Below are 72,089 nucleotides of genomic sequence, written 5' to 3'. Positions count from 1 at the left end.
ATCTGGCTCCATCACTGGTAGATGGCCACACCTTCCCTAATCTGCCTTAATGGACTCCTAGCCTCTTGAAGGAAAAGGTTGAGTCTTACAAGCCTCCATCTACCAAAAACCAAAAGGGCCTCAACCTGTAGGTGGGAGGACCACAGAGGGAGGGCAAGCCTCACTGTGGTCCGTGGAGGGATACTGGGGGAACGCGATGGATGAGTCTTGATGGATGGAAGGCTGACACTTCAGTAGCACCAACACTGGGCAGGTTCTCTTCCTCCTGAGCAGACCCAGAGCCCACAAGGCATTCACACTCTGCTGGAGACATATGGTGATCAGGGGACAGGTGACAGCCAAGGGATGTTGGATGGGTGAGCACTGTGGGAAAAGAGACGTTCCTTCCAGTCCCAACACAGGCAACTCTCTTCACACTGACTGAGTGTGAGAAGGGTTGTGCCCCAAAGTATGTTCTTCATGAGTGTGTGTTATGTTTTCTCTACTGAATGCATCTTTGTACTAACTAGTTGGCATGTGTAACTAAGGGTTACCTACATCATGCACAAGGTGTTCTCTGGAGTACAAAGAGGAGAGGGTGGTCATGCTGACAGTTGTGGTCCTCCTTGATTTAGTGACCTGGGTTCTATTATGGCACAGCTTCTCAGCTGTGGCTCTGGTGACATTTGGGCTGAATCATTCTCTGCGGTGGAAGCAGCTGTCCTGTTCTTCCCAGTTCCCCACACACCAGTTATGACAACCAAAACTGTCTCTGGACATTGGCAAGAAACCTGTCATGGGAGGTGGGGTGCAATCTCCTCCAGTTGAGAACCCCTGATGATTGGAGGTGTTGTTGACACGTGTCACATTTACACACTTTCCCAACATCTGGCTCAGCGTCTGGAATATGCAGTTAATGGTTGATAGTAAATAAACTTGTGGGTGAATGAACATGAGTGGGGCAGTTGGGACCAGTTGAATAGCTCTGTCAGTTCCCAGGTTTGGCATAAATTCTGGGCCTAAAATAGTAACAGTTCATATGCAGGGTGTTGAAGTGGAAGCAAGTACATCCCAGTGTAAAGTGCTGGGCCAACATGAAGGCATCTTCAAAGTGGAAGATACAAAGATGCTTAGATAATTCTTCATGATTCATCAACTAAATGCATCCATACAAGGGAGTCGTATTTCTTTGGAGAGAGCTGAGCTGTATGTCCACCCACCCAATGAAACATCATCCTGAGATCCGTGAGGGGGGGTGCGAGATGACCCCCAAGGGTTTTTATAGAAGGTTTCCTGGGTGAGCTGTATGGTGCAACCCTGGCCTCCCTCCTGCCGAGGCAAGCGGTGGGGAAGTGCCAGCGCTAACACAGAGCTTGTATGAGGGGACGCAGGGACACAGTCCAGAGAGGATGTTTGGGAGAGTGTGCTCATACCTACCCTGGTACCGTCCCTGGAAGATGAAGGCGAATGTCCAGTTGACGTAGCCCAATACATGGGCATGTTTCCCATGGATGGGGAAGGGCCACCCCAAAGGGAAGTTGCTTAGGGTTGTCCTAGACTGTCTCCAGGAGGGGTAGGAGGATATTTCAGAAGAGATGGGCCTCCAGGAGGCTGAGGACCTGGAAAGAGTTGAACAGAGTTGTCCAGACGGGGAAACGTTTGAACATGTCAAGGGAATTACAGGAAGAGATGTCCAGCTGTGAAGAGTCACCTTGAGACATTTGTCTGTCCTGATGGTGAGTATGACTGGGCCACAACCACAGTCCAGACAAGTGGGATGCTCCTCACACTTCCTTTCCCTCCCTGCCCCTTCTCCGACCACTGGGGGTCCGGGAGGGTGGTTAGCACAACTGAGCAGGATCAGGCACTAAGCCAGGGCACAGAAAAGATAAAAATACCTCCCCCTCCTCAAGTGCACACGAGCTCCCAACCCCAAACCTGAACCATGGGAGGTAAAGTCTCAAGTCTGAATAAAGTCCAGGGCTGTGATGATTTCAGGGGACTGGCTGTTTTAATTACTGATCTGAGACGGTGCTTTTTGACTCAAAAAGACCATAGGACATTTTATTACCAGAGAATGACCAAAGGAGTTATGCGGCTGCCCTGAGTAGTGAATCAAACTGTTAAAAAGTGTAAAAAGACATTGGGAAAGAACGATGCTTAGAATACTCCCCATGTGCTTCTCTGAAATGGACGCACTTACATCAGTTATGTGGCAGTCACTGTTTTTAGATCTTTTAATGGGTTATAACACTCAACCCTCACAAATACCCTAGGATATGAGTAGTAAGATCACTTTTTATAGTGCAGAGGGGTTAAGCCACCTGCCCAAATTCACACAGCTAACAAGTGGTGGAGCCTGGATTTGGGTCAAGAAATCCAAGGCCAATGTCTTTGGCTGCTGGAGTAGAGGGGGCCGCTCACCAATCACAGATGGATGAGACTCAGGGCACCAGCTGAGGGGCTCCTTGCAGATGGATGGTGTATGCATGACAATACAGCCAACTGTGAGGAAAGCTGGGATGAGGGAGAAACGAGAAGGGGTGATGCTTTCCTAGTGTCCACGAAGGAGATCATGAGATGGTTACAGGCAGGAATGGAAAACCTGATTACATGATGCCCTTGGCCAATATTCATCAGCTTTCTGTGTACAAAGGTTGAGGTGACCGTAGCTGGACCTTCTCCACCCCCAGACCACCCTACAGCACCCGTTAGGCTCTCCAGTGTCATGGCTTGTTGAGGGCGGTCAGATAGAGTCTGAATCTATGTTGTTTTATCTTTGATTTCTGTCGGTGTCTATCTGAAAGCCACGTTCTTCCTTAGCTAGTGTTATTTAATGGGGTTTCTGCCCATAACCCTACACCAAGAGGGTTATTGTTACTGTTTCCAACGATGAATTAGGGGCACACCAAAATCAGCCCCTGCTCCCTCCACCATGCCTGGAAACTGCTGACTGGATGCTGGGGAGGCCACTTAGCCCTTGCCCTCCCCTCCCCCACCCACCCTGCAAGGTACATCAGCTCCCTTCCAGGCTCCGATGGTAAAGCTGGAGCTCCTTGGGTTGGACCCCCAGGGAGCAGGAGATGCCAGGCTTTGGAATGTCCCCTCCCCATCTGTAACCTGAAGTTGATCCTTCAGAACAGGGTCCAGCTGCAAGAGGCCTTTGGTCTCCTGGACATTGAGCTTGGTTCTAGGGGGTCAACAGCATGAACTCTGGAGTCAGAGGGTCAGGGTTGGAACCCAGTTTGCACTTGTTAGGTCTTGGTCTTGGGCAAGTTCCTTCACCTTGAACCTCAATTTCCTTGTCTATAAAATGAGGTCTATTGCACCTCCTTCCCTGGGTTCTTGTAAGAACTGAATGGGTGAATACGTGTGAAGCCTCACAATGATGCCACACCAGGGGCTGCATTTGTCTGATTATTAATAGTTACCATGTTTACATGGGAGCACCCTTACATTGTTTGTTAGAATCACAAATTTGGCTCTTATTTCACGCCATCTTAGCGTGTTGAGGGAAGGAAAATTTTCTTTCAGTTGGTCTGTTGAGATGTAGTTTGATTTCCTCCTAAGATTCGTGTTAAATGAAAAATTAAACATGGATATTGACTGACATAAGTTAAAAATTTAACATGGATATTGACTGACATAAATTAAAAGCCATGCCAAATATTCTACATGGGCTTTATTCTTGCTCTTTACTAAATCCGTTCAAGCACTGGACCAACAAAGTGCCAGGCGCTGTGCAGGGGCTTGAGGATGACAACGATTAAGACCCAGCACTGCGCCCCCCACCTCGGGTCCTAGATCCCTAGGGAAGCAGAAATCTCAGTCCACTAGCAACAGTTCAGTGTGAGAGAAACTGTAACAGAGACACTCAGGTACATCCTTGTGAGTCTTCTCAGGAACCGCAAGTTGTCTGAGGTTAAGGAAATGTCGACAACATCCTACTGCATTAAAATATATGTAATATATGGCATTGAAATATCAAGATTTAATTGTCCTTCAGGACAATGTCTTGAAAGTTCCTGCTTCTCTGTTCATTCTAGGAAAGTATGAGTGGAAACGCATCAGATTTGGGATGAGAGTCATTGAGCAGAAGGCAACAAATTACCTTCCCAATGAGGGAGCAAGGACCCCCAGTCAGCAGGCACACCTTCTCCCCACACACGTGCTCCGGGGGCCAAAAGACGGTCACTGGCATGCAGCCCAGAAAAGCTCAGCTCCTTTCAAATGGCTTCGAGCAGATGAGCATGTAAGATGCTGCAATATTCTAGTAATTTATTAATGATCTCGCATAGCAGGTGTGGGCAGCATTTCTGGTGGGTTTTTTTTTTTTTTTAACAAGAGTAGAACTTGTTTCCTTCCAAAATTTATAAGCTTAAAATAAAAATGGGAGAGGAAATTACTCCTTGGAAGAAGCAAACCTGCCTTCCCAAACAAGGGAATTTTCTAGAGGTAAAAGTATGATAGAAGAAAAGGGGGCTCTTTCCTCTACGGAAAAGTCAACCTGGGACAGGCATGATCTGTGCAGGAGTGAGGGGGCAGCCCCTGTCTGGCAAAGCCTGTGATTCATTTCACAGCTGTGTGCTGAGTGCCTGCTACGTGTGGGGTGCTGTCCTGGCGGCCCCATGGTGAAATGGGTATATCCTTCTCCATCACAGATACGCTGAGAATAGGGCAAACGATTACATACCACGCTTAGAGTGAGGCAAGCATAGTTTTCCAGTGGTTTTTGTCCATTAATTTATTTGATCCTCATACTCATGCGATCATGTCTCGTCACTGAGAGGAAACTGGATCACAGAGCATCATGTAACTGCCCCAGGCCAGGGTCTCACTGCTGGGAGTGGTGGACCCCAGACTGGAGCTCAGATGTCTACGGAGAAACTCAGAGAAGGGCTCAGATGTGGTCAGCTCCTGAAGGTGCCGTGCAGTGAACTCTCCTGGTAGCCCGGGGAGGTGAGGTCACAGCAAGACTTGGAAGGGTATGGGGTTGAACTGAAGGCTAAGCCAGAGGCGCCTGGAAGGTGAGTGATGGACTGATGGTGAATAACGGAGCAGGAATCCACGAGAGCTTTCCAAGTGGATGGACGAGGGTGTCCCTGCCCAAACATCTGCACCACGGGCTCTGTCTGGGATTCTGTTCACCACCTGCCCTGCCCGCTGTGCCTTCAGCACCTGGGACAGTTCCCAACACAGCAGGGCTTCCCGGGCCATTTACTGACTGTTCCCAGGAGGTGGAAGCGCTCAGGATTCTGTTTGCCTTCACAACAATCTCTCCCATGGCCCTTAGTTCACTCAATTGTTACAACAGCTCTGGGAAGCAAATGGCGTTCCCCATTCAACACATAATTACACACATTATTTTATTAACACAACTTTATTTTGTAAATCTCTTTAGATGAGCCATTTTCTATAAAGAGCCACAGAGGAGAACACACATGGTAAGCATTTGAGAGACACAAGTTTGGGGCATGCATGTTGTTTTTTATTACAATTTTGGAAAAGTTAAAACAGAATCTTAAATGAAATCTGTACCCATAGTTTTTGCTGTCTGGGATGGGGTCAATGTAACCTCGGGGACTCTAAGGGCACTGCTTGGAAGCTCACTGCCTGTGCCGTGTCCCTCTCAGCCATCTGGTATCTGCCATCCGGATGTGGACAAAAAGAAGAGGAGGAAGAAGTTTGAGATCTGAGGTGGACATGGGGGGAAAATGGGAGGGGAGGGAGCAGGACTGATTACAGAGGCAGAGAGCATCATGGGGTCAGGATTTGCGCTCTCACTCTTAGGGTATTTTTTTATATCCTTCCCTCAATCACAATTCCAGAATTGGGACACGCCTCTTCTCAGGTTGCCTTGGCCTGCTGTGGCTTGAAGCAGGGTTTCGGTTCCCAGCCAGAGATTGAAGTCAGGAGGTGGCAGTGAGGGCATTGAATCCTAATCACTAGACCACCAGGGACCAGTGGCCAGTGACAAGGCCCTGGGCCTTTGGCTTTGCAGAAACAAATACCCACAAAGATGGAAAATAGTGAAACAACTAAAGTGTTTATTAGGAGGAAAAATAGTACATGTGGATATAGACACACGGGCAGACTTAGAGAGTCACGCCCTCGTGGTGGTTTGAATCACTTACGTGGGGCATTTCTCCCAGGTTTCCTCTGGCCAGTCATTTTGCTTTGCTTAGTTCTGAGTCCATATTTGGTTTATCTCAGGGTCCTCCCATGTGTGCGTGCACAACTCTTAGCCAAGATGAATTCTAGTAAAGAGGGCTATGGGTAGGTTGACATCACTCCCTTTTGGGCCTCCAAGGAGCCTTTCTGTGCATGTATAGTCAGGCAGGTCTCCTTGATGTCGAGAATCAGGAATATGTGGGCTCTTATCCAGGCAGGGTTCAGCTTGTCCTCCTCCTCATCTTCGGGTATCTGTCCACAGGGGACAAACTCCAGCTGTTCAGCCTGGAGCTATTTACCTCCTGCCTCAGGCCCTTTGGGGTGGCTGATGGGCCCCCCAGAGGGTCCAGACCACTGAGAAATAGTCACACCCAAGTCTGCAGAGCAGAGAGCTCAGTGTCAAGATCACTGGATATCAGGATCTAGACCCACACCAGAGCCCAGGGCAGAACTCAGCTACTATAGGAAAAGCAAGGGATCTGGGCATTTGGAATGGATATAGGACTTCCCGGGTGCCCTAGACAGTGGCTGTCACCCACCTGTCTGGGTTTCCCTCTTGGGGTTGCTCATGCAAAGAAGGGCCTGGAATAGCTCCCTCTTCTCTCTTAAAGCTGATTATGGCCTCAAACCGCAGCCGTGATGCTTACCAGATGCTTCTTCTAAGTAGGATAGCTTTGAACAAGGGCCCCTATATCCCTGGTAACCCCAGATTTGCTCAATGTTGTCCAGAATTTTCAGTTACGGCCCCAAGAAGCCAGCAAGCCTGGCTCTGCAGCCTTGGGGTTTTGGGAGCTGACAGACAATTTTGGTTACCAGGCAACCACTGATTTTTCATAACCAACAAGTACAATGCTACACATGATAAATTTATCAGATAATAATGCAGCTTCCCCACATCACCACACACTGATCAAACCCCAGAGAGCTGTTTTGCAAAGGACTTGGGAGCTTGAATTAAGCAAGACCCAAGAGACATAACTTGAGAGGAAAAGTGTCTGGGGAGGGGATGGAGACTGTCCTGAAAGAATTCAGCTGCTGCTGGCTGGGTCCAGTCACTGAGACTCTGCAAGGCAGGGCTCCATCCAGGGCAAGTGTCAGCTGACCAGAGGCCTGAGAGCACCAGGTATCGAAACATGTCCTGGTCAGCCTCTGACTGTGGCTCTGTTTTTGTGAGAGGCGGTCTGTTATGGGAACCTCTTCTCTCCCTCTTGCCCTCGGGAGAAGAAAGATCACAGAACCCTTGGATGGTATGGTCTCCTCAAGTCAGGGAGAACCACAGTTCACGATGTTTAGGCTCAATTACTTGGGGGACAAGTGAGTCCCCCTTGACCTCTGGCAGCCATACTGATAGCTCTTCAGCTGGAGGCTGAAGAATCTGACCTGTTGTACCTCTGAACAGAGTCTGAGCACCAGCTCATCTGGGGACAGAAGAGGACCACTGTGGACAGCATCCTGATTGCAGCATTGTGACTGCAGCATCGTGACTGCACAGCCAGGCCACTCTCTGGAGCCGCCACCTGTGCATGGGTGTCCGTGGGGCCCAGCCTGGTGTGGGCATCACATTTCCTCCCAGACACGTGAAGGATTGTGGATCAGAAAGAGCAGAACTTCCCCCAGGAGGAGGGGATGCTGCCTGCCAGGACCTGTGCCTTCTCTCTAAGCATAATGGCCATTCTCAGGCTGTTCTGGGCCCCTCTCCACCTAAATCATGGAGTGTGCCCTAGCTGTTCCCAAACAGCCAGACGATGCTGGGGACTCCTTGCTATTTATAACCTCTGTTAACATTTACACTGTCTGCCCCTGGGAATTCCATGACTGCTTTTAGTAAATTCCTTCTGGAGAGAAGATGGGGCGGTGCAGGGAAGTGAAAACACCTAGGTTACCGTAAACACTCAAAGCATCATCAATACTGAAACCTTTTGAGAATGTTGTCTGTTTTTCTTAAGGTCTTTCCGCATTAACTCTGAGATGGTGGCACACCCCCATCTCTCTTAGGGAGAGCTGTCATTGAACTACTCAGCCAATACGAGCTGGGCGTTTCCACATAGAGAAATGGATGTTGGCAGATGGTGTGGGTTAACGGAGGTGGCGCCCGCCAAGGTACATGGGTCCAGCAGCTGCCGCAGAGCTGCGGACTCTCGCAGACCCTTAGGAGTGGGAGGTGAGAGGTGACGTGCTTCCTGAGGACACAAGGGGTGAGAACCTTTGCTGAAGCTTGGGAGCTACCTTTGTGACATTTGGCCTCACAAGGGAATGGATTCCATTCAGCAGGCATTTATGGAGCCCCTCCTGTGAGCACGTGCTGTGAGAGGTGATGGTGGGGCTCACAGGTAAATCAGAACCTGGTCCTCCCAGGCTGTCTCAGTCAGCCCAGGCTGTGTAACAAACAGCACAGGCTAGCAGCTTCAACAACAGATGTTTATTGTCTCATATTCTGGAGGTCAGAGATTAAGATGCTGGCAGAGCTGGTTCCTCCCGAGGCCTCTCTCCTGGGCATGTAGGTGGTTGTCCTCTCCCCGTGTCCTCACGTGGTCGTCCCTCTGTGTGTGTGTCCTGACCTCCTCTTCTGGAAAGGACACCAGTCATGTTGGATCAGGGCTCACCCTAGTGACCTCACTGACCTTGATTACCTCTGTAAAGACTCCATCTCCAAATACCGTCACACTCTGAGGTCCTCGGGTTAAGACTTTGACATATGAATTTGGGGGCACACAGCTCAGTCCTCAGCACTGGGCCATGGGCCTCCCTTTACCCTGCCTTGTCATTCTTCGGGGGACTCCATGGCCGCACCCGCGAGCCATCCCACCTGGCCGCTCAGCTCCTTGACGCCTCTCTTGCTCTCTTATCCAACAGCCTCCCATCTACTCTGACTCAGCCGCTGACCCCAAGGACTGAGCAGGAGCCCCTCAGTGCAACAACATTCCTTCTGCCTTGGCATCCCCAGCCTGCACGGAGACCCCCAGCCCTCCGCCCTGCGTCCTGCTCTGTACACTGAACTGTGACCTCACACGCACGTGTTGAGGTCCCACCCCCACCGTGACTGCATCTGGAGCCGGGACTTTACAAAGTTTCGTTCCTGAACACAGCTGAGAAAAATACCTGGAAGGTGCTTTGTGTCATGTTATGGGGCGACCTTGGGACGCACACAACTCGCCTGGCACTGACCTTCAAGGTGCGTCCGCGGAAACAAGTGAGAAGGGCAGGGGCCCCGGGCACGGCCCGTCATGCCCCATAGTCTTTCCAAATCTGTGTAAAGTTCTCACATCATCATAAAGTTAAGCTCATCTCCACCAGTGCTGTGTGGCTTGTTTTATGCCAAACGAAAGTCACTTTGGGAAGTTTGCTTTGACTGCTGGTGGAATAATGCGGAGATCAATACGCAAAGCCGGCTCACCGGCAGCGCTGGGGTGACCGGCCTCACCAGCGGTCAATAGCACACAATTAAGATAATAAAACGTGAGCACCGGCAGGGGCCTCTGAGGTCAGCCGGACCAACCCCTTCATTGAGCGGATGAGGAAATTGAGTCCCGACCAGGGGCAGTGGCCTGGCCAAGGTCGCCCGGCGGTGTCTGCACACCGAGGCGTGCATCCCTCCCACTCCATGTTCCCTGCGTCTGACCAGCTCCATCTGCCTGGGGAGTCCTTGAGGCCCTGTTGTTACTGCACATTCTCGTTGAGAGATTGATTCACGACCGAATGCAGTTCCCAGCTGCACCAGATTTATAGCCCCAGAGACACTTGTGCAGAGTGGTCCTCCTTTTCCACAAGATGGGGTGTGAGGACCCTCGGCGCTGATCTGAGGGAAACCCAGAGCCACACAGACCCTGTGCTGGAAATATTGCAGGAAATGGAGTGGGTGTTTTTTCCATTTGCAAACACTCTGGGTTTATCGCTCCATCTGCCCCAGGCATCCACATCGTAAGGATCATTTTGGTGCCATAAAGACTTCAGGCTCATCAGCGTCAACTCTCTGAAGCCAGCTGGCTTGGAGCAGAGTTGGGTGTGTCTAAAACCAGACATACCGCCGTGTGTGCATTTAATCCATCATAAACAAGGCCTCCAGAGCTTAATCACCTGCTATTCCCTTTGACACAAGAGCAGGTTGAATTGAATATTGTTGCTTTTGTTCGGGGAGATAGCAGAGGCTGAAGCAACTGTCAGTAGCTGATAATGATTCAAATTGTGCTCTTGTGAAATGGAAATGGTTGGAAAAATAAAGGAGGCAGTGGGAAAGGGCAGGCTGGAGCAGAGATGGGATTCTCCCACCCTGCGCTGAGGGAGGATCGCCTGGTATAAACAAAAGGCACACGGAGAAGGCGCCCCTTTGGAGTTTAAACTGAGCTGATTTTCAGACGCGGCTGAAATGCACAGAGTACAGTGGGCTCCACCCCCTGGGAATTGCTGGCTCCTTTCCCCACTGGATGACACTGTTTGATCAAATTTTATCGCAGTGACAACCAACAGAGGCTTGTAAAACCTGCAGCACAAAATGATTTATTACCTCAGATGAAACCCCCCCTCCCTCCCTCTGCATTTTGAGAAGCCTCATTGCTGGAGACTGTAGTGAGGCTCTCCAGCTACCCTGTGGCAGAGACGGCATCCGGGTTCCAGGAAGAACTGGGCTGTAGGTGGAAAAGGTGACCCGGGGGCCCAGCAGGCGCCCGCAGGTGCCAAGGTGCTGTCACCACGGGGGGCTTCAGCACCTGCTCCCCCAGCACACTTAAACCTGGCCGTTTGGAGTAGGTCTTAGGCATCTTTGCTTTCTTAGGGGTCCCTGGTTAATTCTAATAGAGCTTATGCAGACCAGATGAAGAACAAACTATATAAATAGGAAGAAACAAAAAGAAAACCAGGATGGCAGCAGGGGGAGGACTCTCCCTGCATCACTTGTCAGGAGGGGGTTGGGGGGTAAGTCTGAAGACCTGAGCCCACCCCTCAGTGTTTAATTCTCCATCTGAGGATGGGGCCAGCCTGTCTCTGAGCCCCACCCGGGTGCCCCGTGTGGCGGTGCGGGAGAGAGGGCTCAGAAAGAGCTGGCAAGAGTCATGTGGGTGGCGGGCACGTCGTGCAGCAATCCAGGAGGCCCCGGGTTCCCCCCTGTCCCTCAGAGTGAGGGGAAGGTCCCCAGGGCCCCTGTGAGTCGCAGAGGCACAGAAGTAGGAGGGAACCCAGGGCCACATGAGGCCCAATGTTCTAGGCACAGAATCTGGGGATGCAGAACCAGCGGGCCAGTCGGCTGTTTATAGCTCCGTGCTCCCTCATCCATCCTGTCCTCCTACGGACCCCCAGGTGAGAAAGTGGGGACTGGGCCACTGAGGCCTGAGCTGCCAGGCTGGGCGTGCAGCCACCTCAGGGGTTAAAACTTGGACAGGTGGGAGACGCATGGGACCAAAGGCCCCCAGGAAACCCCCTTGGCATCTTCCCAGCCCCAGGATGGAGTCTGATGATGCCTGCATGGACGTGCCTTTGCAGTTTTAGGTAATGGTCTAGGCAGTCCTCGTCCATTCTCATGCAAACACACATCTGTCCCTGCTTTTGGAAGTTACAGAGAGAAAATCTCTGGCGCTGGTGAAGCTTGGAGGGCAGCGGGGTGACATCCAGCAGCATTACATAAACGTTTGGCTCTCAGACCCAGAGAAACTCGCCCACACACACGCAGGGCAGGGGGAGAAGCGAGCTGCCTCAGTTCAGGGCTGCGAGACCAAATCACCGCAGACTGGAGGCTTGTAAACAGCAGACGTTTATTTCCCGCAGTTCTGGGGGCTGGATGTCCTGGACCAGGTGCTGGCATGTTGGGTTCTGGCGAGAGCCCTCTTCTGGGCTGCAGACGGCTGTCGTCTCGTGTCCTCACATGGGAGAGCTCCCTGGGTCTCTTTTATAAGGATACTAATGCCACCCGTGAGACCCCACCTCCAAACACCCTTGCGTCAGGGATAGGACTTCAACACAGGGATTTGGGGGCAGAAACGTGCACCCACAGCCCGGCAAGCATCCCAGGGCAGCAGCAGCAGCAGGTGTGGGAAGTCTTGCAGCCAGGTAGGCTAGAGAAATACCTGGAGGAACTTCTTGTGGGCGGGGCTCGGAGCCCCGCTTACGGAAGGCCATGCAGCCCTTTGCTGTTTATATTCTGAAGGTTATTTGTGATCGATTTTGTGATCCTATTAGTACAGGACCAAGTAGACAAACACTATGAAAAGGAAAACAAGGATTATTTCACACTGGTCGGAGACAGAATCTGTAAAAGTAAAAAAACATTTACAAGGCACATCATCAAATATCAAAACACACAGAACAACAGTAAAAGCCACTTGGAAAGACAACTGTAAATGAAACTGCAGTATAATAAAAACCTTGACATCTGAGCATGACGGTGGCAGTGGATGTCAATGTTTACGGCACGGCACGTGGGTGATTCTCTGACATGTGCCACTGAATATGTGAGAGTCCAGTTTACAGGCAGACACACGCAGACACAGGCTCCCACCCATGGCCAGAGCAGGCGGCTGGTCAAACGTTGACAGAACACTCACACAAGCACAGACCAGGCCACAGAGAAAACACAGGAGTTACCAGACAAACTCACCATTGTGTCTGTTATGCAGTAAAGTAAACCCAGAACTCAGTAACAACCTCAAAGAGCAAAGATGGACAGAACTCTGGTCTCTGGAGCCAGAAACACCGGCGATGTTGGCTCACGTCATTGGCCGAAGAGATTTCGTTGTTGCCACTTTTGTGCACAGAGTCCAGCCCTTCTGAATAGTTACCCTAACGACACTCAAAACATAACACTTGACTGAAACGATGCTTCCTGTGCGTTCACAGCCTTAAAATAAAACAACATGAACGTTCCTTGAACTGAGGAGGTTAGAAAAATAATGGAAAATCTTGAAAAATCCACAAGGAATTATTATTAGGGAAAAATAAGTGTAGAAGAAGAAATAAATGAATTAGAAAACAGTACACTTTATAAACATTTGTTGTGCTATGTACTTCAGAAATTAAAAATTTTAAATTCCTAGGAATTCTAACCAGAAAAGGAACTAAAACACGAGTACAGAGGTAGATGAGGGTCAAATTTGTACATTTAAATGGTTTACAATTGTAAATGTAAACTGATAAATTGGAAAACAAATCTTTGATAAGTGGATGTGATTTCAGATAACACAAGTTATCAAGTTGATTCTCAGAGGTGGGAACCCCCAGGGCTCTGAGTGCCCACCTCCCAGGGCTCAGGAGAGAGAGCTGAGCAAGGAGCTTCTCTCATGTGGGACGCCTGTGTGCAAGTTCTCGAGGAGGGAAAACGCCATGTTAAAATTGCCAGCTGGGCTTCCCTGGTGGCGCAGTGGTTGAGAGTCCACCTGCTGATGCAAGGGACACGGGTTCGTGCCCTGGTCCTGGAGGATCCCACGTGCCGTGGAGCGGCTGGGCCCATGAGCCATGGCCACTGAGCCTGCGCATCCGGAGCCTGTGCTCCGCAACGGGAGAGGCCATGGCAGTGAGAGGCCCGTGTACCACAAAAAAAAAAAAAAAAAAAAAAAAGCCAGCTGGAGGACGGGTAAGCCAGCGCCCAATGCGTGGACAGTCCGATAGCTATTTGTTGGATTGAATGAATGAATAAAAGGATGAATGAATGAACTGTGTTTGGCCGGGGCACAGAGGGCTAGAAGGATCGTGAGCATTGCAGTTCATGGACAGCTTTGATTTGACGTACATAGAGGGTGGCCAGTCGAAGCCCACCTCTCTTCCCATCCCATGGACAAGGGCTCACCCTTTTCCATGACCGTGCCAGCCTGACACCCCTGAGGAGCAGCAGAGACTGTGCAGGAAAAAACCTTGAACATTGGATGCCAAGGCTGGGAAGGCAGAGACCAGGGTGGCTCATTTCTACAGGGAGGGGCTCTGGGCATGGGGGGACGGTGGGGATGCAGACTTCCACATGCATCACAAAGGGGTCCCTCAGTTCCCCATGTCCACATCTTCCGGCTGCGGGACCCTTCCTGCAGGGAGGACTCACTTCCTGGGTCCTCCCATCCTCCGCCTCCTGTGTCTCATGGGAATCCTGTTCCTTTGGGTTCCCATCTCAAGTTTGCATTGTTTACGATGCTACATTTGTACCTGGACACTCGCTGCTTTTTTGTAATTACTAGTTAATTACCACTCCCCCCAAAATAAAATTATTAGCTCCTTGAAGGCAAATGACTTTGTCTGTATTTTTTAGGGTTTCACCTCCAGGGTCTATACTGCTTATGTAAACATTCGTCCCTTGCGGAAGGAAAGAAGAAAGGAAGGGAGAGAGGGAGAGATGGAGGGATGAAGGAAGGGAGGGATCTTCTCCCACCCTGGCTCTGGCCCAAGGTCAGCCCAGTGATACCCCCAGTGGGTCATGATGTTCCCTGAACCCCAGCCCTGGAGCGGGGTCCCGAGCCCCCACCACCAGGAGGCACTTTGGAAACACCCAGAGCTAATGCTGACGTGTGTCTCTCCATCCAGGTTTCCCCATAAGTGCTTCTGTGTGTCTGGAAGGGTGTACTCTGAAGGCCCTGCCATGATGGAAGTATTCTTTTCTTTTCTGGAATACTGTTAGCTGGTGGGTACTGAGCGAATCATTATTGACAGTAGAGCCTTCTTGGATGAGCACCCTCCCTGCTCAGGTATCAACACCTGGTGGCCAGGTAGGCATGTGGTAACCACTCAGGTGGGCAGACAGCAGTGAAAGCCGCCATGCCATGGAGCTCTCTCCAAGTTCATCTCATCACTGCTTTCGCCCAAGGTCGATCCCTGCCGCTGCCCGTGGATGACGTGTGTTCCTGACGCCCCCTGGGGTCAGGGCCTGAGTCTCTCCTCCTTTTCTCCTGGTCACTCAGAAAACAAGCCTCCTGAAATCCACCCGGCCACGAAGTGGAGCCGAGGCCGCTGCTCAGTTTGCTCTATCCGTGCATGGGAGCCCACGTCAGCCTGGGGCCGCTGCCCGCCACACTCTAGCTGGGATCGTGCTTCCCCCAGGAGCGAAGCGCAGCCCTCAGCCTGTCCTGCCCGTGACATACCCAGGGCTACAGGTCCATGCTCACGTGGGCTGCATTTTCTCAGTTCGTTATCTCTATTTTAGCTCCTCAGAGAGTATCTTCTCTGGGCGAGAGCTGGACAAAGAGGCTGAGTCAGGGAGATAAACAAGAGACCGCCCCCCCTCATCTGTCTTTGTTCTGTGCTTTTATGTAAGGATAAAGAAATGGTCTAATACAGGATTGAAAAGGGAACGGCAGGCCAAGCACACGATTCCCCACAGGACACGAGCGGCCATCAGAGGAGGTGGAGCAAGACGAGACCAGTCTGCAGCCCTAAAGGCTGCTCAAAGCCCTTGTGTCCCCGCAGGCGGGGGAGCGCGGCTTCTCCACCACTGAGGACGCTCACCCTAGGGTCCTCGCCTCCTGGATAAACATGCCTATGCCTCTGGCGGCTCATCGGCCTCTCTGAACCTGGCCGCCAACCCCGCGCCCCTCCCATTCCAAGGAGGCCAGCTCCGACTGCCCCTGGAGCCCCAGCCCGGAGCCCTGTGGCCAGGCTCACCCTGACCGTGTCAGACCGTGCGCAGAGGAGGACATTTCCCTCTGAGGCCTCGGGCCGGGGTAGGGCCAGCAACACAGGCAGAGACTTAGAGGGAAGAGTGCAAGGATGTGCCTAGAACAAGTTTCAAAAACACAGAACTAAATAAAAATCAAATCCAAATCCAAATCCAGTTTGATGGGAGGAGGTACGTGCTGTGAACAGACACCAAGGTGAGTCACTGGGTCACCGGTCCCTCTGGGAGCAGGGTGGCTGCCACAGGTGAGGGAGGGGCCTGTCTCCTGTGCCCCTCCTGGAGCTCCGGCCCCCAGGATGGCAAGTTCAGTCACTCCTGTAACCCCTCCCCAGGGTTTTGTGTGCCTCCATAGCCCTCCCAGTCAAGCATCCATGAACTGATTGGCTCCAATCAGAACCAATGATGTGAAGTGTTGTTTGGAGCCATTTCCCCAGAGGTCACCGGCCGAGTACCCGAGACTCTGCCCACCTGCTCTGCTCTCCCCTCGACCCCCCGCCCCCCAAGAGGCACAGCCCTCCTCCCTCACCCCTGGGTCCAGAGCCATTTCTGGGTCCCTTGCAGTGAGTTTCCTTTGCTTGGAAGAACAGACTCAGTTCTGGATGCATCTCTGCTGCTTGGTGCCCTGGCTGTGTGGTCCCTCCTGTGCTCACGGCGTGGGTGCATGGCCAGAATGCAGCACCTCCATCAGGACAGGACAGCTCCATCTATCTCCCTCCAGCGGTGGCATCTCTCAGCTCCGGTCGCTCAGGTGAAGGAGGGGCTGGGAGGTGTCTCCTCGTCTGTGCTGTCCTCCTTGTCCAGTTTGTGGAGGTTCAGAAGCCTGGCCTCTGCTGAGGCCCTCCCGCCAGAGAACTGGACACTCGGTCCCCATGTGTCCCTGGCATGTCCTCCTTGGAGAGGGCAAGCAACCGCCTTGACTGTCCTTCCCTGATGTCCAGGGACTTTTAGGAAAGGTGGGGTCTGTGGGTACTTGGGCTGCCGCTGGCCTGCAGGGCATGGGTTAGTGCCTGGTCAGTCCAGGGCAGGGGTGCTGAGGAGGGGCCCCCGAGGAAACAGACATGGATAAAGAAGAGGGTAGTGATGGAGTCCCCACAGGTCAGGGGGGCTGGGTGCAGACCACTGGGGGGTCTGGTGAGGCCAGAGCCAAGCCGGTGCTCAGCTGGGCACTGGAGAGCCCTGGAAAGGACTCAGCCCTGCCCTGGTCAGGGGCACCTCATTGTGAGTGCCTCTCTTGGGCCCAAGAAGGATTTCCCCTCCCCACCACCAGCTTTTTATTAAAAAGTTGAGTGCACAGAGCAGCTGAAGTGACATTCCACGTCCAGGCTTCTTTCTGAGGCTGGAGTGAAGCACGACCTGGTCAGTGACGGCGTCCGGTTCCGGGGGAGCCTGAGCCCTTGTCCCGGGAGACGGGGCTGAGGGTGAGGCCCCGAGGACGTGATCACACTGTCCCACAAACAGGAGAAGAGCTGGCACGGGAGAAGACTTCAGGGCTGGAGCGTCCACCATCCGAGGAAAATTAGGCTCCAAGCGTTGGGTCGCCTTGAGCCCCCAGAGGAGGCATCCTGGCAAGAATATTTTGCATAAACATGAGAGAAAAAATATGAATTTATGGAAAACCGGTCAAATGTTTTGCACAGAGAGTGCGATGCAAACACTGTCCAGATGGGCCCTCGGCGGGAGGCTGTGGCTCAGGAGGGAAACAGGGCAGCGAGGCCATGGCTGTCCCTGGTGCCTCATCTGATCCAGGCCACAGGGATTCCAGGGGCCGGACGTGTTAACAAGGCAAAGTGGCCACAGCCACCCGGTTGCCGGAAGGCTGGGCAAAGGAGGCCATCAGTACAGAGATGGCACAAGCACCTGTGACCAGCCAGATGGCCTCTCGGCTGGACTCCGCACATCACGTCTTTGTGTCTGCAGCTGCAGGACACCTGGCCTCTGGCGAACGAGCTAATGCTGCTGTTTATAATGTCTCCTGATAACCGAGCACGGCGCCAGGGGACGCGTGGACTAAACGCACGCGGCTGAGCTGGGCCGAGGCGGGGAGAGAGTCCGGCATGGCAGCCCCAGCTCTGCTCTCTGTGGGGTGCCTGTTAGTAAGCGGTCCTCTGGCTCATCAGCAGGTCAGATCCGGGAGCATCAGTGTCACACACCAGGTCTGCCTTCCCAGCCCTGACAGTTTGGTTTGATTTACTCCTTTTTAAATAAAAGAAAAGGAGCACATCTACATTCTGGATGGTGGGTCTGTATGGTCCAGATCTACAGGTGGGGGTTATCACTCCCTTGCCCGCATTCCCTGGCTACCTGTCTGGAGGCCTGTTTGCCCCTCCCTCTGCTCAGCGCACGAAGGGGCCACCGCGGCCGCGTTTGTCTTTGTGGCTCCCGTGTCCCCATAATATCATAGGGTAGAGCCCTGGCCGCAATGTGACAGTGTCAGGAGGCAAGGCCTCTGGAGGCGATCAGGTTAGACGAGGCGGGAGAGGGCCCCGTGGTGAGACAGGTGCTTCCTCAGAAGAGGAAAGGACCAGGGCCCCCCCACCCCCAGGTGAGGACACAGCAGGAAGGTGGCGTCTGCACCCGGGAAAGACTCACCAGGAACGGCATCGCCCTTCTCACAGCCAGAAGTGTGAGGAGTGAACGTTTAAGCCGGGGTTTAGTCACAGCTTCCTGAGCAGCCTGGGACAGCACTTCTCCATCCTGTCTGCTTGTCCAGGTGCTGCCCAAATCCGTGCACAGCAGCTGGGACCCCTGGGGGCCCCTAATGCAGAGCAGGGCTCCCAGCACTGCGCTCGGCAAATAGGGAAACGTGCACACACCCCTCCCTGGGCTGAGCTGCTCCCTGGGGAAAGAGGCTGGCAGTGCTGGTTCAGGACTGCACGTGCCAGAACTTTTAAGTCAGTTTCGTCTCTTTGCTTGGAGCGAATTTGAGGGCAGTTAGCACCTCTGATTTTGCTGCTTGATGCTGAGAACAAACGCTGACCCGAGCAGTTCTTTCTTCAAAGGCTCGGAGGGTGGGGGGAGGAAGGGTGGTGGCCACAGCACCAGGCTCTTCCCTGGCCTGTGGTTTTTCTTCTTTAATCTTCCCCTTGGCTGGAGAAAGTTGAGGCCTGGGAGAGCTGATTCCCGTGCTGACTTGGTGCTGAGATGACAGGGAACCGCTGGGCCTGACCACGAGGGACATGGCGAGTCAGTAGCAAATCCGTTCAGCTGGCTCATGGCTCGGTCCCCACACCCACGCCACGTGGCGTGTTGGTGTCTTGCTGTGAGGCTGCCAGGCAGGACACCCCTCACTGCACACACTTGTCCACACCCACAATAAAGCGGCTGATGTGCCTGTACCATCGAAAGCCTTCCTAGGGCTCCAGCGGATGCTCCCCTGAATCCCCGGCAGGCAGCGTCCCCAAGAGCAAGACTGCAAAGGGGTCAGGAGGGGAGAGAAACGGAGGGCAGGGACACTGGTGGGAGACGTCCGGACCCGGCAGGGTGGCCTCGGGGGAGGGAGGCCCAGACTTCACGCAGGCTGCCCTCCTGCCTCTGCCACGCCTGCCCCAGCGCAGTCCCCTGTGAGGGTCTCGCGGACGCCCCGGCCCCTGGTCGTGCCGACCTCCCCCACCCCAGCCCCGACCACCCCCCTGCACACCTGACACCCACAGCGGGGAGCTGGCCCCCTGCCCAGAGAGCCGGGAACTTGCACACCCTCTGCCTGTGCAGGGCCGGGACTCTTTTCTCCCTGTCCCTCCTGAGACCCCCAGCAAGTTCCTCTGTGTCCCTCACGGCCACTCCTGAGCTACTTCTCCTCTGAGGACCCCACCTGTCTTGTCGAGTCAGCCCTGAGTGCCCATGGGGAAGGGGGCAACCCTCTCTCACCACTGTGTCCCCAGGGTGCCTGCAGCGCCTGACCCTCAGGGCCTTGGTCAAGGTCTCTGGTTAGCAGTCAACATCTCTTTTCCGTGGCCACGGTTTCACTAAACTTCCGACTGTCGGGCTAGACCTCTCTGGAAGGAGGAGAGGCCCGCTGGCCCCACGGGTGTCTCTGAGGACCTGGGTCCCAGGGGAGTGGTGACACCTCGATGGGGGGCCTGGGGGCGAGTCCCAGCTCTGTGCGGACCTGGTGGGTGAGCCCAGGGCAGTCACAGCCTCAGGGTGTCCCCTGCACTGTTCAGGGGGCAGGCAGCAAGTGACCACAGGGGCGGCAGCAGGCACGTAGCTGGTTCCCATCCCTCCCGTGGCTCCTGGAAGGTCCTGTCACCTTCGCTGTGGAGGACCCTGGGGTAAACTGAGGCCTGGGCTGCCCACAGGATGACCCAGAGGGACCTCCGGAGGCGGTTCCGTCCCTGTGCCGGGTCAGCTCTGCCAGGACTGCTGACTACGGCTTGAACAACACACGTTAACTTTCTCATGGTTCTGGGGTCTGGAGGGCTTCATGCCGAGTGGCTTGGGATCCCAGCCCCACGCCTGTAAATGGCCGTGATATGTCCTGTAAGGGATGGCCAGGTGGGTACGGCCACGAGAGGAGGCGTAGGAGGGCCAGGCAAGCAGAGCTCGTTACACTCCCGGGTCCTGGAGGCCGGAGGCACCGACCTCATGCAGGGCCGATGGCAGAGGCTTCCTGCCCTCCGGTCACTGCCCCCTGCCCCCCAGAGACCCCGGGGGCTGAGAGAATCAGGCACACCAGGTCCCCAGTGCTCTGAGCTTCACCCAGAAGTGAAGCGGCCAGGAGCCCCACAGGACACCAGGGTCATGGACAGTGGGATCCGAACAGGTGCTGAGGGCCGGTGGGGGGCATCAGGGGCTGGTGAGGGTCTGACCCCTGGGGCGGGCTGGCGAGCGGACGGCCCCTGGGAGGGAGCGCTGCCTGGGGGGATGAAAGCTGGGGGCAAGGTCAGGGGTCCTCCCCGTGAGTTGTGAGGGTCTCTGGGGGGAGGGGGAGGGGCAGCGACCGGGGGCTGCAGGGAGGGGGAGGGAGGAGTTAATGGGCCACCGTGGCGCCCGGATGTGGCCGAATTAATGGATGGAAACGCTCAGACAGTGGGTATTAAACAGACTCATAAAATCCCAAACCAAAAACCATGCTGAGCTTCCAAAGTGACTCAAACGAGCAGCGAATAAAAGTCTAAAATTATTGAAAACCTTTTAAGAAGATTACTCTGCAGACCTAGTCAGACCACTTCAGCTCCCTGTAAAGATGTTAACGGCTTTTTTTTTTTTTAAACTTCAGTGTTTTTAACAAGAAAACATTTCACAGCATTCTCCCCCACTGAGCTTATCATTTTAGGTCACTTTTGAAATGGAAGGCTGATTTTTTAATAACTTACCAAACACAGCTGAAGAATAGATGTGTCCTTTTCATAACGTGGCATATCCAGCACCAGTGGGGGAGGCCCTGCCGTGGTGGCGGACCCCTCGGGGACCCACCTCCTCTTCAGCCCTGAGCCGGTGGCCACCCCAGCCCAGAGCCACTGCGCAGGGTCTCAGCAGAAATCACCAGGTGCTCCGGGCAGAAACGCTTTGACTCCTTGGAGCAGAAGCTCTTGTCTCGATGGGAAGGTGCAGTCTCGTCCGTGCTTTGTCCATGGGCGGCAGGTGGGAGCTTCTCCCTGACCTTGGGAGGCTCAAGGGCAAAGCAGCTTGGAGGATGCCAGCCAGGGTGGGTTCATGGAACCCTCGGCCCACAGGGAGCTGAGCCCCCATCTGTGTGCATTCACCGAGGCTGCAGCATGTTTGGGGGCCCGCCGATGCTGGGCCTCCCTCCCAGGGGAGACTCTGCTTTCCAGGGCCGACCCCAGCCTGTCCTCCAAACCTGAGGGTCAGGAGCAGAGGGTCAGGTCAAACCTCCTGCAGCCCAGACGAGTGGGGATGCTCTTAGGACACCCTTGATCCCTAGATCCTGGCTCAGCTCAGGGTCAAGGTCAGTGGATCTGGGAGGAGGGGGTGGGGATGAGGTGCTGGACAGGCGGCCGGCACGGAAGCTGCATCCCGAGACTCTGGAGTCAGGAGAAGGCCTGGCACTTCTGCCAGACCTCAGGCCCCTTCGCCTCCAGCTCTCCCCCTCACACTCCGTCCTCTGGGCCTCTCCCAGGTGGGAGGACCACAAGCTGAGAGCAGAGCTGGGGGGAGGGAGAGCTCAGGCACTTGCTTTGGGCGCCAGGCTCCCTCCCAGGTTCAGCAAAGTCCTGGACCAGCCCGTGGGCTGACTCCAGGAAGGCAGTGGCTCTCTCAGCCTCACCAGGAATCCCCGTGTGTCACACAGGGTGTCTGCAAGGAGCCGGGGTGCTGTGTCCCTTGATGTTTCTCCAGCTCCGGGGGATCCCCATCTTGTCTGTGGGAGAGGCCGTCCTAGCCGTCCTGGGCTGGGGCAGCCGACCTGGGAGACTGGCCAGGGCAGGTCCACGGTGGACACGGGAGCAGGTCGTCGGTGGACGCTCCCCTGGCTGACACAGGCCCGTCTCCATCCCGCCTCAGGGCCATGCAGCCCGGACCAGTGTGACAAGGCTGCACCCATTAAGTCTTGTTCCCTGTGTCTTTTCTATGTGGATCTCCACATAGAACAGCTGACGGTGCTCCTGGGTGAAGGGGTGAAGGCCTCACGAACCGCAGTGCAGGTCCCACCACGACACCCCACCTTTGGGGACCAATGAATTTGGGGGAAAGATCAGAACATTCCCCCTAAATGTGCCTGTTCTTCATCTCAGCCACAGAATTTGATTCCCCACAAGGTTGAGGTACAAGTTTAGTTTCTCCCTCTATTTCATATTAAATGAGTCTATACATATTTCCCTTTATAAGAAAATTAAGTGCATAATTAAAAAGGAAAAGAAAGTCAGTACTGAAGACTATTTATTACTTGAGGGCAGGGGCCGTGTGTGGGTCCCTGGAGATGAGATGGGATGGAATCAGGGTGTCCCCCTGTCACCACCCCCTCCATGGAGCACGGCCTGAGTGACTGGGCCTGTGTGAACCTCACAAAAGGAAATTCAAACTGTACATCAGGGTTGGAGAAGAAGAAATACAATGGCTGTTTCAGATGACATGAATGTGTACCTGGGAAATCCAAAGAAATCTACAAACTGTTCTATTTAACATGTGATTTCACCCAAGTCACTGGATTCAAGGCCATTTCATTAGAAAAGCAACAAACAAACAGGACAATACTTTACAATGCTACTGGCCATGGCATCCAGACATCAGATACTCAGGACCAACTCTGACTCTGTGTAGGACCTCCAGACTACACAGCAGAAACCACCGCTGAGAGAAATTACAGAGATAAGTGGACAGAAAGGCCAAGTTCATGGACAGATTCCCTCCACATTGAAAGATATCAGTTCTCCCTCAAATACCATGAACATTAAAATCTGACCTCACCTATAATCTTGGTGGTTTCTTCCTCCAGAAATCAACAAGCTGATTCTAAATTCCACCTGACAATTCAGAGTCCAGAGAAGAGCAGAGCTGAGGGTCTGCGGACGTCAGGACCACACACCTATATTATTATTACCACGAGCCTGTAGGAGAAAAGACAGCACGACCTCGGGGCAAAGACAAACACGCAGACCCGTGGAACACGAGATGGATTCCAGAAACAGACCCTCCTCGTCTGTGATGAAGAAAACAGTCCTGCAGTGGACGCGACAGTCTTCAGTAAAAGGTTATTCACTGCAAACAGGCAAAATACTTGAGTAGATCCGAGTGGCCGATAGATGCACCGTAGGTTGTTTGATTTCTTTAACCAATTCTTTCCAATGATAATGCACAGGAGGGCAGTGAGGCCAGCTCGAAGGGGTCTCGGGCACAAAAGTGTGACAGTCAGTTTCCCAGAGGCCGAGCACTGGGACCTCTGGGCCCTCCCAGGGCCACTCGCCTGGGTCATGCCAAGCACTGCAGTCAGTGCTCTGGCGGATCCACCCCAGTGGGTCCCACACAGGAGTGGTGAGGCCGGGAGGGAGGGAGGGCGGGAGGGGTGACCCTCAGTGCCTTCCCGCATCATCACACGGACATGGTCCCCAGTGCAGTGCAGGGATGTGAAGGCCCAGCTGTCCAGGGGGACCCTGAGAGTCGTCCTAACAGGAAGGTAGCAGAGGTCGGGTCGATTTTCGTTTCTGTCTGTCGATGAAAAAATGTATCAATCTGTCTAAGAAAGAAATGGAACATTTTATTCAAGCCAAATTGAGGATTATAACCTGGGAATAGCCTTTTGGAAAGCTCAGAGAACCGTCCCGCCTGTTAGAGGTCTAGCACAGTCATGTAGGTTTTTGAGACAGAGGGCTGTCTGTTAAATGACAGATTATTGACAGTTCGCACAATCCATATCTACATGTACAAAGTGAGTAGTAGGTCATGGATCATCGTGGCCCCTTACAAGATTAAGAAGGAAGGTTATCTCCGAAGGAGTTTGTTTTGCTTCGCTAAGATAACGTTGCTCTTTATGGCTGAGAAGGTATTTCTGCCGACGGGGGAAGGTTTGGTCGATGCATAATGCAGATACACAATGCACAGTGTGGGGAGAGAGGGGGCCAAGGAGCAGAGAAAAAGTTTGATGTTTAGATTTTCCTTGACTTGCCTTAGAATACAAAATTTTATTTTATCCTGTCCCAAGTGGTTTAATGGAGAATAAAAGTGGGGATGGGGGTGGCTTCCTGGAGCTTAAAGGGGTAAGACTTGGGTACCTGGGAAATCCCTTGAGATTGAGTCGCCCTCCCCGACACCAGCAGATAAGGGACATCACTGCTACCTCAGATTCTTCCCCCCAGTTTATAAGCCTGGGGTCCCCGGGTGAAGAGCCCTTTATGAAGTTTGAGGAAAAGGCACCATCTCTTGCCCTGGCTCCTGAGTCCAGGCAGAGACACACAGCCTCTGGAAGGGAACCCAGGGGTGTGTCTCTCTGATTTGAATATTCAGGTAGGAACAGTGGCCGTGCCCCTGAGCGAGGTGATCGAGGAGGGTCCGGGGGCCTGGGAGACAGTTAAGTGTGGGGACCTGTGATCCCCTCCTTCTCTGAAAAGTCATGTCCCTGCTTTCTTATTAACTAATTAATTAATTTTAATTTTCCAAGCTCTCTTTCTAAGTTTTGCTGGCATCCTCTGAAGGGACCTCTGTTATGAGGGGAGGGGGAAACGGCTGAACCTGGCATCCCTCCAACCTCCTCTTTCTGTTTCCCAAAGTCCAACTAAACCCTGCCTTCTCCAGGAAGCCACCCAGATTGCCCCGACCATGGGCATCACTCCCACACAGCAGAATGTCCACTTCGCTGACTAGGCGAGGCTTGGATGCTGCCAGGTATCCTCTGACCATCCACACTGGGGCTTTGTCCCAAGTCAGGAGGAGTCTTCGACCCAGGACCCAGGCGGTGATGTTCCTGTCCAAAGCCTCATTCTTGAATCAACCATCACAGAAGGGGCCAAGCTGGCTTAAATGTGGACAGTGGGTGAGAACCAGGTGCCCTGTGGGAATGTTGTAAAGAGTCCGCAATAGTCGGTGCTCTTAGGTGACTGTTTATCAGAAATCTGCATCATTTAGTGCAGATGCTGCCAGGAGAGAGTCCACAACTTCTGGCCTGGCTTCCCCCTCTTTCCCTGACCCCCATCTCAGCTGAGTGGGGCTTAGGGGCCCCTGCACCCCGGGAGGGCGGCTGCCCACCCCTCCCAATGCTGCTCCCTCCCGAAGCCTGGTCAAGCTCCATCTGCCTTCCCCACCAGCAGGGCCCTGACTTGACCATCTGTGTCCAGCCGAGCTCTGGCCGCTGGTCAGTAAAAGGTGCCAAAATGAGGGATTCTGGCAGCCAGCACTGGAGGGTTCATAGGTGGAGAAGTTTGGGGGCGCCAGTTCTGGGGCCAGAGAGCCCCGTGTGGCCTGGCTTAGCGCTTGGCTGTGAAGTGAGCGCTTGTGGTAGTCCGGCCACGGCAGTCAAGGCCCCGCCTTTCAGCTCCCTTCATGCCTGGGCTGTGGTGCCTCCAGGCTCAGCCTCGTCTAGGATGCCCCACAGGGGAGGTATCATCCCTGATCCACACTCGAGGGTCAGGAGCCTTGCCCGGTGCCCTAGTGCGAGCTGAGGTCTGTCAAAGCCCACGTTTGCACCTTGAGTGTTCATTCTGTTACCTGACCATCGTCCGGGGGCCTGGCCTCACTCGGAAACACGTTGTAACCCCTTAAGTTTGCAGGTGAATGACTCGGCCTTTCAACTACACTGCAGCATCCTTGATGCATGAGGCCATTCTTTTATTCACACAGATCCCAGGAAAGGACACAGGTGGTGCCCACAAGTATAGTTTCTTTTGCCCAAAGCTCTGTTCTTCACTCCTGGCTGGATGGGAGAAGTTTTGGCCTCCAGACCATCAGGCCCAGAGGGTGAGTCCTTCAAGGCCTCAGCTGCCAGAGGGGCCCCAGCTGGGTGAGTCCGTCGGTCCATGAGAAGACAGAACCCGGCCGGAGCCTCGGCCTCGCGGGACCTGGACAGCCTGCTTCCTCCCCTTCCTAGAGGTGTCTCCGTGCGGGCACACCTGCCCAGAGGCAGCAGGAGATGGGGGCATCAGACAGGGCTCTCCAGGAGGCGGATGCTATGAGTGGTGGGAGAGGGCTGTCTCTGGGGGGCCAGGGGTCACACCAGCAAGAGCGAGCCCCGCCCCTTCCTAAGGCTCCGGGGCAGTTTGTGAGGCCCCACATTTTCTCATGGAAACACAGCATGACGCAGCTGGACACGTGGCCTCTATTCCAGACACAAGTTTGCACAATCCTGAAATGTTCCATGAAGACAAAACTAAATGATTTTAAATTGTGTGTGCTGTGCGTGACACCACAGGCTGTGTGCTCAGCTGTCAGACATGGGAGAAGCTGCCAGGCACGTGGAAGAAATCCTAGATACGTCACCATGGCACTTCCGAGAACTGTTCCCTGAGGGATGGAAACCAGGCTCAGGAAGAAGCTTCGAGGTCAACTCGGAGAGTCAGCCGCAGCCCACAGGCCAGGTCCTCAGACACCATGTGAAGCTGGGGGATTGTCAGAGCTGAGGTCATGTGATCTTCATCCTGAAACATGTAAGGGCCTCTCCTCAGGAGGCTCAGGTCTGTGTGTCGGTTTTGCTGGTCTGGAGCCTGCCCTGTGCGCTATGACCTGCGCCCTATGCCCTACGCATTTACCCATGATCAGTGTGAGGCTGTGTTCTTTGTCGTTTGTCCTAAATAACACTTCTGTTTTTTTAGTCCAAAGAAAATTTTGAAAGACTTAGCAAAGAGAAGTACAAATATTTACTCATAGTCCTCAAATATTGAAAGATACATGATACATATATACATACATATACACGTATAAAGATGCATCTGTATTTACATATACAGAGAGATGCATCTATTACCTATCTACCTATCAATCTATCATCTATCTATCTATGTATCTATCGATCACCTATCTATCTAATCTATCTATCTATCTATCGATCACCTATCTACCATCTATCTAACCTGTCATCAGTATCTATTAATTTATCATCTGTTGATTCTCTTATCAATCTCCCCCTCTCTCCCTCTGTCTACCCATCTACTCAACCATTCTTCCCTCCTTCTCTTCATCCACATACCCGCTGTCCTTCCATCCCTCTGTCCATCCATTCATCCATTTCTCTCTCTGTCTCCATCCATGCCTCTGTAACCCAGGACCCTGTGCTCTGGCTCATGGGGAGACGAAGCCATCCTGATCTCATAATTCCATGCAGGACGTCATGGTCGGGATGTCATAAAAAGACCCAGGGCTGGACCTGGGGGTGGAGGAACAGGCTGAGAGGGAGGACTTCACTCCTGAGGGATCGGGGCCGTCATGGGAAGTTTTCTGAGCAGAGTGGGGTTTGGAGAACGATGCAGTGACGATGCACAGTGCAGACTGGAAAGGCAGTGAAACCGAGGGCGGCGGAGCTGGTGAGGGGCTCCCGCCCGAGTTCGCTGAGGTGTGGCCGGGCTGAGCCCTTAGCCCGGGGCCTGTCTTCACTGCAGAGAAGCACTTGTCACTCACTGGTGTCCCTCTTGGGGCCTTTTTCTGAACAGATGCTCTGTTCTCTGAGGACCCGGCTCCCTCCTTCCTCCTCCCCCCACCCCAGCTCTCCTTCCCTCTCTCTCCCCCTATCTTCCTGTCACTCCTCCATCTGGAATGTGATGCTGACCCTGTGGGGGAGGTGTAAGGTCTCTGTCCTTACAGCCCCAGCCTGGGACGGGCTGCCCCGGCCAGTGAGGGCAGGGTCCACAGCTGGGCCAGACCAAGCCGGACCTCAAAGCCCCCAGTGATGATTTAAAATTCACCCCGAGTGGAGCCCTTGAAGAGTTTCAGGTTGGGATGTGCCCACCCTAAAGACATGGGTACGGAGCACTGGGGCACACGGTGGGGCAGGGGTCTGGGGGAGAAGGGGTCTGGAACCAGCGCCCTGGCTGTGGGGCAACGGGTGATCAGTAATTTGCCGTTATTGAGAATAGAAAGTGCAGGGCCCGGTGACTAACTCAGCGCTCACCGGGCAGAGTTGGGTCCTCGGCCCACACCTCCTCTCCCGAGGGCTCCTGGTGGCCGCGGAGCGGGCCATCAGTCCCCATCCTGCCCTCCACTCTGTTCCCTCCACTCCGCTCCCACCAGAGTTTTCACCTTCACTCACCTCCCCCTTCTGGAAGCTTCAGACTTTGACCCTAATCTTGTACTCATCTTCCCTGTGTGGGGGGTGCCTGGACACTTGTTGAGTACGCCCCACGGCCACCTTGTCACTCTGTCCATCATGTCCAGGCAACAGGGGCCCCAGAGTGTCTGTCCTCGCTTGTTACAGGAGAGGCCGCTGCAGCCTGGGGGTGGGCTGGTCCCCAACCCCGGACACACACACGCCTCCAATCTTTTCATCTGAAAACCCACCGACCATCCTCTCGGGGGTGCCCTGGGCTCCTGGCCGCTGGACTTCCTTCACATCGGGGGAGGCTGGACTCCGACACCCTGTGGCAACATCAAAATCCCCAGGGTCACGTGGTGGACCACCGCCCGCCAACCGTGCGGCCCTCAGGGCCTTCTGTGAGGCTCTTGCAGGAGGGGAGTTACCCGAGTGGGGCTTCAGCCTCTGCGGACCTTGAAATGCTGCACCTGTGCAGCACCCTGAGTGTGAGTCAACCTCCTGCCCATGACACTCGGCCGGAAGGAGACCCCTGCCCAAAGCCTCCCGGGGAGGGAGGGTGTCCCCACTCCCGCCACGTCTGCTGGGCCGGGGAGGGGCTTGCCTGCCGGGCGCCCATCCTGGCCTTGGCGAAGGGATGACAGAGGGGTCAGGAGGGCGAGCCTCTTTCATGTCCGTGGGGACGTCCATGTCAGATCCCCACCCTGCCCACCTGCCCGCAGCCCCTCCAGCTCATTTCCTGGAGGCAGCAGCTGTGGGGCGACGTGTCTCGGGGCAGAGGGCGCGGGAGGGGAGGGCAGGGCAATTACTGTAGCCGCTGTGGCATGTTATCCTATTACCACCGAGCACAAAAGTTTGTGAGGTTTTGCTTCCAAAATGTCATGTCAGACAAGACCTGGACTTACTCCCGAAATTTTTAATCTTCAGAGTGGAACAGGCCGCATCTCCTAATAGGATAGGCAGCTTATTGTTGGCCGTGGCGGCTTCACTGCCCTTTCCTGACGGAGCGACAAAGCTGGGCGATGTCTGGATGGTGTCGAGTCCAAATCCCATTCTCGGGGCCTGGATGGGCACACTCTGCTCTGAACGCCCACAGTTCGCAAGGCCGTGTGTTTAGCAAAATTAAGCCAGAGGATTTACAGTTTTGGTGGCAAAGGTGATGAATACAGAAGCTCCTGTAGCTCAGTTCCAAGATATCATGCCAGCCGAACGCTCCTGAAATAAGCACCGTCCCGGAAATTGCTGTGCACTCTGCTCTAGCCGGCCCGCCCCACTAGCCACTGTTTCGTGTGTGCACCCATTTCTCAGCAAAGCAATGACTGGTCCTTAGAGAGCCCGGGGCTCCCACCTCCAGGAAAGCGCTCTGGGCGTTTGTTGGGATGCCTCTCCCAACCACTTTTCTTTCAGTATTTTTGTAGAGTTGTGATTATATCTTTATGGATTTTTAATCCTACTTTTCCAGCTAACATTAAAGTCTGAGGATTTTTGGATGTAACTGAGTTCCTGGCTGTCTTTTTCCAGGGGTGTGTAGTATTTCATTGCTCGGATGTCTCATACTTTACAGAACCATCCCACAATCATGACGGGCATTTCAGTAACTGCATCTGTGCATAGACATTTTTAAATTAACATTTTGTTTTAAAACAGTTTCAGGTTTATAGGAAAAATTGTGAGAGCACAGAATTCCCATATACCCCCTAGCTAGTTTCCCCTGTTACTAACATGTTTGATTATTTTGTTGCATTTGTCACAATCAATGAACAATATTTATATACTGTTATTACGTAAACAAACCTGTATGTAGCTTGTGTTACCAAACCAAACTTGGGTTCACTCCACAGTAAAGCCAATCTACTGACACCATATTGTGGTGAAGGAAAGCGCAGTGTTTATTGCAGGGCACCAAGCAAGGAGAATGGGCAGCTCATGCTCAAAAGACCCAAATTCCACATGGTTTTCAGGGAAGGGTTTTTAAAGACACCATGAGGGAGAGGGTCTCGGAGTGTGTGATCAGCTCATGCACAATTCTTGGATAGGTTGGTTGGTGGTGAGGTAACAGGGTGATGTTTCAGGAATCTCAATCACCAGCCTTTTGGTTCCAACTGGTCTGGGGTCTACGTGCTGGTGGGCAACATGCAGGTAACTTCTTCCACCTGGTAGGGGTTTTAGTATCTGCAAAACAACACAAGGGCATGGCTCAAGATATTACCTACAGCCCTTGAGGAGGAGCTAAATGTCTTTGGCTTTGTTTAATGGCTAAACTATTATTATTTTGTCTTGCTTGACTGTTTCTGCATTTTCTCACCCCTCTGATTAAATTTGCTCTTTGGAACTCTGGGAAGGCCTAGGAGGATAAAGCTTTTCTCCAAACAAGATGCAGGGGATGTGGTGGTGAGGGAATGGCGTCTGTCCCTGGGGAGGCCCTGAGGGGTCCCGCTCGGTTTCACTTAGTGCTGCCCTAATGTGCTTTCTCTGTCCAGGACACTAACCAGGACCCACATTATGTGTGGTCGTCATGTCTCCTTAGGCTCCTCTGGGCTGTGACACTTTCTCAGACATCCCTTGTTGATTTTGATGACCTTGGCAGTGTTGGGGAGCCCTGGGCAGGCATTTTATAGAATGTCCCTCAATGGTGATTTGTCTGGTGCTTTTCTCATGGTTAGACTGGGGTCTTGGGGTTTGGGAACCACAGAGGCGAAGTGCTCTTCTTAGGACAGCTTACCAAGGACACGCTGTCACCATGGCTGCTCCTTGTGACGTCGACCTTGGTCACCTGCCTGAGGTGTGTCTGCCAGGTGTCCCCACTGTAAGGTTCCTCTTTGTCCTTTTCCACACGGCACTTTGGGAAAAAGTCACTGTGCGCAGCCCACCCTTGCAGAGGGAGGTCATGCTCCCTTCCCTGGAGGCAGGTCACCTGTGAGTTGGAATGACGCATAGACTCTCCCTAATTCTCCTACGTGCCCTTCCACACACCACAAGGAACTGAAGGACGTGTTTGAAGTTTATGGCTGTTCATGGCTCCAAGGACCAAGGACGCCCACTTCACAGACATCCTGGAATTTCACAGCTGGAATCCATTCTACAGGTAGCTGCTGGTCACCGACCCTGTGCCTGGTACCCTCCCAGGCCTGGGGAAAGCCACAGGCTCAAGTCAGGGTCTACCTCTGCGGGGCTTAGAGATGAGAGATGCAGGGTGAATGACACAAAACCAACAAAAACATTTACTACCAGAAAGATTTCAGATAGTGATGAGGGGACAAAGCTGGTGGACCAGTGAGTGGCTGGGGCAGGGGACACCTCTGAGATGAGATGTCCATGCAGAGAGGTGGTCAAGCCAGGGGAGGCCCCCCACTCCAGGTAGAGGGAATGGAAATGCCAGGGCCCCATGTGGTTGGGCGCAAGCTTGGGAGGTGGAGGGGAGGGTTGGGCTGGGGTTAGAGTTAGGGTTAGGGTTACGGTTAGGGAGGGCTGTCAGCTGGGCTGATGTGGGCTGGGTCACTTGAGGCTTCAGAAACCTGGCCTCATGTTGGGGTTTTATTCTAGGGGACCAGTGCTCTGTGCTCTGTTTCTCCATTCTGGGGGCTCAAGGGGATGCAAGAGGGTCCTTGTTATGCCTCTGGCTCCCAGGCAGGTGGCCTATACCCTCCTGGAGGGTCAGTGTCCCAGAGAATGGAAGTCCTGGGCAAGCCGGTCGACTTTATGTGTCAGGGACACAGTGGCTAACATTGCTGCCTAGGGGCTACCCAGTCCATGGAAATTACCCGGGCCAGAACCAGCAGGGTCCCCATCTCCCCCCAAACCCCTGTGTTACCCCAGGCCACAGGGACAGAAAGCAGAGGAGCATCTGAGCTCCTTGGCAGAGAGGCAGGGGCCAGGGCTATGGTGACACACACCTGGCACCTGAGAGGCCTTCATGCACACAGCGATCTCACAACCAGGAAGGTGGTGGGAGCCACACATCTCAGTTAAAATAAAGCCAGGGGGTGGGGAAAGAAAGAGCCCTTTTTTTTTTTTAACAAAAAGGTCAGGGAATATAGGTGAAACAGCTAATTAAACAAGGCTGCAGCTGTACTAATACGGAGAAGTTCTTCAACAGACACATCTGTTGAGAGCTGTGCTTGCCAGGGTGGATCTGGCCTCTGCATTGTGGATCCGGGTGGCACTGCCATCTGAGCCCTTTCCCCTCATGTGGCCAATACATTATGTATAGAACATGAGGCTGCATTCTATTATTCAGAAACCCTTTCTTTTTTTTCCTGCTGAAATGCAGCCTTGGGCCTCTGACCCACCCCGGCTCAGCTCAGATCACATTTGAAATTCCAGAAAAGTTCAAAGTTCTCCATCTCTCCACTCACTGGGGGCCAGCGTCCTTTGATGGCTGACCTGGAGGGTGGTTCCTGACTTGGGAGCAGGGGCCTGTGTGCTGGCCACTCTCACACCTGAGCACCTGCCAATGACACCCCCAGGGATGCAGGTGATGGGGGGAGGGCTTGGCAGCCACAGTGGGTGGGGTTTCTAGCTGGTCCTTTGAGGGACACTGTGGGGACTCACCTGTCTCAGACAGCTGGACATCCTTGACCTTCTGAAGACCTTCCTGGGCCCTGGGGTCGGAGATTTCTGGCCACAGCCCTTGCTGGGTTCCTTGGGGGATGGATGGTCTGCTGAGGCTGCCCAACTTCTGTGACCCTGGGTCCCTTGTCTGTGTGGATGGTGACCTTTCTTGTCAAGTTAACATGATGCTTAACTGGCACAGTGACCAAATGGGGCAACGCAGGACATGAGCGTCAGCTCCTCCCACAGTCAATCACCAGCCCCCCGACTCCTGCTCCAGTCTTGCTCCCCAAAGCATCTGCTTACCCAGAGCCCCTGCAACCTGGCCATTCTGCATCCCCCCAATTAACATGGAAGTCTCCATGGCAGGTGGGAGACCCATGGGGCCCACCCTGTGATGTTCTCATCTGTCAGGGGACAGAAATACATGGAGACCCACAGTGACCAAGCCACAAGGTAGGTGCTGTCCTGATGGACCAGCTGGTTCCCTGCGGCAACTTCTGCTGGGCACTCTGTGTATGAGACACGTGGTTCCAGGGGTGGGCGGTGGTGGAGGACGAGGTCCCTGTTGCCATGGGGACACAGGGAGGTCCATGGGTGCTCACTTCCCAATGACAGTGACAGCACAGGCATTGCGAGTGCCTGCTCAGCCACGTACGGTGCCAGGCAGGTAACACACATCACATCATTCCATCTAATCCTCACGGCTACCTTGCAAGGCAGTTATGAGTCATCCCGAATTTCAGATACAGAAACTGAGGCTCAGAGTATGAGGCGATGGAACCAGGATTCCAGGACAGGAATGCTACTGCCCATAGAACCTGTGTGGCCACACAGTTGGTGTGAACCCCTCGGTGGTGGAGGGTATGGATTTTGATCCTGGGGTGTTCTAAAGAAAAGGGACCCACCTCTCACCAGGAATCTGCAGGGGACTGAGCTCGGGTGTGAAGAGGGGGAACATGGGCCATGTCCCACCTCTAAGATGTGGCCGGAGGGCTTCTGACGTAGCTGCTGGTGGAGCAGCCTCCTTTGTGAACCCAGGAGGGAGCTGTCAACGCCACACACAGCTGCCTCCGTTGGGAGACTCACAGGCCCCCAGATTCAGTGTAAAGCCAACTGCATTTCTTCATTTCAAATGTTACTTCTTGTCATTTGTGCCAGCATCAGAATACAGTGGAGACAAGACAGACATGGTCCCTGACCTCATGAACTTACCGTGCAAGGAGAATCTGTCACCTTCCCCATGACATCAACCGTTGTTTCTGTTCCCCATCCCAGCCAAGGCACCCATGTCCACAATTCTTCCAAGCCCAGCACAGGAGTGTGACCTGGATTCCTTCCTCTGCTGCTCCTGCATTCACTCATCCAGGCTCTGATGGACACTGCCTCCTACAAAATCTCTGTAAGTTCATCCTCTCCTCCCTCCCCCACACTGTCACTGGGTCCAAGTCACCATCTCCTCTCTCACAGACTTCTTAACCCATCCCAGCAAATTCACTCCAGCACCCTGGAGAGCTCCACAGCAGAGGCCAGAGTCAGCACGCCAGATGGAGGCAGCAGAATGGCCTCTCTTGGTCCCCAAAACTTTGGATGGGAGCCACTGGAATTGTGAGGTCCAGAGAAAGTCAGGAAGATCCAGAGCATATCCAACCACGAGCCCCCTGGGTGGCTGTTCACAACCCCCCAGCCCCAGAAGCTGACAGTAAGAAGGCACCAGGGGGTAGGAAGGAAGGAAGGAAGGAAGGGAGGGAGGGAGGGAGGGAGGAAGGGAGGGAGGAAGGGAGGGAAGAAAGAAGGAAGGAAGAAGCAGAAAGGGAGGGAGGGAGGGAGGAAGGACTGGGTGCATGGATGGATGAATGGATGGGTGGGTGGATGTGTGGGTGGATGGATGAATGGATGGATGGCTGGGTGGATGGATGAATGGATGAGTGGATGGCTGGATGGCTGGCTGGATGGATGGCTGGGTGGATGGCTGGCTGGCTGGCTGGATGGATGGATGGATGAATGGATGGGTGGGTGGATGTGTGGGTGGATGGGTGGGTGGATGGGTAGGTGGATGCATAAATGGATGGATGGCTGGGTGGATGCATAAATGGATGGATGGCTGCATGGATGGATGAATGGATGGATGGATGGATGGATGGGTGAATGGATGGGTGGATGGATGGATGGATGGATGGGTGGATGGGTGGATGGATGGATGGATGGATGGATGGATGGGTGGGTGGATGGATGGAAGTGTGGATGGGTGGATGGATGGATGGATGAGTGGATGGGTGGATGGGTGGATGGATGGGTGGGTGGATGGATGGAAGTGTGGATGGGTGAATGTGTAGGTGGTTGCATGGGTGGATGGATGGGTGGATGGATGAGCTAACAATGAAATCAGGGGAAATGAATGAAGGCCAGTCACACTGCCCACCTTTCCTATACTGACCTTCCATATCTTGGTATATTTTGCCATGATACAAGTTAAATGGGTTTCAATCATTCTCTCCTATTCTCTTGACCTTGCAAACAAAAACTGATGAAAATCTCTCAGTAGACAGGGTCTTTTTCATGGTTTTTCCTGGACCTCTTGATTCTGCGAACAGGCAGAGGGCTTGGGCACCCTGGGCACTGAACCTGCCCTGCCTCTGGCGCCCGAGGGTGAGGATCCAAGTGCACTTCCCTGTCTTCGGCTGCAAAGCACTTCAAGTCGGGGCCCCTTTCCAGTGCCTCTGGGTGATGCTGAAGACATGAGGGCATGTCTTACTTGGGATGGAGTAGCTTTTTCAGACCGTGGGTGTGGCTGGGGGAGCTGACACCTCAGGCTTTATTGAGACCCAGATGACGAAGGGCTGGCTCCCCAGTGGGGACACGGGCCAGCACTGAACCAGCACTCCAGCCAGGCACCTCCTCCTTGTCTTAGGTGCATTTACTCAAAAACTACCCACTGTACAAACGGGAACTTTAACTTGGAGCCAAACCAGGTAACCAGGCTTGGATGTGGGCCAAACTGCTACGAGCAGCAGCTGGGAAAAAAGGACTGGGGTGTGAAAAGCTGCCGTGGCCGCCCCTGTAAGGGACGCAGTGGGAGCTGCCTGCTGGATGGCAGAGAAAATTAGCTGTTTACAGTCATTTAAGCTGGGAGTGATTCTTTAAAAAATCTGCCCTTGTTTCATTTGGCTGTGAATAGAGGTTGATGAGACAGTGGACATCTTCCTCCAGGTGAACCAAAAGAATCCTTTTATTGGAAAGGGCTCGGGGGAGATGCAGATGATTAATGGTTGGCAGAGACAAACTTCAAATGGTTAGGACTGGGACCTGCTTAGCATGGAGCTAACAGGATGGAGAAATAAATTAATGTCCTCAATTACAAAGGAGGTTGTGATATAGAAAACTTGTCAACAGACCTCCCTGGAGGAGGAGGAGGGTGGAACTTTACAAAGTCATCCATCATTCCAAGGGCGTCCTGGATGGAGGGAGGAGGGAAAGGAGCCTGGACATGGGGAAGGGGCCCGGATGACCCCGTCGTCAGAGCTGAGGCTTTAGAGGGCGTGGGGAAATGTGCAGCAAAGTGGAAAGGGCAGGGGGGTCCTCCACGGCTCCTCCGTTGTCAGAGCTGCCGTTGACCCCCCTGCAGGGCAGATGGCCGAGAAACTTGGAGGGAGGAGCTGTAGCGGGAGGGACTTGGAAGTCACACCTGCGATGTTGTGTTTCTCCGTCGGACTTTGGAAAGGGAGCCAGTCACGGCTGGAGGGAAGACGGCCACCCAGACCCCAAACCTGCTCGGGCTCTGCTTCTCCAGGAGCTACTGGATTCCCTTGCGTTTCACTCGGGGTTGGAGGAACCACAATTAGCGGATGGTTCGAGGTCTATTAGCCCGCACCTCCCCCACTCCCTCCAATTCCACTGGAATCAGAGATTGGATTTCTTAATGACAGAAGAATTAAGTAATAGGCCTGAGCAGGGCTGCAGGCAGCTGTGTGAAGCCATGTGCAAAACTGATATTTCAACAAGCCTGGTAATGTATTAGGGCACTGGCTGTACCGTGTCGTGGAGTCCCACGATAAATCTCCGATCAGGTGCCAACAGGTGCCCGTCAGCCACACTCACACATCCACTGGCCTTTCGAGAAGGCCGTCGGCCTGTTCCCAAAGTGTCCGAGGAGCCAGAGACATCTGTGCGCAGAGGCCCGAGCCTCCCAGAGTGCCTCCGCCTGCCCCACCTGGCAGCACCGGCCGGGGTGTCCTCACTGGACGTGGGCTCTCTCAGGAGCCCCACAGATGATGAGGGGAGGCCACCCCAGGCTCCAGACCACGAGGTCCTTGGCAGCCCATCTTCCTTTTTGATTTGCAGCCTTGAGCAAAAGGCAGGGCCCAAGACAAGATGCTCGGTGACAATTTTATGAAGATCAATGTTATTAGGGACTGAATTCTTGTCCGAAATAATTTGCATAAAATATAGTCACATTAGATGAGAATCTGTGCTGAGTTATCAGCTAATGGGGGTGTTGAATTGTGAGGCGCCTCTGTTTTTTTTTCATGGGATAATTGAATATGACGTATTCTGCCTTGGTCTGTGAGGCTCGTGAGTGCAGGAGGTTCTCAGGCCCTGGCCGGGGCCCCTGAGGAACAGGGTGCTCCACCCTCTGCCCCTGCAAGTGCTCCGGACCCTCCTCATCAAGACCACGTGCACCCTGCCTCTGCGCACCCTCACTTTGCCCCTAAACAAGCACAGAAAGCGTCTGAGGCTCATGCTTCTCAAGGCTGCTCAGACCCTCTGGCTGTGTCTCAGCCCCTCAAGGCCAGCTTCCTGCAGTGACAAGAGGCCCTTTAGTCCCGAGCTGCTCCTCTCCAGGGCAGATGCCTCCCAAGAAGGTGAGTCCACCCGGGAGGCACCCTCCTGGTTGCATTGCCCACTGGTTCTGCAAAGGACAGAGAAAAGGGCAGAGAGAGATGGATGGAGATGGTGAGCTTGCTGTTGCCCCTTCCTGCTTTCATGGGGGCTCGGACTCCTGCTTCCTGGGTCATCCTGGGGCCACAGGGTCCCCCTCGGGGGCAATGAGCGGGCAGGGTCGGGGGTGGTGTCCAGCTGCTGCCCCCCACCTCAGGGTCACCCCACGTCCTGCTAGGTTGGGAAGGAAACCATGCACCATCCCCGGACCTGTCTGGACACTTATCTCTAGGGTGTCTCCCAACTTTAAATTCTGTGGCTGGAATTTCTTCCTTGTGAATGACCTGAGAGTTCTCCTGTCAGTTGAGTCTTGGGGTTCCAGGGCCCACGGCCAGGATCCTGAGTGCTGGGTGGATGGGGAGCCGGGTCTCCGAGTCTGGGATGCCCGTGGACAAGAGTCAAGCCCCTGCTCTGATCCTCCCTCAGAGCTAAGCTGAGCATGTGTCCTCCGTCATCTCAGTTAGCCCAACAATGGGACAAATGCAAAACCCTTTGACCGAAGTGGGATCATCACTCCCACTTCACGGAGGTGGAGGGTGGGTCTGGGAGGAGCCGGGGGGCAATTCAACAGAGGAGAGTTGTCCTGCAGACCACACGCCGGCTCATGGCCCATGTCCCAGGTCCAGCGTAGCTCTCCAGGTAAGCCCAGCTTAGGTGCAGGTGTGTGCCAGGTGCGCTGCTGCCAGGCAGTGAGGGGGGTCGGGGAGCAGGGCCCCTCCTGGCGCACCTCCCCTTTCCCTTCCAGCGGCTCTGTGAGAACAGGGAGCCTCTGCAAGTGATCCCAGAAGCCACGCCTGGGTGTGGTTTCCTCCGTTCACACCTGCAGGAGGGTCTCACCTGCTCCTTTCCATTCCCAGCCCAGGTGGGACCCCAGCATTCCCGGAAACCCTGTGCCTGGTGCTGAGCCCACCCTCTTCCTTACAGAGAGGAACCTGGGACCTGGGGAAGAGGGGGTCCCGGGGGTCCACCCAGCCAGCCGGGGCAGAGCTCCTGGAACGCAGCAAGTGGACAAGGGCAGCACTGGAGGCCAGGCCGCGTCTTGGCTCTGGGGCTCTCCGCCGGCCTTGAGCCCCCTTTGCAGGCAGACTTCTCCTGGAGGCTGGGCGCCCCGCCTTGGCCTGGCTGCTGTCCCAGTCCCCGGGGTCCACGGCCGGGGACAGAGGACTGGCACCCCTCTTCTCTCTCCTGTCTATGCACCGGCCCACATCTGACTCCTGACTTATACCTGATCTCACCCCCGGGGATGGCTGAGGCAAGCTCGGGAATTAAAGTTTCAGGATGAGCAGCTCCCTCCCTGCTCCCACCTCCAGCTCAGCCGTCATCCTGTCAAGGCCGAGGGCCGGGGCAGGGCCAGGGGAGGCTGGAGCGCAGACGCGCGGGCCCGTGGTCGAGCAGAGGCTGTTTGCCTACTTACTTGTGGCTAGTGGCCAGCCCTAGACCTGGTGCCCCTCCCCAGCCCTGGGGTGCCCAGAGGAAGCCCAGTGGAGGCCATGAGGCCCGGGTCTCCCCGACATGGCCCAGGGAGAGAAACTGGCTGGGCGTTGAGACATAGTTTAAAGTCACGGGGATGCGAAACGACCTGAAACTGGGGGCAGAACTGTGCTGGGGGCGATGGGGAGCCACCACAAGCCCTTTCCCTGGGGCCCGCAGTGGAGGCAGAGCAGCCTGGCGCCTGTTCCCCAGTCAGCACTGGCAGAGACGCCCTCCCCGAGGGCCCAGCCAGGAGGCACCTGAGACCTGCGGCCCCCCTTCTCCATCCCAGACCCTCGAATCAGCAGAAGTCACATTGAAAGCAGCCAGTGGAAAATGAACGTGGCTGTTGATAAAACTTTATTGACAAAGGCAAGCAGGGTCCAGGTGGGCTCCCGGGGGCAGACCCCGGAGAGAGGCACCGGGGTCCCACACGGGGTGTAAACACGTGAGCAGCACTTGTCGGGGTTGGGAGGCTTCCAGGGTGCGTGGTATCCCTCTTCATTTTTTTGTGATTTGGCCTCATGCATATGTGACTTTAACGCATTTCTTATTATTTTAAAACACATGACATAACATTTGCCACTTGAGCCACGTGTAAGTGTGCAGTTTGGTGGCATTAGGTCCACTCACAATGTTGTGCAACTGTCACCACCATGATCTCCAGAACTTCTTCCTCATCTCAGATAGAAACTTCAATAAGTTTTAAAGCAGAAATTAAAGTTGCTGTAAAAGGAAAGAACAGACCTTGGCCTCTGAAGCCAGAGGGTGTTGGTGCTCAGATGAGTCCCCAGGGCCTCTCGTTGTTCTGGAGACACAGGGGCACCATGGACGGAAGCCCGCACCCGACTCTGGCCCCTGTCCTGCGGTGATGGGCGCTCTGCTGGGCCCCTCTTCACTCTCAGCAATGTGCCTTTGGTGGGGGGACCTTGCCCTGGTGTTCGGCCCCAGGAACTGGTTACAGGCTGACACGTGGCCCGAGACGACTGACGAGGACCAGGCCCTGGCTTTCGGCTCAGCCACTGGTCCCCTGCAGGCACCTCACCCCTTCCCACAGGGTCCTGACTTTGGGGGGGAACCAGCTCGCATTGGGTTTCCTGCCAAGCATCAGGCTGGCCTGGCCTGTGCAGAGACCCTGCTCCCGGGGGTGGGGGCCCTTCTGCAGGAGGGTCAAGGGTCAGTGTGGGGAGAGAAGACCCCGAGGGGAGTGGGAGAGCTTCCTGGGGCTGTCTTAATAAATTACTGCAGGCTGCGGGGCTTAGGATGGCAGACATTCATCCCCTCATGGTCTGGAGCCCAGAAGTCTGAAGTCAGGCTGTGGGCCTGGGGGAGGGGTCGCTCCTGCCTCTTCCAGCTCCTGGTAGCCCAGGGCTCCTAGGCTCGTGGCCGCGTCGTCCATCTCTGCCTCTGTCTTCACTAGGCCTGTCCTCTGAGCCCGTGTCTCTCCTCCTCTGAGCCCATATCTCTCCTCCTCTGAGCCCGCGTCTCTCCTCCTCTGTCCCCAAAGCTAGCCCATCCCCACACGGCCTCAGCCCACTGCCCTAGCCTGTCAGCCAGTGGGGGAGGAGATGTTTGCTACTGAGCCGGAATGAGCCCAAGACCCAGCACCTCCGTCCATGGCACAAGGAGGCCTGGGCCCTCTGCTGGGACCTGTCCCAACCTCCCCACTGTGGCCCGTCTGCCCCTTTCACGGGGGAGCCTGGAATTGAGGACATCCAGGAAGCAGTCCAGCCCTGTGGGCAGGGATCCTTGGGCAGGGGTCCCTTGGTGCCCAGGTGCCGGGCAGCAGGAAGCAGGTCAGATGGGGGTACCTGGAGGCCAGAGCTCACAGCCCAGGTGGGTGTCCTGCGGCACCCGGCCCTGAGGCTGCTGGCCGGCTCCCCGCTCCAATGACCTTGCTGGCCTCCTGGCCTCCACCCCAGTCTCCCCTGATTAATGAAGCCGTAGATCCCCCTCCACCCCCGCCAGCTCCCCGGCTCTGGCAACGCATTCTACCACATAGTGGAGTGTGAACAGTGTCTAACTTCCAAATTAAACTCAGATGGATGGTTTTGCTCCCTACGGAACGGGTGGAGCTGGGGCGGGGCTGCCCCTGTTGGGGGCTCAGCGACGGAGCACAGCCTGGGGCCAGCCTCGCAGGTCCTGTGACTTATCCTCCAAGACGCCAGCCATGATTTCTGGAGCTGTGAGATCTGGATTCCGGGGGAAGGAGGACGGAGGCCGCCACCTGTGTGGCACGGGCCACACCATCTGGGTCCCCAGCCTGGGCCCTCCTCCGGGTAGACCATACTGGCCTCTGCAGTCGAGAACCGATCCTCCTGGGGTCAGGGGTCAGGGCCTCAGGAGGCAACGCGACCCCAGCTGCCCACTCCTGAGCACCCTGTACCACAATGGCCTCCACCACGACCTTGACGCCCCCTGAGAGACGAGCGGCCAGCTTCGCCCGGACAGCAGGAGGCACACGAGCAGAGCCCTCGGGGAGTGAGTCCACCCAGCCTGGGGAGAAACGGCGCTGCCTCCTGAACAGATGTCCCCTGGGGTGATGAGGGGGAGCTAGAGGTGGGGGAGGAGGGGTATGGGCATAGCAGGAGGTCAGGGTCCCCCGGCATCCCCACCAGCCCCCCACACCTGTCCAGACCAGGTGGGTGTAGGGAGCTCTGGGGGAGGAAGCCAGATGCGTGTTGCTACCCCGTTTCCTCCCTACTGCCCTGGGCCCCTCATCCCCTCTGGTGTCCAGCTGTCAGGGCATCAGGGCCTGAACCGGCACCTTGCTGGGCACCAGGCAGACAGCTTCCTTTGTCCCCATAGTGTGCGGTGCCCTCCGGGCCCGGGTCCAGGCATGCGTCCCCACCTGCAGGGCTTGCTCGTCGGGACCTAGCCATCTGCCGGCAGCACGCAGCCCTGTCACTTGGCAGCCCTCGGCCCTCTCCTTCCCTGGCTCTCCCTCTATCCCCAAAGAACCTCCTGGGGGCCCCCCTGACCTGGCTGCCCACTCTCTCTCCCCAGGCTCCACACCAGAGCCTCCTCCACCAGGGAACTTTCTGTCACCGTCTGGTCCCTGAAACCTCCCTGAGGGCTCCCATGGGTCCAGGCTGACCTTGCAGGTTTAGACTGTAGCTCTGTCCCCAAACCCAGGGCAGGGGCTGTGCGGCCAGGTCCCCGCAACTGTCCCCCACCGCCCGTTCAGTGCTGCCCGCACAGCACACACCTCACCCCACTGACGGCTCCCCGAGAACACACAGGACTCTGGAACAGAAACAGGAGGAACAGAACTCACGTTTCAGGGTTAAAGGTCTCTGTTCATTAATTCAATCCACTCCTGGACGATGACAAGTAGCTGCTGACGGCCTACTGTGTGTAAGCACTGGGCCAGCTGGAAGGACAGGGGACAGGCAGCTGCCCCACCGTCACCACGGTTACATCCCGGCTGAGGCCTCACTGGCCGGGCCGGGTTGGGTCTCTGCTTCCAGCCCCATGATCTCGGGCTTCCCTGCCTCTAAGTGGGGTGGCAGGAGTCCCTACCTCAGATGAGGTGCTTACTGCGGGCAAAGCATTTGGACGGAGGCCGCGCTGCGCCGTGTGTACATTCGCTTTAGAAATGTCCTCTCAGCGCTGGTCTGGGCCCTGCCGGTGACGGTGATGGGGAGCCAGGTGCTGCCACCTGGACCAGGAGACAGGCCGAAGGGCCCAGAACTGCGGACGCACCGCTCGGGATGCTGCGTCTGAGCAGGAGGTCGTGCTCCATCCCTCCTGCAACGTGATGTCGCTGGCTGACTCTGCAACCCCGATTTATCATCGCTGAACTCAAGTTTGTAATAGGAAATAAAGCTGTAAATTGTGCTGAGCCACCGCTGTCAGCCGTGGCCCGGCGCCTGGAATGCTAACGGGGTCCTGGAGGCTCCCACACCCACTGCAGAGGGAGGAGAAGCACGGAGGCCCACTCTGGGGCGGCCTGGCTCCATCCTCGGATCAGGGCGTGGCTCTGCCCTCAGGTGGGGGCAGCAGGGCCCTCACCCCGTGGGGGACGAACCTCATGGGGGCAGAGGTGAGTCTGCTGGTCCCTTGGGCAGCACAGCAGGACGGCCCTGATGGTGGCGCAGCGCCGTGCCAGGTGCAACGGCCAGCGTGTGGGGCTGTGTGCCTCATGGGGACCTGGGGGCCGGGTAGAGGGGGGCACACACAAGGCCCACGAGCCCGAGAAGCCACACTAAAGGCCCCGAACATCCAGACCCGACACCAGGGACCTGGGTGGAAGCCAGGGATGGAGAGCCCAGGAGACAAAGGGCTCGATCACAGCTGGTCCTGGGGTGAGGCCCGGCCTGGCAGGCTGAGGGGCTCCCTGTGCTATGGGCGGAGGTCCTGACTGCTCCCCTCATGAGGCTCAGAGAACGGTTCTCCGCCCACTCTCTCCCCAGCAGACCCAGGTGACTCCTCGGCAGGAGGGGCTGAGCTCCGGGGACCCTCTCTGCACATCTGAGTTGGAGACTCAGGACGGAGCTTGGAAGAGTTTCACATCCATGTCCAACATCACGCCATGGCGGAGGGCAGGGCCAGGCTGGAGCGGGGCCTTCCCAGCTGCCGTGGTCCTATCTGTTCAGCAGTCGGGGGGTAACACGGCGAGGGTTCTCCCCCACGTCCTCCATGGTGGCCCATTTTCTTTCCCCAGACAGAGCTGGGCCCACAGAGCCTCTGTGGGGTCTGGCAGGTTCCTGCCTGGCTGGACGGCGGTGATTTATTGCGTACGGAGTGGTCCTCCCCAGCGTCACGCAGATGTCTGAGGTTAAACAGTATTCACCGCAGCCTCCTTCTTAAAACGGTCCCTACGGCCATACACGGGGAAGAAGATGCAATTATCCACACGTCCTCCTGTCTGCTTGGCCTGGAGGCGCCCGGCGACTGGAAGGCAGGTGCAGCTCTGCATGCCAAGCACGTCCCCCTCCTGCACCCAAATCACTGTTGGTGTAAACAAAAAGTGTAGGAATTTATTAAATCCATCATTTCTCAATTTGCTCCTGCACGTTGCCGGTAATTAGCAGAGCGCCGCCTGACATCTGCATTTGCTGCTGTGCACATCCCTGCCACGTGCTGTGGTCCCAGCCGTGGGGGAGCACTGCTTGGGCAGGACTGGCCGGGGCCCGTGGGCACGGTGCCATCCGGGCACCACTGTGAGGACCATGGGGAAGGTTCTGTCCTTCTCCCAAAGCAAAAGGACAAGCAAGGAAGAGCCAGACTGGATGAGCAGGCCCTTGGGCAGGGCGGTGGCAGGCGGGACCCTTCTTTCTCCATCCGTGGTGGGGAAGTGACCCCCCTGCCCCTCAGTGTCCCAGGGCCCCTGACCCTAGGCTGAGAGGCATCCCTGTCACTCATACTGGCCGCCAGGTCCTGCACAGATTGTTTTAACAACTGCCCAGGGGCCTGGGATTTTGAACTTTAAGCGATGGGGCAGCCACTCCAGGTCCAGCCTGCCAGAGGCAAAACCGGCAACTCCCCCTGAGACTGTTCTCTGGAGAGTGAGGGAAAAGCACTTCTGCTGGTGATCACATCACCTGCCTCAACTCCTGACCTCTCTCCTTCCCCAGGAAGACCCTGTCGCGCTGCAGGCACACCACACACCGTCCCGGGAGCAGGGCACCACTGTCCTCCCTCTCCCAGGCCCCTGGGATCTGCCCCCTTCCCTGCTGGGATGTTGAGCAGGCACAGGCCTGGGCACCAGGATGCCCGTGGGAAGTCACCCCAGCAGCCTTGCTCTACCCCAAGCCTCACGCGCTGGGCTGGATGCAAGCAGGAGGGTAAGCCTGCACCACCCTGGCAAGTGGGGCGTCCAGGGCCTGAGCGGGGACACACAACTCCTGTTGTCTCCTCTGCCTGCTGGCTTGTTGGGCCATGACCCTGACCTTGGGACGACTTTCTGTCTTCAGTCCTGAGCTCCTGACTGAGACGCACTGTCTGTCACCAAGCCCTGGACATCCAGGGCCTCAGGTGACAGGTACCAGCGCCTCATCCCAAATGTGCTGACTTGCAGGAGGGCCTGGGGACACCCTAACACTCAAGTCCTCTAGGAGCCCCAAAGCCACCAACTCTTATCTGCTTTCCTTTTCTTCTTTAAAAAATACCTCTCGGGCCTCCCTGGTGGCGCAGTGGTTGAGAGTCCGCCTGCCAATGCAGGGGATACGGGTTCGTGCCCCAGTCTGGGAGGATCCCATATGCCGCGGAGCGGCTGGGCCCGTGAGCCATGGCCGCTGGGCCTGCGCATCCGGAGCCTGGGCTCCGCAACGGGAGAGGCCACAACAGTGAGAGGCCCGCATACCGCGAAAAAAAAAAAAAAAAAACAAAAAACCTCTCTGTTTGAATATGTGTTTGAGGTGACCTGTGTTTTGACTATGGATCAGCTGCTGTGCATAGATGCCTGTCTTGGCAAGCACTTATTTGGGTGCATTTCTAGGCCTAGACTTTCTGGGCAGTAAGGTATGTGTGCATTTAAAGGTAGCAGATAACGCCGAGAATTTCCCAAGTGCCGGCTCCAATTCATGCCCCCAGCAGAGCACTGACCAAGCGCCCCGACACTCACCAGCGCCCGGATTCTGTCTTCCTGGTGGGCACGCATGGCCCCAGGCCTGGCAGCTGAGCCTCTTTCCCTGTGGTCCCAGCTCTCCCCGCACCATCGTGTCTGCACGCTGGGACCTTGTACACCCCTGACTGACCCCACCTCACCTTCAGAAGCCCTCCCTGAACCTTCCGGGCGGTGCCCCCAGGTGGACCCCGAGCCCGCCATTCTTCATGTGAACTGACTGCTGTCCCTGCCTTGAAGCCCCTCTCTCTTCAAGACCTGGGGTCCCGGGTGCCCATCCTCTGGCTGATGGATGACTGGCTATAGTTTTGGGAGTCTGATCAGAGTATGTGGGTTTTCCTATAAAAATGAGTACCCCTCCCGTCCCCCGGGGGGCTGTGGGAGCCCCGTCCCCCTGACTTGACATACAGTAGAGCATCAGTCCTCGGGAGAGACGCAGAGCACATTCCTGCGGTGGGCAGGCACCTGGGAGGAGGATTCACCTGGCATCTGCCCTGAGTCAGCAGCCCAGGGGAGGGAGAGAATGCTAATGGGCTTCGACCTGGAGCTGCCAGGACAAAGGGGACAGCATGGCACGGGGATGACTGGAGGCCCTGGTGGCACAGAAGGGACTTAGCAGAGGGGAGCCAGACGGGGCTGGAATGTCACAGGCTGGCACACGAAGTGGGGTCCACACTCACACGAGGCCGGGGAGGAAGCTCAGCACCACTTCCCCCGCCCTGACTGCAGCCAGGCAAGGAGCTGGGGGAAACCAGTGGCGGCAGCATCTCGGGTCTTAGAAGATAAGACGCAGATAACTGTCTCCGGCCTCCGGCCTCTCCTCCTGGCTCCCCCGCCCCACCACCTTTGTTAGTATGGCAGCAAGAATTGGTCATTTTCTCCTGCTTTCTGAGATTTGCTTTCAGTTTCTAAATCAAGTCCCCATCTCGCCATGAGCTCCTGTCCACAAAGACACTGACCAGCTGACCTGCTTGGGACACTGCACACCTAGGCACGGGCAACATGACCCCGCACAGCCAGCCCCTGCCACCATCGTGCCGCCGGCACCTTCCCCTCCCCAGGCCTCACCTGCGAAGGGCAGAAGGGGGAAGGTGGGGTCGTGAATGGTGGCCTCTTCCCACAGCTGCCCCCAGGGTGGGGCCCAAGCCTGTGACACCACGCCCTCCCCAGTGTCCCCAGCTCTGGGGTCCGTCCTGGCTTCTGTTTGCACCCAGCGTCTAAGGTCTCCTGTAGGCTCTTCATGACCCTGAGTGCACACCTGGCCCCTCTCCCTCCTTTCTTTTGACAGCCCTCAGCATGTCTTCCCCGGATGTCACTCTGGCCACTCTTGCTGTACCCAGAAGGCCAGTTCCATCACCCCCCTCTCTGCCCGGAGACCCTCTTTGCTTTCAGGCCCTCCGTTCCAGGAGGACTTGCCCAAACCTCGGGTGTCAGCTCCTGGGCTCCGCCTACCCCCTCAACTCCTTTCTCCCTCACCTGCTCTCCACCAGGACAGCTGGGAGGAGGGACCTGGCCAGGCATCCTTCCTCTGGATGGCCCAGCCCTGCTTAAATGGGAGACGGCTGCCCTCAGTTATCCGGCGTGGACACATAGCTCTGGGATGCTAGGCCAGCTCCTGTGGGGGGTGCAGGTTGAGATGGGGATGGTTAAACCTGCAGATAGATGAGGGCCCCTGAATTCTGAGCCCCATGCATACAAGAAACAGAACAGGGCACTGTCAGCTGTATTTACTCTAGGCCCTTATTTTTTGCTGCAGCCATGTTGCAGAAGATTTTACACTTCGTAAGTATATAGGTAGGAAATTAGCATATTTTAACATAATGTCTACACCAGGCGGAATTCTAAGATGACCCCCAAGATTCCTGCGCCCACTACTGTGCATGCCATCGGGATAATCTCTTCCCCTTCTGTGTGTGTGTGTCAGGGGAGCAGCTGAATATTATGGGCTGTTCCTGCAGTGATTAGTTTCTAACCAGTTGACTTTGAGTTAATCAAAGGGAGATGACCTGGTGGGCCTGGCCTAATCAAGTGAGCCCCTTAACAGAAGGTAGAGAGTCAGACTGTGCAGGAAGGAAGCCAGCGGCCATGCTGTGTGCTGCCTATGAGGGGACAGAGGCTTGGGGCCATGACCTGAGGGGGGCCTCGCTGCTGAGAGCAAACCCTGGCCAATAGCCAGCAAGAAATCAGGGACCCAAGCTCTATAATCACAAGGAGCTGAATTCTGCCAGTCCCTGAATGGGCCTGGAAGAGGCTCCCAGGCTCCAGGTGTGCCACAGCCTGCTGACACCTCGATTTCAGCCTCATGAGACCCCAGTGGAGATCATGGCCTTGTCGTGGCTTAGAAAGTAAAGGTGTGCTGATTAAATCACTGTGTTTGTGGAGGTTTGTTCCACAGCATGGAAAACTAGGATAATGTCTGTTTAACAAGGTGATCTGCTTCGAAAGTACGTGTTTAGGAGATGCGTGTGTGCCTGAATCGCACTTATCTTTATTGAATTTGATTTTTCAAAACATAAATATTAAAATAATCCTCTATTACAAGGTATCAACTCATATAAATATACGCATATTTATATATACCTGCTCTTTTTTCTTAATTTTGAAAGTATAGGTGATTTTTCACTTCAAAGTGAATGCATAATCGTTGAAGGAAAATTGGAAGGTATAGAAAAACAGAAAGAAGACAATGTTTCCCTAATTCAATTAATGTTACAGTTAACATTTGAGTAATGTTTGATGTTTACCTTTTGCATAAAGAAAATGATACTATTTTGGTCCATTTACAGTCTATTATCTCTTTTTTAAAATTGAAGTATGTTTTTGCACCCAGTGTTTATAGCAGCACTGTTCACAATAGCCAGGACATGGAAGCAACCTAAGTGTCCATCAACAGATGAATAGATAAAGAAGATGTGGCACATATACACAATGGAATATTACTCAGAGGTAAAAAAGAATGAAGTAATGCCATCTGAGCAACATGGATGGACTTAGAGATTATCATACTAAGTGAAGTAAATCAGACAGAGAAAGACAAATATTACATGATATCACTTATATGTGGAATCTAAAAAAATGATACAAATGAACTTACAAAACAGAAATAGACTCACGGACATTGAAAACAAACTTATGGTTACCAAAAGGGAAAGGGGGGAGGGATTAATTAGGAGTTTGGGATTAACATATACACACTACTATATATAAAATAGTTAAACAACAAGGGCCTATGATTAGCACAGGGAACAATATTCAACATTTCGTAATAACCTGTAACGGAAAAGAATCTGAAAAAGAATACACACACACACACACACACACATACGTATAAATCAATCACTTTGCTGTACACCTGAAGCTAACACACTGTAAATCAACTACACTTCAATAAAAAAATCATAAAATAAAATAATAATCGAAATATGTTTTGAATGTAGTAAAATACATGAGATAGAGGTGTCCACTGTGATGAACTTCCGCTACGTGTATGCCTGGTAAACCCCACCTGGACCGGTGCCTCTGTTCTGCCTTCCTTCACTCACCTAATGCATCTGAGACCCATCCATCTGCCTGGAGTGAGCCGGCTATGAACCCACCTGTGGTCCTGTTCACAGACTTTTGGACCTTTTCTGGCTTTTGAGGTTTATAAACAGAGGCTGCTGTGAGTGTTTGTGAGAAACACACATTCACCTCTCATGGTCCACCCCCGAGAGAGGGGTCATGGGTAAAACCACTGACAGTACCAGGTGCTGGCAATGATCCAGAGCAACTGGGGCTCTCAGACATTGCTGGTTCCACCATTCTGGCATTTAAAAAATAAAGTTAAACCTGCATTTACCATATGATCAAGTAATAAAGAGCTTTATTGAGACTGTGCTCGACTTTATTGGGAAATGTCATCAGCGTCTCATCACGGTCATCCTGTGCTTCTCCCCCAGGTGTAGACAGTCCCCACCCTCCACATCCTTGTCTACACTTGGCATCTCCTGTCGTGTCATTTGAGCCATTCTCATGGGTGGGTCATTGTAGTTCATGATTTTAATTTTAGTTTTTCTAATTTGTATTAATTCTAAGTGCCTGGATGTATGCTCTTCTGTTATGTGGGCATCTTCCTTTGTGAAGAGCTTGTAGGGCCTTTTGTCTATACTTTTAAATGGACTGTCTTCTCCTACAGAGGTTCAGGAGTCCTTTATATGGTCTGAGTGTGTTTCCTTCATCAGGTACATACTGAAAATCTGCTCAGAGTCTGTGGGAGACTGCTTACTTTTTTTATTGCGAGGAACAGAGTTCTTTTTGAAAAATAAAGTACAATTTATCAACTAAAAAAAACCTTGCATCATCATGTTACCTACAAATAAAGATATTTTCACTTCCTTACTTTCAATTTCTATGTAGTTTTTGTCTTACTTCCACTGTTGAGGATGTCCAGGACACCGAATTTTAGTGTCCTGTTTAAGAAGTTGTTGCCTACCCCAAGTTCATGAAAATACCCTGTTAAGTTTTCTTCGGAAAGATGTATAGTTTTTGCTTTTACATTTAGGAAAATGGTCATTTAAATCAACGGTGTGAGGTAGAAACAGAGATTCGTTCTCTTCAAAGGGATCAAATCATGTTCCCTTCCTCTTCCGATGACTTGGTGTTTTGTCTACATCAAGTGACCGCACGCCTGTGATCCATTCCGGCCCCTTCCTCTTCCGTTTGTCGACATTGCCTGGTGCCAACAGCGCAGCGTGTTTACGGAAAGTCTTGGAATTTGGGGGTCTGCCCCTCAAAGGTGGTCTTGGTGCCTCTGTATCCTTTGATCTGCTTTATCAATTTTAACCTCAGTTTGGACATTGTGACAAGAAACTACAGTGGAGTTTGAAATGGACTTGCAGTGAATCTATAGATCAATGTGAGGGGAACTGGCAATACTGAATCTTCAATCCATGCGTGTGACTCATCTTCACATTTATTTAGACCCTCTTTAATTTCTCTCAGCCATGGTTTGTGGTTTTCAGTGCAGATGTCATGTACATCTGTCATTAAGTATTCAATTTGTTGATGCTATTATAAATGGCATTTTAAAAATTCATTGCTTAATTGTTATTAGTATATGGAAATATTGTATCGACCCTGCTAAATTTGCTAATTAATTCTAATGATTTGTTTATAGATTCCTTCAGATTTTCCTCATACACAATCACGTTACCTACAAGTAAAGATATTTTCGCTTCCTTACTTTCAGTTTCTATGTATTTTTTTCTTTTATTTGCAATGTTGAGGATCTCTAGGACAGTATTTTTATTATTATTATTATTTTAAATTTACTTTATTGAAGTATAGTTGATTTACAGTGCTGTGTTAACTTCAGCACAGTGATGAATATTGAACAATATTGAATATTGTTCCCTGTGCTATATAGTAGGACCTTGTTGTTTATCCATTCTCTATATAATAGGACAGTGTTTAAACATAAGTGGTGATGGTGGAATATTGTGCCTCATGCCTGATTTTAGGGGGAAATCTTCAATATTTGATCAGTATGTATAATCTCTGCAGTTGGTTTTTTGGTAGCTGCCCTTTGTGATATTGAGGAACTTCTTTCTATTCCTAGTTTGCTCTAAGTTTTTGTCATATATAGACTGAATTTCATTGAACAAGTTTTTATGAAATATTAGGACAATCATTGGTTTTCTTTTTTATTCTGTTAGGTGGTGAAGTACATTGGTTGATTTTTAAAATATTAAACTAATCTTTCATTCCTGGGATAAAATTACCTTGGCTAAAATATATTATTATTTTTACATATCTCTGACCTTGAGGACTTTAGTCTTCCCCAGTACCACCCTCTGCAGGCATGAGCCACAGCCCTGCCTGCCTGCAAGGACGGGAGACTGGGGTCTCCCTTCTACACAGAGGGAAGGGGAGAACTTTGTCTCACCAAGACCTACAGAAGAGAGAGTGCCGTAAGAGTTACTGATACGGGGGACGTCCCTGGTGGCACAGTGGTTAAGAATCCGCCTGCCAATGGAGGGGACACGGGTTCAATCTCTGGTCAAGGAAGATCCCACATGCCGCGGGGTGACTAAGCCTGCATGCCGCAACTACTGAACCCACGTGCCTAGAGCCAGTGCTCCGCAACAAGAGAAGCCACCACACCGCAACGAAGAGTAGCCCCCGCTCGCTGCAACTAGAGAAAGCCCGCATACAGCAACGAAGACCCAATACAGCCAAAAAGAGAAAAAAGAAGACTTACCGATACTGAAGCCAAAGTGAAAAGATTAAATGTCCTCTCCCTGAGAAATAAATAGTCAAGTGGTTATACCAATCACCTTCCTGTATTTTGTGTATATTTAGGTTATTTCAATTTTTACACTTTAAATTAGAGCTTTGAATAAAGACTCAGCTGGACTTAGGATTATAACCTTAGTATTTATTACTAGAGTAAAAAGACTCAGGCAAAAGGTATGAATGTTCTAGAAATTCGCTCCCAGCCCCTCCCCACCAAGCATGACATAAAAGTGGCCATCTAACCATAATCTGTCCAGCACGGGTGTATCCAAGTATATGAGCTTCCCTGCACTCACAGGCAAGACACAAACAAGCAGAAACCCCTCTCTGCTCCGATGTCCTCTATTCCTGTTGAAGTGACCACTTCCACAAGCGGGTTTACAAATTGCATCTGTTCTCATGCGATGTTGTCACTAACGTGCATGTGTGCCTTACCCATGTGTGTCTATCAAGCCCTGCACACATTCTCCATGGATGGAATATTTGGCTTATGATTTGTCTTCTCATACTGGTTATCTTCATTTCATATACAGATTGAGTTTTACATTTTCATGTATTCTGACCATTTCTTTACTTCTTATTTCCTGAATCCTTACTCATCTTAGTGGAGGAAAAAAACCCATAACTTTAGTGTAATGAGGGAAAGCCCAACAATGCCCTAGGAGCAAGGATGAAGAAGTCCAGGTTGGGGGTGTCTTTCTGCAGGAGGGGGTGTGGAGCTGAGTCTGGAAGGCCGGGCACAAGGGGCAGAAATGCGAAGGGCAGGAGGACCCAGGCCATTGGGCAGAGGGAACAGTGTGAGCAAAGGCACAGAGGTCAGGTCGGGGCACACTAGGGCCGTCTCGCACCTGCGGGGCAGTGGCTGGAGGTTATTGAGATGGAGGGTCACAGGTCTCCAGGGGAAGATGAAATACACATTTTCATGTTAGAAAGTCGTGGAGGCAAGATTGGAAGGAAGGAGACCTAACGGGAACTGGATGGGGCAGAGTCACTACAGATTACAATCAACCACCAGGGAGGAAAGCAGGGGAAGAAAGTTGAGAAACAGCTGGGAGGTAAAACCGGCAGGAATGGGGAAGGAAGAGAGCCTGGCGTGATCGGGCTTCTGGTCTGAGCAGTACAGAGACGGAGCTTTCGTCCACCAAGGTGGGCTGGTTGCAAAGGGTCAGGTGGATGGAGCTTTTGCTCCGTCCCAGAGGAGAGAGGATGGCCGCTTGGACCAGCTCCAGGGATGGAGATGGAGCAAAATCAATGCCGTTGGGAGGCATGAAGGAGGCAAAATAGATAAGACTTACTGATGGACGGGGGTCAGGGGAGAGGAGGAGAGGAGATGGCGGACTCAGAATGGCTCCGCGATTTCCGGATCGAGAGATGGATGATGTCACAGGAGCACCTGTGAGGAGGATGAGGCCACCAAGCCAAGAATCCCGCCAGGATTCCCTCACGTCTTTTCAGATTGTGGTTTTAGTTCTCGGCTCAGGACATGCAGCGAGCATCACCACAGGGATGGTCTCATGGCCCGCGTGCAGGTCCCGAGTGCCACCAAAGCTGGGATGGTGGGGGCCGTGTCCCCAAGGGGCTGCCCCAGGGCTGGGATGCGCCACAAGCTCGCGCTGGGCATGTTGTGGTGTCAGAGCGAGAATGGCAGGTCCTGCAAACACCTGTCCGTTCTCTACATTTGCTGTTTGAGATTCCAGAGGCAATGTCACAGGACCCAGAGCAGCTGGAGAGCGTCTGTACCAATAGAAAAGCACACGTGTCCATCAGCAACAAAGTCAGATTGCTTCTTCCCACGGGTATCTCTGCAAACAATTTTTTCAAGAGGACAGAAGCACCAGGCCGGCACGGGAGTCTCTCAGGCCGCGTTCCTCCAGCAGGGACGACGTGGTCCGACAAACACTTGAGATGAGGAGTGGCTCTATCTCCCCTGAGAAGCACCCATCCCACTGGATGGGCTGCAGTGCGGGGAAGGGGGGCTGGGGGCACTTGTGCCTAGAAAACAGTTCAGTGTAATTCAAGGCCTAACGGAGGTGTGGATAATCCATCTTTTCCTGTCAAGACTTGGGTCTCTGTGCTATTTTTGAATGAAGCTGAGGAATTAAAGAAAAACCTGAGAGGAAATTGTGAAACATAATAAAATTGGACTCAAATCAAAGCACCTCCGAGGCTGGGAAGTTAATTATACCATCTGAGTTGTGTCGTCTGCAGAGACTGAGACGGTAAAGTCTGTTTCTCCTTCCAGAGCGGATCTCAGGCAGCCGATTCAACTGGGGCTCCTAGCACAGGATAATAGTTCTTTTTATTGACAAAATTGGGCAAATTAAACAAAAAACAATATTGAGGCACTACTCTGTGCAGACGCTGTGCTTGCTGCTGAGATGAGTCCGATCACAGTCCCCATCCTGAGGGATCACGGGTCCCTGTAAGTGGGACACAAAAGTTAAGGCCGTCCACCGTCGGGGGCTCTGAGAGTTAGTGGCCCAGAGTCAGAGAGCACCAAGGGCAGGGGAGTCAAGAGAGGCTTCCTGGAGGAGGTGTCCCCAGAGTCAGCACAAGGGCAGAGGGCACGTGAGGTGCCTAGAGGGAGGTAAGGCCAGAGAGGAGACCCCCCAATATATTGAAGTGGCCCCACATCTGCCCATGAGGGTCCATCGCAGAGAGCAGGGGGATGGTGTTTGGCCAGGGAATGAGGTCAGTGTCCAGGCATGTGCGGTGCAGGTTCTGGGTGCTGAACTGTGGTCCCAGCCCTGAGTGGTGGCTGCGGTTCTCTAGTCAAGCGCCTGTTCACCCGTCCCCACCATCAGGCAGCCCACCTGTGCGGTGAGATGCTGCAGGAGACCCTCGCCAACCCCAGGGCTAATGTATCTTCTTTATGGGCACAGATGACTGGTCGTGCCTCCGGACCTGTGTCCCGTGGGCTTAGACTACACGGCGCCCCCTGGGGAGGGGGTAAGAGGTGGGATCTGGGCTCAGGGCTCTGCAGATAGCCTGAGATGTCCCTCCCTTCCTTGCTCCTGGGGGGGTTCTGGGGAGGCCAGGTGCCACTCTCGGGCCACAGCCAACAGAGGCTTGTTGGCAGTCTGCCACGTGCTCGCTCACATCTGTGCACGTGTGCGGGTGTGCACACACACACACACACCTGCGAGATCGCGTCCGAATATGAGTGTGAAGGTTCATATACCTGTCTATCTCTCTCTCTACCCACCCACTCTGTCCACCTCCCTCCCCCCCTCTTCTTACCTTCCATCCACCCACTGTCCTTCCATCCATCCACCCATCCATCCATCCATCCATGTCTCTATCTGTCTATCTGTCATCTACCCGGGTGCAGTTTTCCTGCTACAGCTGAAAAAGACACCAGGAGACCTGCTGAGACCTGGGGGGTGTCCCTCGAGCCTTGGTGTCCTGACCTCACTTCTCACCCCCATGCAGTGGCACTCTCTCTTTTTGTCCCCGACCTTTATCTTCACAGGGCATATGACCTGCTTACTTGTCCACAGCCGAACCCCAGAAGGGACCGTGGCTCCTGTGCTGACACACTGCCAGGGAGGTGGTCAGAACGTCCCTGCCCGGCGGACAGAGGGAGGATGCAGGTACCGTGGAGACCACTGCTGCCTCCTTCTTCAAAGGGCCTGGTGAGGATCGAGATGTACATCCCAGTTGTGGCCAGAGTTCTGTGCCCTGCACCCCCCTAGTGTGACCCTGGCCTCCTGGAGGGGGTCCGTGGTCCCTCCTGTGCTGGGGAGTCCAAGCAGCCCGATGCAGAGGCTAAGGAAGGGGTTTCTGTGTGTCTACTGGAACTACTGGATGGGAAGGAGGAATTTACTCTAAGAAACAATGTGCTGAAGTGATCATACTATGAACATAAGTGTTTTCCATGAATAGAACTTAGAATCAAAGGCTCTCAGAGCCACAAATGGCTTTTGGACTTACTTGCTACACAAGCTCACGTTCCCAACGAGAGGCAGGGTCCCAGGATCTGAGCAAGTGAGCCAAGGAGCACGTGGCACTTCCCGTCGCTGATGAGTTTGGCCCACGTGCCTCTCCCAGCGCCACACTCCCTCCTGGCACATACCGCGAAGGTCTGGAAACGTGGCCCTGATGCATGGTCATTGGTCCCCACAGAGATGGAGACCGGGCCCAGGGAGGTGCAGTCCTGGCCCTGCTTTGGGGAAGGGGGTGGTGAATTCCACCCCTGACACCCCTCCTGGGGGTGCTGCCTGGGCTCACCCTGTGTCCCAGGAAGGGCGGAGGAGTGACGGTCCAGCTGGGGAGGTTGGGTGGGTAACTGGGGTCCAGCCTGCTCCTTCCCATTTCCTCTGGGGCTCCAGCCGCTTCAGGGCTGACCCAGCACCTTTTCCAGGTCGGGGTCCCCTCCACCACATGGGGCTGCTGGTCCAGGCTGTCTGTCTGTCTCTGGAGAGCCTGCCTTAGGCTGTAACGCAGCTCCAACCCCATCCCCGCCTCCTGCCACCAGCCCACCCAGCTCCAGCCAGGAAGTTCCCTTCCGCTGCCCCAGGACATCAGGGCGGAAGTCTCCCTGGAAGCCGAGCCTGCACTCCACCTTCCCCTCCACCCCAGACAGCTCCTGGCATGTGGGCAGCCAGACGGAGAGAAGCAGACAGAACCCTGGATCCGGAGAAGCTGGGAAGATAAGACAGTGAAAGCACGTAGGGGTCAAGTGCACCGGGGAAGATTCTTCTTGGAAATGTAAAATAAGGTTTTCTTACTAAGAGCCAATCAGATGGAGAGCACAGTCACTGCTGAGACTCAAAGCATTGTCCTAGAAGATGAGGTGGAGGAAACATAGCAAAAAAAATTAGAAAGAAAACCTCGAGTGAAAAATTTGACGTAGAGGATAGATTTAGGAGACCGAACATTCAGTTGATAGAGGTTCTGGGGGCAGCGGAGGATAGTCAATAATTAAACGAATAGGAAGCTATTCCTCCTCCACTGATAAGGAGCTGGGGTTGTCTGGCTCAATCTCACTGAATCCCAGGCAGGATTCTGAGAAAAGGCTGAACACTTGTATGTATTCTGGAAAAATTCCCGGAATCCAGGGATAAAGGGAACATCTTAGATGCTCAGAAAGAAGCAGTGGTGGCAGGGGGATTGGGACTGGCGTCACATCCGGAGGGAAAGAGCCGTCAGGGAGGTGACGTCTGCACCCAGAGACAGAGCCCCGATGGCCCACGGGGGCTCCACGCGGTGGAGGAGGATGCAGGAGGGAAAACGCCGCTGAGGAGGGAGAGGGTGAGTCAGGGTAAAGGGTCCCATTGAGATAGTAATTAGAATTATTCAAATTATAATTGTCATTTTGTTCAATTATTGTATTACTTAATATAATTATTTAAGTATAACAATAATAATGATAAGGAAACCACATAGAAGAAATCAGGATTATCAATAAAGAAGAAGAAAGGGGAAAAATCAAGTCTATCGTGTGTTCACATTAAATGTTATCAGACTGAATTCTTCCCTGAAATGACAAGCCTGGGGAAAAACAACAACTCTAAACCAAAAACTAGTTACCTGCAGTTTGCATGAAACGTATTTAAGAAAAATCAGTGTTGAAATGAACAGAAATTCCAGGTAAATACAAATGTAAAAAAAAAAAAAAAAGCAGACGTCCACATTAATACCCATGTGCCATGTGGAATGTTTAGAATTCGAGACAAAAAACAGTAAACAGTCACAGACATATTACGTGACTAAATTGTAAGAAGCACAATTTCTGAATAAATTTTAACAGTCTCAAACTGTATCAAAAACCCTATATCAGCTAAATAAATAAATAAAGCAAAAGCTGATTACAAATAAGAGATCTGAATAAAGGAGCGTGATAGTGAGAAATTCCATCTGTTCCAGAATTGAATAAATATGTTAGACAAAAACTAAAACAGACCAAAGAATTGAATTATGCCATAAATTAGCTGAATCCAGCAGATATATAATGAACTTTATTAGAGACCATTGTTTTTTCATGTTTAGGGATTATCTTCAAAATCAATCGTGTATTTCACAACTGATATCAGTAAGTGTAAAAGCTGGTTGGGATGTCACAGGCCTTTTCTCCAGTTCTAAGTCAATGGAATTAAAATCAGGTAATGAAGTGGTGAACCCAGATCTGAAGGCCCTGGGAGAAGAGCCTCTTCCCAGACACTTGGTTCCAGGTGTTAAGACTCTGTAAAGAAGAGACTCTAGTTCCCAAACTGGCGGGACGTCCTGGGGGTGTCAGGGGAGATGCAGCTTGGTTCAATAGAGTGCTTATAAGTAAGTGTTTCATACCAAGGAAAGACAGCTGAAGAGCAGGGAAAAGAAAAGAGAGATTAATAACATGACAGCTAAAATTAGGCACAGACAAAAAAGCAGTAGAAATATACCCCAACCCAACAGCTATTTCTTTGAACAGGTCCATAAATAGATTAACCCTGTGGAACCCGATCACAGACAAGGAAGATGAATGGGGTGTAAATGGAGGCGTGGTTCAAACCACAGACATGTCAAAACAGGCTTCCTGCATCCATGACGAGGCCTCCCTGTCACAGTGTTTCTCACCATTTCTGCCCATGGGAGTCTTAAACATCCCCACAAAGTGTCAGCACCACAGGTACATGGTGTGTCCTATACATTCTGGGCCCTTGGAGGCCACAGACCCTGGTCACACCTAAATCTATTTGCCCCTGAGAACCAATTTTTGCTCTGGTTCAATGCATGATATAAATGAAGACCCACACTTTATATGGTTCAATATTCTTAGGGAATACACCAAGCACAGACCACAAAACACATTCCTACCCACCCCCCTCAACAAAACCCTTCCCACCAACTAGACCAGGCTCAGCTCAGACACCTGAGACCACCCAACACTCTTGTGTCAAATGCACCGAGGGTGGCCAGTGGGCGGCCTCCCCCCCATCCACTCCGTACTGAGTCCCGGGTCTCTGCAACCTGCAGAAAGCTGTCCTCTGACCCCTGCAGCAGCCCAGGGGGTGTGCATCTCAGCCTGCCCTCGGGAGAAGACAACCAAAGACCTGGGGACCCCTGGCTGCGTGGGGTGAGGCCACAGCATGGCCATGGGTGTGGGGCGGTGGTCAGGAATAAGGGCAGTGTGTTCATAGAAATAAAATTTGAACCACAGGGCTTCCCTGATGGCGCAGTGGTTGAGAGTCCACCTGCCAATGCAGGGGACACGGGTTCGTGCCCTGGTCTGGGAGGATCCCACATGCCGCGGAGCAGCTGGGCTCGTGACCCATGGCCACTGAGCCTGTGCATCCGGAGTCTGCGCGTCCGGAGCCTGCGCTCCGCAGCGGGAGAGGCCACAACAGTGAGAGGCCCGCGTACGGCAAAAAAAAAAAAAAAAAAAAAAAAATTTGAACCACAAAGGAAACACTTGCCTTTGAGAATCCTGAAATGAATTTATTAAATCTGCCAACAGTCTAATAACTGCTGTGTAATATAGGAATGCAAACAAAAGTAAACCACCAACCTTAGCCCAAGAAGCAGCAGAGGCCCTGGAAATTTGCTTTGAAAATATTGCTTTCAGTAAGGCAGTAGGGTCAAATGGTTTTGCAGCTGAAATCTACCTAATTAGTGTTTATTAAATACCATGGAAAACATGGTGGTATCATGGAAAACTGTAAAAAATGCCTGATTTCACATTTGGAAACAAGTGTAATACCCACACCTTAAAAAAAGTGCACTAATTATGACTTAGATGTCAAAAATTCTAAGCAAGGGGTTAGCAAATAGAATATGGAAATGCTTTGAAAGAATAGGACAGTGTAACAATGTAGGATTTATTTCAGAAACTAAATATAATTTAACATCAGACTACTCACCAACTTCATCCATTCCATAGATAAATTGGATGAAAAATAAAGTAACATTGTATCAAAAAAGCTTGAAAAGAATTTTATTATATCTGCAAGCATTCTTAATAATTGCTGTATAATATAGGAATACAAAGAAATTTTTTAATGTAATTAAAAGTACTTACCAAAAGCAACAGCAAATATAATTTTAAAGAAAAACATTATAGTCATTTTAATAAAAATCAGGAACCAGTTATTAACCCTGGTAGTCACATTATTTAAGAGTGTGGTGAATTTTATTGTAAGCACATTAAAATGTGGTTTAAACAGTAGGAAAGTAGAATTCTTAACAACAGCAGCAACAAAAATGCTTGCTGGTTTTATAATTGCTTATCTAGGAAACCAAGAAAATGGAGAAATACCTTCTAGAATGAAACTAATGACATGAATTGGTACACACACACAGACCCCTACAAATGGATAACATACCTGACTCAAAATTATGATAGAAAATAAAAACTTCTTAGCAATCTATTCAGAAAGAGTATCACGGGACCAATATGAATGAAGTGTAAAGGTTTGTGGAATGACAAAATATTTGGGGCTTCTGGTTCTCGGGCGGGTGGAGTACGCACGCAGGCTGCACCCTGTCTATCCCTTTAAATGCTATTACAAGACCCACACACAATGCCTGGAGCATAAACCTGAAGGCTCTGAAAGTCTGTGGCCGAAGGCAGATTGGGGAAGAAAACCAGAATTCAAAGGACGACCAAGATAGTGGTGAACCCCCTTCCCCCCGTACGTCCTTCAGTATCTGCTGGACTGAATCCAGACAAGGCTGGGGTGCTGATGGGGGCTCCAGGAGAGCCCTCTAGCTCTGCTTCAAGGAGGGAGAGGGATCTCCTAGCCCTTGAGAGACGCGGGAGGAGAGATTCCCCATTGCTACTTTATCTCTCCTGTGTTATCGCAAGCCCCCAGCCCAGACAATGTCAATAACTCAGGGACGACAGCAGGAACAGAAGTGACAGAGGTGGCAGGGATACCCATGGCACCCACAACACTGAGGGAGGGGGGCTTCCTATCTGAACAGAGATGCTCTGGGCAAAAGGAGCTGGGCAAATCCCACTGCTTTTTTCTGTCTCTCATCTCCTTCCACTTTGGTTCTGAAAGTGGGTGCAGCCAGGGTGCATGTGCAGCCATAGGGGGTAAGTAAAGCCCCAGATTTGTGGCTGGAGAATGAAAAGGGGGAGCTTCTGGGAACTCAAAAGGACTGGAGATGTTGCAGAAAGAGACTGGGATGGAATTAAAATTGTTCATACAATCCCAAAGACAGAGGAAAGGAGAAACAGAGGAAAGAAAGATAGTTGGAACAAATAGAAAACAAATAATAAAATGGTAGACATGCATCTAAATATATCAATTTTTTTTTTTTTTTTTTTTTGCTGTCAATATTTTTTTGAATGGTGAGTTGTTTAAACAGATGGACAGACGTTATCGGAATGGATAGAAAAGTTTGACCCAACTATACATTAGATATAAGAAACTCATTTCAAACAAACAGATACACTCAGTTCAGAAGTTAAAGGACAGAGGATGGTATAACATGGAAACAAGTCAAAAAAAAGCTGAATGAAGTAGCTCTATTAATATCAAACAAGGCAGGCTTCAAAGGAAGCAAAAATAAAGCAGGAATAAAGAGGTACCTTATGTGAGGACAAAGGGTCAATTCACCAAGAAGACACGATAACAATACTAAACATGTATGCACCTAAAAATATAGCTTCAAGATAAATAGGATAAAAGGATATTAAACTAAAAGGATAAATAATTAAAAGGACAAATGGACAAATTCACAGCTGTAATTGAAAGCTTCAACACTCCTTTCTCAGTAATTGACACACTTCGTTGTCAGAACATCAGAAAGACTGAAGGAAGCCTGAATCACACCACCAACCAACTGGGTTTAGCTGACATTTGTAGAACTCCCCCGCCATGCCCCCACCTCCCACCAACACCATCAGAACACACATTGCTTTCCAGTGTACATGGAACATCCACCAAGATAGACCACATCCTGGTTTATGAAACAAACTTTAACACAATTTAAATAATGGGAATCATACAAAAGATATTCTCTGACCATAAAGGAATTAAATTTTCAATAGCAGGAAAATAACAGGAACATATGTAAACACTTGGAAATTAAGTAACCCGCTTCTAAATAATTTGTGGGTCAGGAGACAACCTCAGTGGAAGCTTGAAAATATTTTGAACTGAACAAATATGAAAATACATCATATCAAAATTTGCAGAATATAGCTAAAGGAGTTCCAGGAAGGAGATTTATGGAATTAATCACTTATATTGAGAAGAAAATTCATCTAATAGTATAAGTTTTTACTTTAAGAGATTAGAAAAGATGAGCAAAGGAATCAAAAGCAAGTAAAATGAAGGAAATAATAAGGATAAGTCATATTTCTATATTCTGGCAATAAACAATTGAAATCTGAAATTAATAAAACAATGTCATTTACAATAGCTTAAAAATGATATTCTTAGGGATAAAGCTAACAAAACATGTATAGAATATTTGTGGTGAAAATTGCAAAATGCTGATGAAAGTAATCAAAGAAGATCTAATAGAGAGACATATAGTGTCAGTGGATAGGAAGATTCAGCATAAGAAAAATGTCAAATTTCCCTCAATTTATCTACACATTTGAATTAAGTCCAGTTAAAATGCCAGCACAATTGTTTTGTAGACGTAGAAAAACTGATGCTAAAATTTACTTAGAAAGATAAAGAAAGTTGAATAGCCTAAACAATTTTAAACAAAAAATAAATTTGGAAGCATTGTAATGCTGTATTGTAAGACCAGCTTGAAGCTGCAGTAATCAAGACCCTACCATATTCATGGAGAGATAAACACATAGATCAATTGACCAGAGTGCAGAACCCAAAAAAAGACTTACCCAGAGGTGGCCAACTGATTTTTTAAAAATTAGTTAATTATTTATTTTTGGCTGCATTGGGTCTTCGTTGCTGTGCGTGTGCTTTCTCTAGTTGTAGCGAGTGGGGGCTACTCTTCGTTATGGTGTGGGGGCTTCTCATTGAGGTGGCTTCTCTTGTTGCAGACCATGGGCTCTAGGCATGTGGGCTTCAGCAGTTGTGGCTCGTGGGCTCTAGAGTGCAGGCTCAGTAGTTGTGGTGCACGGGTTTCGTTGCTCCACAGCATGTGGGATCTTCCCGGACCAGGGCTCGAACCCATGTCCCCTGAACTGGCAGGTGGACTCTTAACCACTGCGCCACCAGGGAAGCCCTGGCTGACTGATTTTTAACAATGGCACAAAGACAATTCAGTGGAAGAGAATAGTCTTTCAACAAAAGATGTTGGAGAAATTGGATCTCCATTTACCAAAAAGTAAACCTTGACTTAAATCTCACTGCTTATGCAAAAGCTAACCCCAAAATGAGCCTCAGATCTAAATGTAAAGTGTGAGCTATACAACTTTTGTAAGAAAACATTACAGAAAATCTTGAGACCTGGCACCAAGAACACAATACATAAAAGGAAAAAAACATTGAAAATTGGAAATGATAGAAGTTAATAATTGTACTTATAGGTATTTACCTGAGAGAGATGAAATTCATTGTCTGTATAAAAAATGTGCACTAATGCTAACGGTGACTCTATTCATAGCCAAACACAGGAAACAATCCAAATGTCTTTCGGCAGATGAATTGGAATCCACACTGGATATATCTGAGCGATGGAATAACAGAATGGGATACAGTAGAATCTGTGCCCTGGAACTGCTCCATGGGAGTGGACTCAGCAGTGAACATGAACAGAACATTGACTCACACATGAGAACGTGGGTTCTCCAAAGGAGCCATGTGGGTGAAAGGAACTAGTCTCAGCAGGTTACACACACTGTGATTCTCTTTTTATGCCATTCTTGAAAGGCATAACTACAGACATGGAGAACAGATCACTGGCTGCCAGGGGACAGGGACAGGATGGGGAATCACATGAGAAAGGTCCATGGTGACAGATTCCCATCCAGCTGGACTGGATCTAAACAAGTATTAAAACTCATGACTGTCCACACATTCCTCTTAAAGCCCATTTTACTCTATGGTAACTTAAAAAGGAATAAAATAAAACAAAAGCACCAGCCCACAGACTTTTCAAAAAAGTATGAACGAATTGAGAGAGAGAACAAGCTCTTCTACAGAATAATTCAATATCATTTCATCACATAAATTAATACTTTAATTAAAATGTCAATAAACCAAAAAGTAATGTCGAAAGCTAGAAATTTAAAAATAGAATAGAATAAAAACTGAAGCAGTGTGAAGGAAATCAGACAGAAATTAATGAACTTGAAAATGAAAATCAACGGAATCAAATGGCAGTTCTTAGAGAAGATCATTAGGACTGCAAATGTCATCAAGATGGATGAAGACAAAAGGACTAAACCATAGTATACATTTTATGAGCCAAAAAAAAAAAAGATCTTGACTTCAAGAAGCAGCCAAGATTAAAAAGATAATAGTATGAATAATTTAACACCAATAAATTTTAAAAAATTAGGTGAAATAGACAAATTACAAGAAAGACAACAGATCTAATTGAAACAGAGGAAAGAAAAAAGCCCCTTTAATTCTCATATTACCATTTAGGAATTGGAAACACAGAGGAAAATTCTTCCCTCAAAGAAAGCACAACACCTGGCTTTTTAAAAGGCAAATTCTACCAAATATTTATGGAACAAAATACAAATTTTCCATCCTGTACACAGTGGGCATTCCCTAAATCATTTTAAGAGGCTTATATGACCTTGATAGTAGAAAAACATTGATCTCAAACAAGAAAATTATGAGAAAAGTGTGAATAGGACAATGTCACCCATAAATATAGATACAAAGATCTTAATTAATAGCAGCAAGAAGAATGCAACAGCATACAAAAAAGAAAACATCACTGCTTACTGAATTGGGCTTATCCCAGGAATGAAAGAGAGGTTTAGCCATAGAAATCAGCTTCTGTATTTCTCCACATTAATAAGTTAAAGGAGCAAAATGATATCTTTTCTCAATGTACTCAGTTAAACTGTCTGATACAGTTAAATATTTGAATAATAAATATAATAATAATAAATAATAAAAAATATTATTTAATTAATGTTAAAAAATTATAATACCAGCAATAATCTAAGAAGACATACATAAGACATTTTTGGAGAAAATTACAAAATCTCTGAAAAAATTAATGAGCTAAAAATTAGGAAAGATATACCATATGCATGGACTTTGGGATATTATTATAAAAATATTGATTTCCCTGGAACTAAATTGTAAAAGCAATTCAATTCCAGTGAAAATACCAACACGTTTTTCTATTTTTTTCTTTTTCTTTTCTTTTTAAGGAGAAGAGTCCTGACCCACTGCTTTTTTTTTAAATTAAAAATTTTTTTTTTTTTTTTGCAGTACGCGGGCCTCTCACTGTTCTGGCCTCTCCCGTTGCAGAGCACAGGCTCCGGACACGCAGACCCAGCGGCCATGGCTCACGGGCCCAGCCGCTCTGCGGCATGTGGGATCTTCCCAGACCGGGACACGAACCCGTGTCCCCTGCATCGGCAGGTGGACTCTCAACCACTGCACCACCAGGGAAGCCCCTGACCTACTGCTTTTAAACGGAACAGAACAAGAGTCGAGAAACCAAACTTGTGTGCAGTCTCTAAATAAAAGGAAGAGATAGAAATGTCATATTTCAACAAATAATGTTTCAACAAATTATTCTCATCACAAAAAATGGAATTTGATCCCAATTCATACCATGTACAAAAATTAATTCTATTTGAATTAAAGACCAAAATATAAAAGATAAACTAACGCAGTTTAGAAGTCAACACAGGGGAAAACTTTTATGCCCTCAGGGTAGGAAAGTATTTCTTCAACAAGACACAAAAAGCACAAACTAAGAAACAAAAGACTGATGATTTTAACTCTATTAAAATCAAGCAACACTGCTCAGCACCTAATAATGTAAATTCAGTGAAGAAACAAGTTGCAAAGGTGGAGAAAAATCATGGCAGAACACGTGACTGACTGTGGGTTAGTACTTGAAACATAGGAAAACCTCCGCACATCAGGAAGGAAAAGGAAAATCCATACAAAAGTGGGCAAAAGACATGGAAGAGAAAACCTGGATGATCAATAAATATACCAAAGGATAATCACCATTCTTCATAAGCAGGGAAATGCAAAATGAAATGAGATCCCACTACACACCCGCGTGCGTGCAGCCCACACAGGCACACGGCCACACATGCCAAGAGAGCACCTGGGGAGTAAGTGGGGCTGCCTTAGGCTGTTGGGTAATGAGGTGTCCAGCTTCCAAAGCCAGCCTAGCTTCACGGCACACCTGGATCGCGCATCTCCTTCAGGCCAGCAGGTGCACCCCTCGGACTGGAGCATCTGGAGTGAGCAAGGTTCACGCGTGCAGGTAGAGACGTGTACGAGCGCGCACACAGCAGTCACGTTCACGGCGCCAAGACCCGAGACCATCTCACTGCTGCCAGCAGCGGCCGGATGGGTCACACGTAGCACATCCATAAATGCAACATCACATTGTGCTGAAAATTAGTGACTTTCAGCTGCACACATCAGACAGGGATGATTCTCAAAAACCTGCTCTTGGAACAGCAAAAAAAAGACAAGCCATAAATCCATTCACTATCATTCCATTTACAGAAAGTTCAAAACAGGCCAAATCTAAACTATACATTATTTGCAGACATGAGTTGCGTGTGTACAACAATCTTATTTAAAAAGAAAGGGGATGATTAAGGCAAAATTTTTTTAAAGAGGAAGCAGCTTATGAGCATGGAGGGCCCCTAGGAGGCATAAAGTACCGGGAATGTTCTCTCTTCTAGGCCAGATGGTGGGTACACTGTAAACTTATATGACTATTATTATTAGTTCTCAGTATGTTCACACTAGCTCTGAAAGCCCCTAACCGGAGGCTGTGTCTCAGAGGAGAGAAGGAGCTTCTTGGCCTTGAGGCTCTGCTGGATGTGGAGCATGAGGGCAGCGAGGCCTCAGGGACCGTGTGGGGTCGGAGGAGAGCGTGGGTCCGGGGTCCTGGTTCAGAGGGCACGGTGCCTCCTGTCATGACATGAATTCACATCGCACTGTGGTGGTTGCCGACCACAGATGTAGCAAGACCCCGATTTCCTGAGTTAAAACCGTGATCATTTAGTAGACACTCCAAGTGGAGTCAAATCAAGGCACTTTGTTCCAACTGTTTTGGTGGGTCTGGAGCTTGGTCACTGCCTCTGCTGGACAGTCACAGCCCAGTCCTCCATCTTCCTGAAGGGAGAAAATCGATGCATGTAGAGGGCTTAGCGCAGTACCTAGAACTCAGTATGGATCAGCTGTTCTCACTGCCATCGGGAGAGTCAGAGGTCTGGTCTTGGGTGGTTGGGAAAGAGCCGCCCACACCCAGTCTCCTTAGAAACACCTTCTGAAATCGCGTTGCGATGGGCACGCGGCTGCGGAGCTGCCCTGAAAGAGCCAGCCTGCAGATCTCGCCAGCATTGTGTGGGTTGTTCTCTCAGTTCTCCGAAGAGCTTGGAAGCTGCAGTAAGACATTTAGGAGAGGGGCGTCCCCAGGGTCACCGAGCTGGACCTGCCCTCAGAGACAGAGCAGTTTGGAAGCAAGTCTGTGGGAAAGACAGGCTTAAGGACTGCTGGCCCAGACACCTCTCGAGAGGGAGGGGTCCAGGAGGCCCTGAGGCGGGGGGGACCCATGCCACCTGGCTGACCGTGGAGGGCCCAAGGGGACGGTGGCTTGCTAGTCTCTTCCATGTCCCCACGTCCTGGCCAGTGGGACATGTGGGAGGGGCCACAGAGCAGGGTGGGTGCATGGCACGACCAGGATTGGGAAGCCCAGGTAAGCGTGTGTGCACCTGCCTGGATGCACACCTGCGGACATGGCTTGGAGGGGCAGATATGCAAAAAAAAAAAACTAAAAATGAATAACGTATATGAACGCATATATGTGGAACCTAGAAAAATGGTGCAGATGAACCGGTTTGCAGGGCAGAAATAGAGACACAGATGTAGACAAAAAACGTATGGACACCAAGGGGGGAAAGCGGCGGCGGGGGTGGCGGTGGTATGAATCGGGAGATTGGGATTGACATGTATACACTGATGTGTATAAAATGGATGACTAATAAGAACTTGTTGTATAAAAAAAAATTCTAAAATTCAAGAAAAAAAGAGGTAACGATAAACGCAAAGGCCATGTGATGAGGAATCAAGAAAAGTACACAGAATTGAATGACATTTCCCCGCAAAAGAGAGTGAGGGACAGCATGATGGGGGAAGAAGGCAGAAGGGTAATAAAAACATAATAAAACACAGGTGTAATTCCCGTGCTGTGAATTCCCGTGCTAAGGGCTGAAGAAGCCTCTCACAGCCTCACAGCTCAGGACGGTTTCCTTCAGGACCTGTCCACCGCCCTTGTGAAACACAGCCTCCAGGGACATTTGGTGGACGCCTTGCTCCAGTTCACAGACTAACTCCTGTCCTGAAGATGGGGAGCCCACGAGGGGGTCTCCCCATCTCCATGATCAAGTCAGGACTGACTGGGACAAAAGGACAGGAGCCCTGTTGCTCACGGACTGCCTGTGTTTTTCTTGAGAAGTGGATGGAGTGGGGTGTATCTGTGTGGCCAAGACAGGTGAGGTTCCTTTCTCTCTGTGACGTCTTAGCAGATGGCCTGAGGCACTCAGCACATTCTGCCTTCGTGTTTATTCAGTAACAAACCTGCTTTCTTTCTCTCCAACATATTTGGAGAAGTTTTCTGGGTTGGGGGAAGATTTTGTTTTTTTAAAAAATTTCCCAAACAACCTGGGTGCATGTGTTCGTGTGCCTGCACGTGCGTGCGTGTGTATGTGTGTGTGTGTACACATGAGGGGTAATGTTGTGTGAAAGAGAAAGTCCCAAAGAAGCTATATTTTATTTTAAAATGTAAAGCACTAAATAGAATACAAATTGTTTATAGAGTGAACTACAAAACCCAGAGCAAGAAATTACAAACCAACTTCACCGTAGTTGTTTACTCTTTAAAATCAGTTTTAAAGGGGGTTAAGGGAGAAGCAGCCGCTCTGGCACCTGCCCATCCCCACTGGCTTTGCACCTCAGTCACTGAGAGGAAGGTGGCATTGAAAGCCTCTGGGGAGCCAGGTGGGGAGCTGGTTTGCAGGGGAGAGTCTGGCACATGAGGCCCAGCTTGACTAGAAACTTCTGGAAGCCGAGCCAGGGAGTGACTCCAACACCTGCAGTCCGTGCCAGACCTGGGCCTGACCCAGCTTTTTCATTAGTGAGTATTATATAGTGAACTCTTGAGAAAGTCCCCTCAAATGCAGTGCATTTTATCTCACATTTTATTGTGAATATCTCACTGTTTACTTATATTCATTCGGCATATAGTATTCAGCGCCCTGAGAAAAGCAATTTCAAAATAGATCAGGAAAAACAATGATAGCCCTTATACTTGGCCTGAGAGGATAAAAGGGAAGAAGGTCAGGGAAAATGAGAATATACACCTCAGAAATAGCACCGAATTCATGGCTCTGTTTGCACCATCAGTCAGGGTTTGGGGAGAAATGACAACATCTGAAGTATACAAAAAAGAACCAAGAAAAATGTAACAGGTACATCTGTGTCCACTACCATGGGCAACATCCGGTTGTATTTGCTTCTGCTTACGAAGAAAACTGATTTTAAAGAGTAAACAACTATGGTGAAGTTGGTTTGTAATTTCTTGCTCTGGGTTTTGTAGTTCACTCTATAAACAATTTGTATTATATTTAGTGCCTTACATTTTAAAATAAAATATAGCTTCTTTGGGACTTTCTCTTTCACACAACATTACCTGTGTTGATTTGGTCACTTGTTTTAATAGTGACGTGCTGTATCTCACATATCAATAAACAGTCCTTTATTTATCCATCCTCAGGTTTGTTCCCAGTTATTCTCATCACTATTGTTTATGCCAGAAGCATTCCTGTATTTGTTTCCTTGTGACAGTACTTTATGTCAGTGGTTGAATGTTTTGTTCTTCTTCCTCTAAAAGAACTTTGAAAATTTATGAAATGTCTCAAAAGTTTTCAAGATGAAATCCAGATTTGTTACTGTATGTTTAATAACTACTTAGAATGTAAACTATGATGCTGGATTTTGTGTACAGGCAACCTTGGGGACACTATGAGTTTGATTCCAGACCACCACGATTAAGCGAATATCAAAATGAAGTGAGTCGCATGACTTCTTTCATTTCCCAATGCATATAAAAGTTATATTTACACTATACTGTAACCTATTTGGTGTGTAATGGCATTATGGCTTAAAAAATCAGTGTACAGGGCTTCCCTGGTGGCGCAGTGGTTGAGAGTCCGCCTGCCGATGCAGGGAACGCGGGTTCGTGCCCCGGTCCGGGAGGATCCCACGTGCCGCGGAGCGGCTGGGCCCGTGAGCCATGGCCACTGAGCCTGTGCGTCCGGAGGCTGTGCTCCGCAACGGGAGAGGCCACAGCAGTGAGAGGCCCACGTACCACAAAAAAAAAAAAAAAAAAAAAAATCAGTGTACATACTTTAATTAAAAAATACTTTATTGCTAAAAAACTGTCATCTAATAATGCAGGGATGCCACAAGCCTTCAACTTGTATAAAAAAAGCAGTATCTATGAAGCAAAGTGCAATAAAACGAGGTGTGCCTGTATGTGCTTTCAATATACTTTCTCAGAGCCTCATTTATCATTCCTTGGATTTATGGAAAATATCATAATTGGCAAGGCTCGTCATCATTCTCAAACCTATCAGGCAAATCAAACTAAGTTTATGTCAGAAAAGTTTAAAGTTTACTGACTTTAAGTAAAACCTTCAAGACAAATTTCCTACTTATGTATTCTGATTCTAAGATGGGTAGTTTGATAGAGAGAAAGAGAAAAAGATAGAGATAGAGATAAAGATAGAGATAGAGATGGAGAAGGGGATGTGGATAGGGATGGGGATGGAGATGGAAACTGAGACGGAGATGGAGAAGGGGATGGAGATGGAGATAGAGATGGAGAAGGGGATGTGGATGGGGACGTAGAAGAAGAAGAGATTGAAACATGCTGTCTTTGGTGACTTGGTGGCTTGGGTGAATAAAGTGCTGACACTTTAAAATATTTCTTACCACAACTCTCAGAAGAATTCACCGTAGTAAGATTAAGATTCACAATGGATGGTAATTCTGTTTTGCTTTGTCAGGAGAGCAATTGCATCAGGAAATGGAGAAGAGGCAGGCATCCTCACCAGCTCAGGGGCTGGGCATCAGCGATGGAACGAGGACATACATTTGGATGTACTAGGACTCCCACTCAACACTCTGCTGAGAATCCAAGCATGAAAAATCCATAAAAAGGAAAAATTAATAATAAATATAGGGATCGAAAAGGAAGAGAGACCATTGTGCATATGATTACATATCTAAAGAATCTTTAATGGTCTACTGACAAATTACGAGAATCAGGTGAATTTACCAAGGTCACTCAAATTCTGCTCCATATGCAAAAATCAATTATATATTTTTTTATGTTGACAACAAACAAGTAGAAGATAAAATTAAGAAAACAATGTCATTTGCAAAAAACATCCAAACACATTAAAGGTATTTTGCATAGGAACAAATCTAACAAAATATGTAATATTTTTACCCTGAAAAGTATAAAATATTATAAAACAAATTGTTGGAATAAATTAAGAAAGACTTAAATAAATGGAGAGGTACATTGTGTTTATGTATTGGAAGACTTAGCATTATGAAAATGCAAACTCTCCCCTAAATTAATCCATGTCTGGAACTCAAGCTCTGTCAACCTCCCGGTAATATCTTTGGGTGGAAACTGAGCAAGCTCACTCTAAAGTTTGTATGTGAATGCAGAGAGCCAAAGAAGCCAGGACAACTAGCACCTGGGGGGTGCTCCATGACCACTCCCCAGTCCGGGGGTTCACCAGAGGAACTTGCTTGGCTTGACAGAGAGCTACTCACAGTGAAGCTTTACTC

The sequence above is a fragment of the Mesoplodon mirus genome (assembly GCF_964341445.2).
Source record: "Mesoplodon mirus genome assembly, chromosome: 11".
In the NCBI taxonomy this organism is placed as follows: domain Eukaryota; kingdom Metazoa; phylum Chordata; class Mammalia; order Artiodactyla; family Ziphiidae; genus Mesoplodon; species Mesoplodon mirus.
This window is presented reverse-complemented; position numbering follows the sequence as displayed.